General features: G+C 32.9%; 4 protein-coding genes across 4 annotated transcripts; 2 read left to right on the top strand and 2 right to left on the bottom strand.

Moving 5' to 3' along the window:
- Positions 1–13,899: 13,899 nt before the first annotated feature.
- Positions 13,900–15,761, bottom strand: LOC133036933 (uncharacterized). The gene is made up of 4 exons (XM_061113712.1): positions 15,421–15,761; positions 14,906–15,145; positions 14,082–14,778; positions 13,900–13,953 (listed from the first exon to the last, which is right to left on the bottom strand). The coding sequence occupies exons 1-4, from the start codon at positions 15,759–15,761 to the stop codon at positions 13,900–13,902; spliced, it is 1,332 nt and encodes a 443-aa protein (XP_060969695.1).
- A 5,420-nt stretch (positions 15,762–21,181) lies between these two features.
- LOC115714146 (small GTPase LIP1) lies at positions 21,182–25,976 on the top strand. Its single transcript, XM_030642712.2, has 7 exons — positions 21,182–21,959; positions 22,440–22,531; positions 22,635–22,776; positions 23,375–23,679; positions 24,564–24,617; positions 25,138–25,268; positions 25,485–25,976. The coding sequence occupies exons 1-7, from the start codon at positions 21,869–21,871 to the stop codon at positions 25,678–25,680; spliced, it is 1,011 nt and encodes a 336-aa protein (XP_030498572.2). The 5' UTR covers positions 21,182–21,868; the 3' UTR covers positions 25,681–25,976.
- A 16,798-nt stretch (positions 25,977–42,774) lies between these two features.
- Positions 42,775–43,357, top strand: LOC115715310 (uncharacterized protein At5g64816). The gene has a single exon (XM_030644163.2). The coding sequence runs from the start codon at positions 42,775–42,777 to the stop codon at positions 43,150–43,152; it is 378 nt and encodes a 125-aa protein (XP_030500023.1). The 3' UTR covers positions 43,153–43,357.
- Positions 43,358–44,435: 1,078 nt separating this feature from the next.
- Positions 44,436–45,320, bottom strand: LOC115715134 (uncharacterized). Its single transcript, XM_030643946.2, has 2 exons — positions 44,871–45,320; positions 44,436–44,771 (listed from the first exon to the last, which is right to left on the bottom strand). Exons 1-2 carry the CDS (start codon positions 45,113–45,115, stop codon positions 44,567–44,569), a joined length of 450 nt encoding a protein of 149 aa, XP_030499806.2. The 5' UTR covers positions 45,116–45,320; the 3' UTR covers positions 44,436–44,566.
- Between the last annotated feature and the right edge of the window lie 26,769 nt (positions 45,321–72,089).

Below are 72,089 nucleotides of genomic sequence, written 5' to 3'. Positions count from 1 at the left end.
ATTTGCAATATTGGAGGCATTCTTGAGGAGGGTTTTCAACATTCTTCTCTTCTCTATTTTCATGTCTTTTCTTAAAGTTAATATGTGTGATTGTGCTCTCATAAACATGAGTAGCTAAACACTTTATTAGGGTTAGATGGATATTGTTTAACATTGTTTATGGTTTTAATATGATTAATTTTCCCCCTAATTTCTATGTATTCTATTTTATTTGTGCTTAATTACTTTTAATTGCCTGATCACCAATTGCTTGTCTATGATTTTGATGCGAGATGCGAGAAGTGAGTGTCAAATATGCTATATTAGAATAGAACTGAATTTCGATATAGGACGAGAGTACCTATATGGTTTAGATAGCTTATAGGGTTTCGTGTTTAATGCATTGCATGTTAAATTTATCACGAGAGTAGAAAGTTTGCATGTAATTGAGGTTTATATATGCGAGAAGACTATAAATTACCTTAGTAAACACCTTGCTATTGCATTGGAATTAATATTAGGGAAATAATCATATTAGACCATATTCAATAGAAACAACTGAAATCGACACCCTAGTTTTTATTAACTTTAAATTTTCTTGTATAATTGTTTCTTACTAGTTTCTTATTCTTAATTCTTTCTTTATTTTTTATTTAACCAAATAGAAGTAAAAGTTTAATTTTAACGTACTTAACTACACTCCTGTAGGATCGACCTCACTCTGAGTGAGTACTACTTTAAACGATACGTACACTTGCGTGTGCAAAAATGCTCGCAACAAGTTTTTAGGCGCGTTGCGGGGAGTGATAGTTAATATTATTAAAAATTAAATTTTGTTCTAATTTGGTTTTTCTTTTTAGTTTTAGTATTAATTTTTTTTTGTTTCAAACTTTTATCTTTTTAGTACTAATTTAGTTTTATTTTATTTTACTAATGTTTTATTGATGAGCTTGACATAGATAAATTCAGATGCTATATCTTGAGGATTTTGCCCAACAACACAATGAACCATTCTATTCTACTTGGAGGAGATTTAAAGAGTATGGAGAGAGATGTTATCCCACTTTCTCAAGTGGATGTTTTACGTGGCTCTTTTATAATGGACTTAACGATGAAACAAAAAGTTGGGTTGATTATGGAGCAGAGGCAACTGGAGCGCCTCTATTAATGAGAGGCTATGACGTAATCGATCTATTGAATAATATGGCAGATTTTGATTATGACTGGCATTGGGATCCATCACTTCAGGGTTGGAGTCACCAATACCCACCTTATTGCCCAAATTTATCTCAACAATCTGAAAAAGAGGAACAACTACTAGCACTTCTACATTCAGCACCCGGGGAGAGATTAATCGCTTAACAGACATGGTGAGATCCTTATGTGATAATTTAGTGGCTCATGATTCAGAATGTAATAACTCCAATAATGAAAGTTATGAGAGTTATTGCTACAATGAAGAAGGGTCACTAGTTCAATACAAGGAAGATAATGAGCCTACAATTGAAGATCAAGATCCTTGTGAAGAGGAACTCATTGAATATGAAATCACAAGTGAGGGTATGAATAGCCACGTGGAGAGTGAGCAACAAGAAGAAGGTTTGTTAGATGAAAGAGTAGATACTGTGACATTGGGGGATGAGGAAGAACATGGCATCACTGATTCGACTTCATCAATGATATTGACTAATAAACCACCAGTAAATCTATATATTTCATCAACACCATATTACATCCTCTGCGAGCTACGAAAGGCTTCTCCCCAAGCTCATCATCCAAAGTCTTGTGTTGTTGGTACTGACTTTGATTCAAACTCATCACTTGCCAAGCTTGAAGGCAAGTACAACAACAATTTTCAAGTTGTCTTGCATGACGCTTATTATGGGCGTCAACGCTTATTGATGTGGCACCCAGGTAAGTTTCCTTTCCTTTTTCTTTAATGTCACATTGGGGACAATGTGTCACTTTAGTTTGATGGGAGCAGTGACTTAATTTTTATTGTGAGTTTTTTTTTTTTAAGTTTTATGTCTTTTAAATTTTTAATTTTTAGTTTTTTTTTTTAGTCAATTTTCTTAATGTGAGCTAATTTAAAAGTATGTAGATAGCATGATTTGAAAAGTTCACTTATTTTTCGAAAAATCCGTGTGCTTGGTGATATTACATTCTTGACTAATTTCAATTTTGAGCATGGAATCATATTAGGTAACTTGCTAGTAATTGAATTGTTTTATGCATGTTGATTGTGGAATGTGGAAAGTTGTTTGGAAAATTCTAGAACTTGCTTGCTTGCTATTTGAGGCGAAATAATAAATTATGCATGATTAGGAAAGTGATTTAAGCAATTTTTTGGATCGATTGTACCTTTCAAGCCATCCTTGTAATTTTTATCCTAGTTACCTTTTTTTGAGCCTTAACCTATTCTTTGTTTTACACATATTGAGCATAAAAGATAAACTCATGAATATCCACAATTTGACCCTAATCATACCATAAGTAGATCTTTAGTTTGGGGGAATTTGGATGGGAAGTTTGTTGTATGTGTGTGGAAAAAGTGTGAAAATTGAGAGAATATAAAAAAAAAAAAATTGATTGACAACAACTTGAAAAAAAGGAAAAGAAAGAAAAATCGACAACTAGTGTCAAATCTAAAAAAAAAAGATAAATATAAAGTTGTTGCACCCTTGTTGAAGAATATATCTCTCATGTAATTAGAAAAAAGGGTATTGGGATTGTGTGAAAAATATTGTGGGTGACATGATTGGAGAAGCTTATGGTATAGTAAAGCCTAAATGACCATTTCAACTACCTTTACCCTAAGCCTAACATTACAAGCCTAGAAAGACCTTCTGATTCTTGGTTGTGCATTAATCTATATTAGTGGAGAATAGTAAGTATTGCAAGCATATGGAATTTATGGTTAGTGGATTGATGATTGTAATTGGCATACATAAAGTGGTTTAATTGTTAGTTAATTGCATTCTATGGTTTGATGAGCTAAATGAAAATAAATTGAAATATGTCGAGGGTGTAATTGGTAAAGTCTGGATTATATGCATAAGTGATTTTTTTTTTCATAATCATGTTATTGAAGCTACTTGAAAATTACTCATGTTTTGGAGATTGACTTGCTTAATGTTTATTTAGTGTTTTACTCGAGGACGAGTAAAAGCTAAGTTTGGGGGAATTTGTTAGGTTATTTTTAGTATTAATTTTAGATTAAGTTTAGTATATTTTTAATTAAGTTTTAATCGTGTTTGGAGCATTTTTACGCTTGTTATCTTTTATTTTTACAGATTTAAAATAGAAGAAGATTAGAAAAATATCAGAGAAAAAGATGGGAAAAAGATAAAAAATATCATGATATTTAAAATAGAGAAAATTGTGGAAGCCGAAACTTGAAGCCTGAATTCGACGGTGTTCTGATTGGATTTTGGAAAAGTCAAAACATGAAAGTTCTAGATCTCTCTTTTATCTTTCTGGAACATCTTAAATCGTCCAATTTCGAGCAATATTGAGAGAGTTATGGCCAAAATACTATCAGTCAACGCAGCAGGAAAAAAATATCTCGTTTGAGGTTTCCCAAAAATTTAAATCCGAATGGGAAATTAAATATTGCGTTTTCCATATTTTTAGGCCTTCAATGCCTATATAAAGGGAAGAAGAGAGTTGATTTCATCAAGCAATTTTAGAGAAAAAAAGAGAGAATACGGATCTGCAAAGTGGAGAGATCAACTGCAATATTGGAGGCATTCTTCAGAGGGTTTTCAACATTCTTCTCTTCTCTATTTTCATGTCTTTTCTTAAAGTTAATATGTGTGATTGTGCTCTCATAAACATGAGTAGCTAAACACTTTATTAGGGTTAGATGGATATTGTTTAACATTGTTTATGGTTTTAATATGATTAATTTTCCCCCTAATTTCTATGTATTCTATTTTATTTGTGCTTAATTACTTTTAATTGCCTGATCACCAGTGCTTTGTCTATGATTTTGATGCGAGATGCGAGAAGTGAGTGTCAAATATGCTATATTAGAATAGAGCGAATTTCGATATAGGGAGAAATGCTATATGGGTTTAGATAGCTTATAGAGGGTTTTGTGTTTAATGCTGTTGCATGTTAAATTTATCACGAGAGTAGAAAGTTTGCATGTAATTGAGGTTTATATATCTGAGAAGACTATAAATTACCTTAGTAAACCTGCTATTGCATTGGAATTAATATTAGGGAAATAATCATATTAGACCATATTCAATAGAAACAATTGAAATCGACACCCTAGTTTTTATTAACTTTAAATTTTCTTGTATAATTGTTTCTTACTAGTTTCTTATTCTTAATTCTTTCTTTATTTTTTATTTAACCAAATAGAAGTAAAAGTTTAATTTTAACGTACTTAACTACACTCCCTGTGGGATCGACCTCACTCCTAGTGAGTCTACTACTTTAAACGATACGTACACTTGCGTGTGCAAAAATATCGCAACAATAAGTTAATATTAATTTTTTTTATTATATTAAATATAGAGTATAAAAAAATTCTGATATAAAAATTTAAAATTAATACTATATATATGTCTCTTTCTCTCTCTCTTCACTTAAACTAAAAAACCCTAATCTACTCTTTTAACATACAGCCGCTCTCATCACTCTCTCTGTTTTTTCAAGATGAGACCAAAGCAAAATTTGGCCATCTCTCTCGTGCAAAGACGCAGGCGACCTCAACACTCCTCAGGCAAACCCGTCAGGCAGGCGGCCTCGGCCTCCTCGGGCGGGCCGTCAGGCACATGCGACCTCAACACGTCTGCTCCTCAGGCGAACCCGTCCCTCCTCAGACGAACCTATCTCTCCTCGGGCGAACTCGTGAAATCACAGGGCCAAATGGCCTTCGATGATATCTCTTTTCAATCGGTATTTTTCTTTTTGCTTCTCTCTCTTTAAATGTGAAAACTGTTTGAATCTATTGTGGATCTAGATGTTTGAATCTTGTCAGTAGATCTTCAGAGTTACGTTCGGCGTTTCGAGATGGTGGTCGACGACGATTTGTTGTTTGTGGTGTACTACGACTCTGGATTCATGGACGACGATTTGGTTCATATAAATAGTGTATTCTTAGGTTTTTTATTTTAAGTGAAGAGGGAGAGACAAAGAGATATATGAACTGTGTATTGTTCATACCATCTGATTTTATTTTTTAATTTTTTTTAATTTTTAGTTTATCTTGGATTGATGTATAACTGATATGAGTTTTTATTTGTTTGATATAATCTGATTTGGGAATTTGTATTTAGTTTATATTATTTTATGTTATTATGTGATTATTTTGTAATTTTTAGTGATTATTTTGTAATTTTTAGTAAATTTATGAAAAAATTTAAAATTGATTATAAAATATTTATTTGGAGGTAATTATGTAAAATAAGTTTTATAAACATAAAAAGCATAAAATTAAAATATAAAAGTAGAAAAAAATTGGTAATCTCTTATAATTGGTAAATTTCCTAATATATATGAAATTTATATTAGTTATTATAAAAGTATTTATAATTGTTAAATTTAATATTTTAATATATAATTAATTAAATTAGTATTTATAATTTTTATAATATATAAAATCAGAATTAAAAAAAATTAAATATATATACATTTTTTTAAAAAAAAAAAATAAGATAGTGATACTTTTTGGGTGTCACTATATCTGTAAAATAAAAATAAAAATTAAAAAAAAAAAAAATATATAGTGACGCTTTTTATGTGTCACTCTAAATGCTTACAGTGACGCGCAATGAGTGAATGCAAAAGGTTTCAGTGACACGTGTTGAGTGTCACTAAAAACTGCCTTTCCAGTCAGCCTCATTAGTGACGCGCATTGAAGTGTCACTATACACTTTTAGAGTTACTTAATGTGTGTCACTAACACCCAATTTTCTAGTAGTGTTGAATTATTATAGAATAATTCCTCCACCCCCAAAGTAAGCACCATCTCAAGAATTTCGAATGAGTTGGTGAGATACAAGGACAACTGATGCACAGTTCCTTAATATCTAACATATAGATCACTTTCATAAATCTTTCTTGAATATCTTCTAATGTTCCTTATTTGATTACATCTCAGATAGCTCCCACTCAATAGCAGATGTCTGGTTAAATAATACTTTTAACCTCTTTCTTGTTTAGAGAGTTATCTAGTTGTGACTTTTGTATTAGTCTAATACTTTAAGTTAAGACTAAGTCATCAACATAGCAGACTAGTATTTGAAGTGAAAAATGCATGCCAGAGATTAAGTAATCAAAATTAAGATACCATAAAATTTTATGAGGATTAAGAATTCTTGGTTCAAGTCATTCGAATAGACTAAACTAGAGTTCTTTATCTTATTCTCATAATTCTGATAAGTTATACCTATCCATGTGTATGGTTAGATTTGCTTTTCAGTAGTGTTCTTAAGTACCTATCACAAGTATCAACCTGATGAAGATGGGTATAGAATTTTAAAATTCTCCCACTCAATTAAGGTAGTGTGAAACTTTATCAAAGAACTTTTATAGGTATCAAACTTTTACTACAATAGTAAAACAAAATGGAACATACAATCAAGATCAAGGATTTATATTGATAATAGCTAAGTCATTATATCACTTCCATGTTTAAAGAAAATATGTGTTACATAGGGAATTGTGGAATAAACTCCACCCCTAAGTATATACATATAGGGTATTGTGGATAAACTCCACCCCTAAGTATATAGAGATTATGATCCACCCCTAAAGGTTGTAAAGATCATGATTCTCTAAGTGTGATAGAGTTTATGTGGAGTTGAATACTATCCAGAGTTCATTAGATATAAAAGATCGTTGAACTGCATAGTTTTCTTAACTTTTCTCCACCCCTATCAGATCAAAAGATCCTTTTATTAAACAAATTCTTAATAATTGTTTTAGAATTAACAATTATTAATAAACATAGAAATAATTTCTAGTGTTTATTTAATATAACTCTATGAAGAGTTGTAAATATTATAGAATTTGCATCAATAATAAAAACACTTACACATACAAACATATAAATATAATGTGGTAATTATTGATGAAGATAAAGTAAATGAAGCTCAATCTCATAAATTGCAATGGTTTGAATTCGAAAATAATAAAAACTTTATTAATAAAAAAAATATTGCAACAATATGAGAAAAACAGGGATAAATATCCCTAACTAAAATTCGAAATCCAAATTGTCTTTAAACTAAAATAATTAATTCAAAAATAGATAGAAGAGCTTCATCTTCATCTGGACGATTTCACCCTTGGTCCAGCTTTCCGATCCAACTCATCTGAGTTCAAGTAGCTTGGCCTATAAGAAGAAGAAACAAATAAACAAAGTTAGTCCAGAATCATAAATCCAATTGGATAATAATTCACTAAAACTCTTAAAGTTTATAAATAGAAATACCTTGTTTCTTTGCAAGAAGTTTAGGACACTGGGGTTTCCAATGACCTTTCTCATTGCAGTAGAAACACTTTCCTTTGAGTGTAGCATTACCAGAAGCAGCAACCTTTTTGTGTTTCATGGATTTTGCACGCTTCTTGGTGTTCTTCCACTTCTTCTTCGATTTGGGTTTCGAGGCAGAGGCAACATTTGCTTCAGGTTTTATCGTCCCGTTACCATTCCCAGGATTGTGAGGTTTACTCCCTTTCTTCTTGGGTCCTCCAATCAAATTTTCATAAGTTTGAAGGTCATTGACTAATTCATGAAAGTCTATTTCCTTCTTATTCATGACATAATTTGACGTGTATGGTAGAAATGCTGGAGTCAGGCTATTCAAGATAAGGCTTACTTGAGTAGCGCTATCCATTTCAGCACCATGATCCTGGGCTTCTTGGAAATAACTTACCATGAGGAGAACATGGTCACGCACGTTTTGATGGGGTTCCATCCATGCATTGATGTACTTCTTAGTCGCGTCAAAGCGAGACTGAAGTGATGCCTTACCGAATAGCTCATTTAACTTTGTCATTACTTCAGCAGCCTTTTCGGTTTTAGAAAACCGAGTTTTGAGGGTGTCAACCATGCTGGAAAGCATAAAGTATAGAGCTTTGTCATTTGCTTTCTGCCAACGCTCATACTTTTCTTTCACAGCTTTGGATGCATTATCCCCCGGCATTTCAAGTAACGGCTCAGTTAAAACAAACAAGGCACTTTCTCCTATGAGAGCAATATTAATGTTCTCATTCCATTTAGGAAAGTTAGATCCATTCAGCTTATTTTCAGTCAAACGTGATAACATAGAATTCATCATGTTTATTCAGGATACTACAAAATAATAGAAATCAACAAATAGAAATTAATAATGGTTTAACACAAAATCAATTCATAAATTATAAGCACATAGCAAATAGGAATGATATGAGAAAATACCAAAAAAAAATTCAATCCTAAATAATTTCCAAGGTTTTTCAACAAACTGATATCAGTGTCCCGTTTAGGCGAGAGTCAAAGCTACCATCTATTGAATAGAGTTTTCAGCTCATATAAAATGTTAAACATTCTAGCAACCTTTTATTCGATCAAGATTGGAATCCAGCGTTGTCCCGTTTAGGCGAGAGTCAAGGCTATTCTATCTTATGAGCTACTACCATTGTTTCGCAATTTGCAAGTCAAATATGGTCGCCACCATTAGGGTGATCCACACCATATAAAACACTTACAAACTACTTATCTTTCGAGATTAAACGGTGCGAAATTGCTAATGAACGTTCCTCTATTAGGGAGGATTACTCACTAAAATAAACGCGATGTAAAACCAACAATGGAGATCGAATATCTTAATAATAATAAAGCTCATTCTTTAAAATGTATTTTCTTTATTATTCTAATAAATATATTCATTAAATATCAAATTTAGAATTAAAAAAAATCAAAAATAAGAATTTAATATAATATTTATAAAATTATACTTAGATGGTGATTGAAATAAAATTAATTATTTCCATCTTAGTAGTAATTTTAAATATAAATATTAAGGAAATTAATTTAAGTTGTATTAATTTAAATTAATTAGCAACTTAAAAATTTCCATGAGAATATATTTATTGTATTCGAAAAAATAAAGTATAAAAACTATACAAATTTTCGAAAAAATAATAAATACTTAGAAAAAAATACTTCAAGCAAAAATATCACCTATTAAGATTTTCTTTTGACTAGTTAATTCAATTTCTAATAATATATTTTAAATTCATTTATTTTAAATTAATCAATTAAATGAAAAAATCATTGATTTAAGTTGGTCCAAGAATTAATTAAAATAAATAATTAATTTACAACTCAATCTATTTTTCAAGATAAATTCAAAAATATTGCATAATTAAAATGCAATTTTCGAAATTGATTAATAAAATAAAAAAATATATTTTGAAAATTATTTAAATTTAAGTGGAAAAATTAAATTTCAACCTAAAAATAATTTTCTATATAATTAAGTGTCATGAAAAATAAATATTTAAGTATCATGATAAGAATCAACTTAGATATTTTAAATTTTTCAATTTAATTAAATGTATTAAATTCAAGAAATAAATAATTAAGTGTAGAGAAGGCTTAATTATTAATTTCTAGTTTAATACTAGGAAAAATATACTTAAACAAAATTGTACCAAAATTAATTATTTTAAATAATTAATTTCACAATTTATAATATTTTCCTATTTAAATATTAAAAATAATAAGTAGTCTAGAAATAACTATCTAGAAAATATTTTATTTGACTAAGTATCTTTTCAACAAAAATTTGAAAAATATCTAATTTAAGTTGTTTAGAAAAAATCTAGAACTTAAATAATTTCAAATTTAAATTAATTAAATATCAAAAATTAAGTTATAACCACTTAATATGAAAAATATTCCATTTTAAGTTTAAAACTAACTTAAAAAAATATCTTAAGAATCTTTAATAACTAATGCCTAGGATTCCTCAACTTAATTTAAAATTTAAATAAATATTCAAATTTAAGTTAGATATTTAAAAATTAGTTAAAATAACTAATTTATAACTTAAATAAGAATAAAATTTTTAATTAAATAAGTTCCAGAAAAAATCTAGTTAGTTAAAATTTTTTATTTAATTAAATACAAGAAAAATACAAATAGTTTGTCTAGAAAAATTATCTAAAACTAAAAGTGTTTTTCTTAAAATTAACTTTAAAATATTAAAATGAAAATAATTTTCATGTATTTTAAAAGTTAATTATGTTGCTAATTCAATTTTATTAGGTCAAACTAATATAATTAACCTAGTACAGTTATTCAAATCGGGTAAATGGGCCTTCACAATTGGGGTGGTTCATGTGAGGGGGTGTTGGGTTCAGTATGTCGTACCCACTTCTATGGCTCCCAACTTTCACACAAGGCCCAAAAGAGAGGAATTTAACCTTAAAATAAATAACTGTTATTAATTGAATAGGTCCAAAAACTAAATGGACCTAAATAAAATTTATCATGGTGTGACATTTTATTTAGCAACAACCTATATGCATCTATATAATAAAATAAACATATAGGCTCACACAGGCACACACTTGGATGGATCCTATCATGTTGCTAGGTCACACACATATGAAAGAAGATTGTAAAATTTACCTGATACAAATTATTAACTTGACCAAGGGAGCCATGAGTTAAAATCAGATCATTGGATCTGTCAACAAGTTAACCATGGCTATTTGCAATCAAACAATAATAGGTTTTGAAAACTTACAAACAAGCTAAAACCACATACTCCAGCAACAAGTTTAGCTGGATAGTTGGAAGTAGGATTTATTAAATTTTAAATAAATAAATTTCGAAAATAAAATAATTAAATAAATAAATAAATATTTAATTTTTCGAAAACTTAAAAAAAAATTATTTATTTTCGAAAAAAAAATATAAATTTAATTTCGAAATTATTTAAAAATAAATATTTAAAATTAAACCTACAATTTTGAAAAATTAGGTTTCAACTAACCTAAATATCATTTCAAAATTTGCTAACTACTTTTAAAAATGAAATGTTATTTTATAAATAAAAAATTAAATAAAAATTAAAAAAGATAAATTAAATATCTTTTTCAGATTTTAAATTTAATTTAAATAAATAAAATAAAAAAAATTTAAAAGTTAGCAAAATATCTTACATCTATTTAAAATTACATGATTATAGTTATCTTATTTTAACTTTAAATAAGGTCAAATTATTTAAAAAAAATTAATTTAAAAAATTTAATATCTGACCTTAAATTTAAAAATAAGATAAGATATAATCAAATTTAAAAATAAGATAGATAATTAAGCAAAATGATAGATATTTACTATTTTTAAATTCAAATTACACTAATATCATTAATTAAATTAAAAAAAATATTAAATAATTTAATTATGATAATTAGAATTGAAATAGGAATAGTAAATGTCTAAATACAAAACTACACAAAAAATCGGAAGTTAAATCCATGAAAAAGCATGAAAAAACGAAGAAAAACGAAAAATTTGCGAGCTGTACGGACGGTATGCATTGCATACACGTCCGCGCGCGCAATGGGGAGTGTTGGCCGAGAAACCTCGGCGTGAGGAGGGACTTGCAGCATATTCGTGCGCGTAGGGGGGTGTTTTCAGACACCCGCGCGTGTTGCTCAGACAGAATGCTGTCCGAACACGCGTGTGACCGAGGTGCACTCGGTTCCGCGCGCGCGTGGGGTGTTTCAGCATCCTTATCTTTTTTTGAATCTTCAAAAAATCACAACTGATTCAAATTAAATCGAAATTGAGTTCTATAAAAAAGTAACTTGCTTAATTTTTTCCATACTATCCAATAAAAATAATTCCAAAAACAAAATTTCAATTATTTTTTACGAAAATTCATAAACATCAATCAATCATCATATAAAACTCAATATAACATGAAACCATCCAAATAACAAACAATTGTTTTAAAGTCCAAATTTCTTGCAAGCAAATCAATTACCATGGCTTTGATACCAGTTGTTAGATATTATTTTATCAGGATCTTAGATCTACTCACAAGTATGTTGTTTAACACCCTAAATATGAACTTTCTAAAACGATAAAATAAACACATATAAAGTTAAGAAAACCTTACATTGATGCAGCGGAATTAATGTCTCCTTCCACTTAGATCTCTAACCCTTGTATCCTTTCTGTCGTAGAGTATTATCAAGATCTGAGCCCGAATGTCCTTCTCTTTGAGTTTGATCCTTCACAGTCTTCCAATCTATGATTGAGTGACTACTTGCTGTGTGTGGGCACTCACTCTTTCACTAGGGTCAAAATATAGAAGAAGAAAAGAGAAGAGAGGGGTTCGGCCAAGGTATAGAAAAAGGGAAGGCTCAGTTTTCTGAAGAGAGAAATTTCTGTCAGAAGATGTTATGAAAAGCATGTATTTTGACTGAGCCATCACTTTCTATTTATAGGCAACTACTAGGTTTAGGTTAGGAATTATTTGGCATTAAAATAATGAAAATATTAATTTGAAATTCCACAATAAGTGGCCGACCAAGGTGTATAGAATGGGCCAAACTTGATTTTGCAGTTTTAACAAATTTTATTTATATTTTCTCAAAAACGCCAATTTTCCAATTCTAACAATTTAAATGCCAAAACTAATTATTTAATAACTAAAATAGATTATTAAATAATATTGTCATTTAATTTAATTATTAACTAGACATATAAAGTCCATTAATAAATAAATAAACCTAGAGTCTCTTTTCTTTACAATTTCACCCCTGCTTAGTGAAAATTCACAAATTAGATATAGTCTAACTTTAGAATTATAATTGACTAATCACGAATCAATTATTGAGTCTTACAAGCAGTATGTTCTCAACTACAATGGGGACCATGGATCTATATGCTGAGCTTCCAATAAGTGAACCGAATTTACCAAGTAAATTCCTACTTATTAATTCTTCGTTGAATCCACTCTTAGAACTTAGAATTGCACTCTCAGACTTATATAGAGCATATTATATGTTCCACGATATAGATATGCTATCTCATTTAACCATTGTTATAATCTTATTGTGATTTAAAGATCCTCTATATAAATGATCTACATCGAGATGGGATAATTTTACCGTTCTCACCCCTCAATGTATTTTGCCCCTTAAAACACTTAGCTACTTGTAAATGGTGTTTAGTGATCTAATAATTAGTCAGTTAAACAAGAGCTCATCCATTTACTTCTATTTGCTAAGCTCGAAGGGAATCATCACTTGACTTCTATACACCAGTAGAAGCTATAGATTCCATATTTATGTTCAGCACTCCCACTCAATCATACTATCATGTTCCCAAAATATACGTATCACCCTGACCCAAAAGTAGGCTTAACTAATAAATCAAAGAACATGAATAGTACTCCTGAGTTGAGCCTAAGCATATCAGGATTTAGATTCTTTTAATCTTAAGATCAACTACTGATATTGACTTGTAAAGATATATAACGGTAAGTTTGTAATATTTTAACTTAGTTGCAATATCGGTCCAGTCCAATGTATACTCCATACATTCGAAACTAGTATACTTTACTAATGTCCTGGAAAGAACATAACACTTACTCCAAGTGTAAGTACACATCATCGCTGATTATCACATTAGTGTAAATCCAAAACACTGATGAAACAGGGACTTAGTCTTTTGATTCATATGATCACAATCACATTCTACTGTGTTGACGATACTGTAATTGTGAATAAACATATGATCTGGATTTAACTGATTCTGTGTGTGTGAATGTAATAAACATAATAAACCATTAGCATGTAAAATTCATGCAAACATTAATCACTTCAAATTTCTTATATTGATTACTAATCAGATTGTAAAGAGTTTTATTTAGGGCATAAAACCCAACAGATAATACTCTACGACAGAAAGGAACAAGGGTCAGAGATTTGAGATGGAGGAGACATATTATTCTGCTACCATCAATGTAAGATTACTTAAACTTTATGTGTTTAATTACATTGTTTTACAGAATTCGTATTTAGGGTGTTAATGAACATACTTGTTAGTAAATCTAGATCCTGGTAAAATATATTCCAACAGAATACCCATCGTGAAAGCAATAGTAAGGATGACCTGCTAGCCTCTCAAGCATCTGATCAATGAATGGCAATGTGAAGTGATCTTTTCTTGTCGCTGCATTCAGCTTGCGGTAATCTATGCAAACTTGCCACCCGATTTGCATTCTTGTTGGCACTAACTCATTGTCTTCATTTTTCACTATTGTGATCCCAAATATCTTTGGAACTACTTGAACATGGCTCACCCATTTGCTGTATGAGATTGGGTAAATGATGCCTACACCAAAAAGCTTCAAGATTTCTTTATTCACTACCTCCATCATAAGGGGGTTTAGCCTTCGTTGTGCATCACGTGTTGGCTTAGCTCCTTCTTTTAGGAGGATTCTGATACATGTAGTAGGACTAATTCCCTTGATGTTAGTAATGGACCATGTAATAGCAGTTCTGTGAGCTCGGAGCACCCTTATAAACTTTTCTTCTTGCACTTGGTCGAGTTCTTTAGCAATCATGACCGGTAATGTTTCATTCTCTCCCAAGTAAGCATATTTTAGATGATTCGGCATTGTCTTCAATTCAATTATAGGAGCTTGGACAATGGATGGCTGTAATTTGTCAGTTAAGAATGGCAATTCCACATACGCCACCTTTTTATAAATCTTGTTGAAGTCGTTATTAAGTGTAGTTATGACATCCACCATCTCGTTAGAAAACTTTTCACTAGAATTTAACACCAAGTGCTCTCATATAACAACTTCCAAAAAATCCACTATGTAGATCTAGTACCCTTTGTGAGAGGTCATTCATCACATCAAGAGAATAAATAGCATGTACATCACTTGGATACCTCATGGCCGAAAAAATGTTGAATCTGATTGTCTTTCCATCGAATTCCATAGTCAAGGTTCCCTTGTGGACATCAATCTTGGCTCTTGCAGTTTTCATGAACGGTCTTCCCAACAAAATTGGAGTGGAGCAGAGGATGGAATCATCTTCCATATTTAGAACATAGAAATCTACTGGAAATACCAATTCATTGACTTGAACTAGCACATCTTCAATGACACCTCTTGGGTAGGCATTCGACCTATCAACAAGTTAAATGATTATCCTAGTTTCTTCAAGTGGACCCAAATTCAAGGAGTCATAAATAAAGAATGTCATGACATTAATGGAGGCCCCCAAATCCAACATACACCACTCAATCCTAGTATTGCCAATAGTGCAAGGGATAGTGAAAGTTCCATGATCCTTACACTTTGGAGGAAGCTTCTTTTGGAGAACTGTCAACACATTTTTCCCCACACTTACTTTTTTATTACCCCTCAACTTGCGCTATTGGTGCAAAGCTTCTTAAAAAACTTGGCATATCGGGGCACTTTTTTAATGGCATCAAGAAGAGGAATGTTCACTTCCACCTTGCAGAATGTCTCAAGAATTTCCTTGTCAACTTCTTCCTTCTTAGTTTTTTTCAATCTTCTTGGGAAAGGTGGTGGTGTGCTAAATGTAGGCTTTGGTGGGACAAGATTATTTGGCTTGGGTGCCTCTATTTCATCTCCTGGGTTATCATCTTGTGGTTCGGGTGGCACTATTTTTGGTTTAAGGATGATAGGTGGGTCATATTGTTTACCACTTCTCAAGGTCACTGCACTAGCATTCTCTTTAGGATTTTTCTTAGGTCGGGATGGCAATTGATTGAACATTTGAGATTACAATCGATTATAAGATTCTAAGAGTTGGCCCACTTGATTCCCTAAAGTTTTCATTGCGGCTTTAGTTGTTTGCTGGAACCTTAGAGAACTAGGAACCATTACATTAATAAGTTCTTCAGTGGTAGGTTTGGGAGTTGTTGGTGGAGCAACTTGTGGTGCTTGATTTTGTCTTGGTAAAAAATTTTACTGTGGCCACTGTTTTTTTTTTATAAATCAAGTGAATTTCGTTACCCGAAACTATTTTTTACAAACAAATAGCATTCTTCCAAAAGAAGAACCTAAGTAAAATAAAACTTTACAAGTTGTCTAACCATACTTTGTCACTAATGGATGTCTACTTGGGCCATGTACAAGTTATTCTCTTTTTCAATACATCTTTTACTTTACAAACTATGCTATCTATATTTGGAATAGATTTTGCCACAAAAAGTCACTTTTAGTCTGCCATAAGGTGTACACAAGTGCTGCCAAGGCAGCCACTAGGATCATCTTTTTAACTTTGCTAATCTTGGCTTTCGAATCCATCTAACAATTCGAGGAAGAGTGTTAGAAGCCATCCTCCAAGAAATCCACTCTTTGATCCTCCTTAAACAATTACACGAGAAAGAGCACTCAAAAAACAAGTGTTGCGTTGACTCTTCTTTGGTTTGGCAAAACAGACACTTAGTATCTTCAACAGTGTTGTACACTTGAATCTTGTCCTTTGTCTTGAGCCGATTAAGCATTGTGAGCCAAAAAATAAAACTATGCTTGGGCAAGTTCATTCAGCTCCACACAATGGAGCTCCATTCAACTCGACAAATAGAGGGCCTTAGAGAGTGAAAACCCGCTACCACGGTATATTTGTCATTTAGGACATTGATCTCATCAAAAACTTCTTTTGCTCTCTCTTTTATAGCTACCAGCTTTCGCCAATACCAACTGGCAGCAGGAGTGGTCTTGTAAGACCACCAATTTTCTTCGTTGATGTATACATTATGAACCCACTTTACCCAAAGATTGCTATGGCCCAAACATAATTGAACATAGCTGCCAAATTCCAGTCAGAAATATTCCTAAATCCCAAACCACCTGCAGATTTAGAATCACAAACAAAATTCCAAGCATCTGCAGCTGGACCTGTAAGGACATGGTTACCAGACCACAAGAAACTTCTGCAAATAGCTTCAATTTCTTGAATAACTTTCTTTGGAAAAATCATGATCTGGCACCAATAGGAGTGGATGGCCATCAATACAGAATTGATTAGAACCATTCTAGCAGCAAAAGAAAGGTTTTAAGAACTCCAATTCCTTATCCTCGCCACCATTTTTTCAACTAATATGCCACATTCAGCTGCTAAGATTCTCTTAAGACATATAGGAATGCCTAAGTATTTAAATGGCAAATCATGTTTCTTGAAGCCCAAAACATCAAGGACTCTCTGAATCTCATAATCATTCATGTTATTGCAATAAAAAGAAATTTTAGATGGATTTGGGAACAAACCTGAAGTTTGTGAAAGGAGTTTGAGCCCTTGCAGCATTAGGTAGATACTCTTGAAATCTCCATTGCAGAAAAGTAAGACGTCATCCGCAAAACTCAAATGATTCAATTTCAAATCTCGGCATCTCTCATGAAAAATAAAATCATCCCTCTCTCCAATATTCTGCATGATGCGAGAGAGATACTCCATATCCAGAATAAAAAGAAGGGGAGACATGGGGTCCCCCTGTCTTAAACCTCGTTTTGATTCAAAAAAGCCATGTAGAGAACATCAAAGAGAACTTAGGAGTTCTCACACAAATCATAATTAGTTTGAGAACTTAGGGGTTCTTAAACCTAGTTTTGATGTGGCCACTGTTGATAATTTAAACGAGGTTTTGCAAGTGCAGGTTGTTCGACATTTTGTTGATTGCCGTATCAAAGATTCAGATGATTCTGCAAATTAGGTCTATAAGTTTGTGAGTGTGGGTCGTAAAGTTGGCTTAATTGACCAAGAAAATTACCTACTGCGTTTACATCTTCAGTCTCCTCTTCAAATAGTGTAGGACAAGTATCAGTAGCATGTCCCACAGTTTGACAAATTTCACATGGCCTCACCTATTGGCCTAAAGCAAGTTGTTGTACCACAAAGGTTAATTGAGCTATTTGCTGACTAAACTGGTTCTCAATGGGTTTGCTCACTTCATTAACCTGCTGTGATGTTGAGGGAGGCTCCCAGCAAATGCCAAACTGTTGTGAATTGGCAACCATATTTGAGATTAGATTTCTGGCTTCTGTAGGGGTGTTGTCTACCAATGCTCCTCCACTAGTTGCATCTATCATACTCATTTCAAAAGGTAAGAGACCTTCATAAAAGTGTTAAACTAAGAGTTGTTCACTAATTTGGTGATGAGGGCAACTAGCACACAACCTCTTAAATCTCTTCCAATATTCATAAAGTGACTCTCCAGTAACTTGCCAAATTCCACATATTTCTTTTCTGATGCTTCCAACTTTAGAGGCTGGGAAGTATCGCTCCAAGAAAACAGTCTTCATATCATTCCATGTCTCAATAGTACCAGGTGGTAGATAGTACAAGCACTCTTTAGCAGCATCTTTCAAGGAGAAAGAAAAAGCCCGTAGTTTGATTTGTTCTCCAGTTGCTAATGTAGGTTTCATACTAGAGTCGACAATGTGAAACTCCTTCAGATGCTTGTTGAGGTCTTCAGCAGGCAATCCATAAAAAGCTGGTAGCAAGTGGATGAGGCTGGATATTAGTTCAAAGTTGACATCCAAAGGTAGATAATGGATGCACAATGGTTGTTGGTCAAGATTTGGCGCGACCAACTCCTTCAACGTCCTATTTTAAGCCATAGTCTTGTGAGAAGTAATCGAGTCGTCAGAATCTGACTCGGGATCAATTGATAGTGGTTATTTGACAGGACCAAGTGGTTGAAAGAGTGGGTTGTCGGTGATAGTCTTCGATGATCAAGAAGCAAATAATGACTCAAGATATTGTTTAACCCTTGAAAGTCTCTCTTGCGTATCGTCTGCACTAGACATGTACACCTGAGATTATCAATGTAAAAAAAATTAGTAAAGCTAAAATTAAATATGAATAATAAAATAAAATAATAGTCCCTAGCAACGACACATTTGATGGGTGTCGTAAGCCACAACAATTTACTACTATTTATTTTTAATACCTCCAATTATTTTAGTATAATTGTAAGTAAGGGTCGATCCCACGAAGACTATGTTTATTTAATTACTCAAAGAATTAGTGACAGAAGTTAGAAAATGCGGTTTTGAGGTTTATAGTAAAATAGCATAAAAATAAAAACAATTTAAAAGTGAGACTGTGATATGAGAAACTAGTTAAAAGTTATTCGCTACCCTCAACAATCATTCTTAATTCCTATTAATGAATGTAATTTCAATTTTTAATCAAACTATTAACCCCGCATATAAAGCTAAAGTAGTCAATTATTCAAATCTCTCTATTACATGTAATCAAGGCGAAGCCTTCAATAATTAAATCTTTTGTCTAAGCAGTAAATCCACGAAGCATGCAATTTATTTAACTTAGATAAAGCTTTAAGATTTATGGAGATAGATTAATCTAGACAATAAATCAATGAAACATATAATTTATTTAACCTAGATTTCATTCTTTATCACAATTAAAAATACCTCTGACAATATTAGAAATTACAATTTATCACAAACACTTAGAATCCTAAACTATTAGGTGAATAGTAATCCTAAGATGACGGTAGATAAAAGCAAAACCTAATTTAGTAGCAATCTAAACAAGATTAAAACAATAATCATGACATTGAACAAATAAAGAAGAATAGAAATAATTTGATATGATGGAAACTTAAAATTAACATTCAATAATGAAATTAAGAATTCATGTCTCGGGTTTTGAAATAACCCTTAATTAAAAAAAATTACTCGAAACTAGATATTATAACGATAATCATAATAAATAGTAAGAGTTTAAGGAGAAGAAAAGAACTATGATGAAGAACACTTCAAGGTCGTGATCTTCATCTCTTCGTTGCTCTCTCTCTCTCTCTCTCTCTCTCTCTCTCTCTCTCTCTCTCTCTCTCTCTCTCTCTCTCTCTCTCTCTCTAAGTTTTTATCTCAATTTGGTAGCTCTAGGGTTCTGAAATTCGTAGCTTAAAAGGTCCTATTTATAGTACTAGAAAATATCTCACTAAAAAAAAATATAACTCCCCTCTAAATAAAAGATATAAAAATCGCTCTGCCCAAATTTCGACTGCTCACCGCGGCCATAGGGTTGCTCGCCACAGCGACAAGGTCCTCGTTGCCGCGAGCCAACTCGTGGCCGCGACGACATGGCCTGATTCCACATTTTTTATTTGTTTTCTTTTTTTTGCTCGCTTCAGCCTTCGCTACAACGACAACCCACGGGTTTTTGCTCTTCATGGACTTCAAAAACTCTAGGAAAATGTTATTTTGACGTGTCGATCCATCCACTAACATCACCTAGCATAAAAAAAAAAAATACCAAATCCATTACTTTTTACTCACAAAAATCAGTTTCTTTCCAAAATCTGAATTATTTAAAAAATGACGAAAACACTAAAATTACTAAGTAACAACATCCTCTAACTATGGAGAAATCAATAATTTTAGAGTTTAAAAGGAGGATCAGTAATAAATTCTAAAACCTATATAAAGATTGTAATAGGCTAGGGTAAAAGGGGGAATCACTTGCTTACTGAACGACTACTAAGAACATTATGTCCCTTCCTTTACTTTTTTCCTAAGCTTTACACACTTTGTGACACTAAACCTCTCTTACCAAACACCATTGACATACACCGTTTTCAAGAATAAGTACCAATCTCTTTCTTTATACTTATTGGTTTATTATTTCCAAGAATCTTACAACTACCATCTTTATCAAATTTGTGAATATTAGGTCTCCCATGAGCCTTGTGTTCATAAGTCTCAATACAGATTTCGCCTAAAAATCTATTGTTGTATTATTGTCCACACACTCTTGAGAACATAACTCTGGTGTGTCAGATCTAATTAATAAAATTTAAAAGTAGACGTAACTCCATTACCATTGCGACATGGAGGCGAACTGCTATAAATTTATGGTGTCTATTTTATTTATGACAGTTTTATTTAGTCAAATTAATTCATTGCATTCCTCTTAATTTTTACAATATTCTTATATCAGTTGATGAAAAATCGCGTCAACAAATAAAAACATATCAAAAAGTCGTATTTTATGTAATAAAATCTTAAAAATTGTAAAAATATTTAAAATTTGGTACAATTATATTTTTTGTATATTTTTTTTTTTTTGTGTGTTAACAAATGATAGTGACTTCGATAGTGACAAAATTGATGTACCAAAACCAAATATGGATTTGGGCGGGTTCACATAAACGGACCAAACCAAATTGGACGGGTTCAGAATTTATTTTTGGACAATTTGAACTCAAATTTATGTAAGCTGCTCTTGGGTTGATTAAAATGTGGCACAAACAAACCGACCGATGTCCAACCTAAAAATTACTCATATTTCCCAATCCTCTCCTCTCCATCTTTGTTGCTTTTTACAGTAAAGATCAAAAGGAAATCACTGAGTTAATCTGATCAACCAATTATAAATTAAAATCCCCTATTTCAGATCTTGTTTAGTATTACTATTCATTCATTCATTCATTCATTCATACTCAACCGCCACTTTTCAGCCTAACCCAATTCTTTAGTTTCCGTTTTGAGATTTTGAACAAGACCCAGTTTAACTTGTCATCTTGGATCTGAATCTGCAACTGGGTTTTTTTTCATAGTTTCTTTTATTGATCACTTTACAAGAGGGTCTGGTCTCTTCGGGATGTTCTTTGGGAGATGTCTGCAAATGGGTTCTCGTTAATAAGCTCGGATCTTGGCTTGATTTCGACAAGACATGGATTTTAGGCTGACAGTGAAGGTACCGCCCAGTTTGAGATATTGTCGTTTCTCGTGGAGCTTGAGTGTGTTTGATGGCACTTGATTTGTGAGTTGAATAAGAGTACGTTGTGTTGTTTTTACTTTCTGGGTTGTGGTGAAGATTTTGGGTTTGAAGGGTTTTGGAGGACAACATGTTCTGGAAGGAACGAGAGAGGGATAACAAAGAGCTAAACGGTGGTCCGCCATGTGGGCAAGTTCGAGTACTTGTCGTTGGTGATTCAGGTATGTGGCAATCGCTGGAGCATACTATGTTGCTTTTCCCTCTCCATGCAAATGTGAATTGGTTCTTATAGTTTTGGTGCTACATAGATGTTTTTGACTATGGTTGTTTGTCTTGATTTTATGATCTTCCTAGAATCTTGGATATGAATAGGTATAGTTTCAAGTTAGTGGAATGATTGTTGCTTGCTTTGATCGATTGCTTGAGGGTTTTTGGGAATTTGAAGTTGCATTTTCTTACACGTTTTTGAACAATGAGAATGTGAGGAGATGTGTATGAGGCTGTTATGGACTAAATTTTCAATTGGTCTTGTTTATGGCATTTAGTTTGCTTAAGGTGGTAGACTGAAGGAGATAGATAATGGCTGTAGAACTATAATTGCTTAATAGTTGATACTGATCTTTGAATGTGGCAAGGGACATGACTTACCGGTTGAGTGCATACCTTGATTGGCCATAACTATGATTCATAATCTGCTGTAGGTGTTGGGAAAACTTCTCTTGTACATTTGATTGTCAAAGGTTCTTCAATTGCTCGCCCTCCTCAAACAGTTGGGTGTAATGTTGATGTAAAGGTGAGAATGACTAATTTTATTTTCATTTTCATTTAAAAGGATTATGTGGAGCTCTTATGGAATTCATGTTTTTGCTAATGCATTCACTGTTCCATTAATTCAGCACATTACGTATGGAAATGCTGGTAGCTCTTCAAACAGCATCAAAGGCGATAGTGAAAGAGATTTTTTTGTTGAACTTTGGGATGTTTCAGGGCATGAAAGATATAAAGATTGTCGATCTCTTTTCTACAGCCAAATTAATGGCAAGTACCTAGTCTGGACTCTAATACTCTACTATCCTATCCCTTTTAATTACGAGACTGATGTTTTTCTTCGGGATTGGTGTTGTTTATTGCATATTCTTATGCTTAAATATTATAGTGTTTGTAATGGTATAAATGAGTTTAGAACCATAGCTGAAGCTGTGTTTGACCCATTACAAGTTTCCTTATTTGACATGACATACATTCATTTAAACTGTATTTTTTTTATTGAGAACAATATACTTGTGGAATGCTCTTCTCTTAAATATTATATTCGTTCTTAGGCAGCATCTGATATATCTATACTCCTTTGGTGTAAAAACCTTGCAAGTGCATGTTGAAGACAACTACAGGGGGATTCCTTTCATTAAAGATTCCATTAAACAATTAGTAACAAGTTAGGTGCATTGCCATGATAGTAATAGTTCTTATGGACTTCACATCGGATGATATTCAGATATCGTGTCTTAATTTTGTTCCCTATCAAAACAATTCTTTTTTTTTCCGCAAAGTATCAAAACAATTGAAATATTAAAATTTGAAGGCACAGGCCACAGTTCGTATTTATTCTTAATTCTTGGATTGCACCTATTTGCAGGTGTTATTTTTGTTCATGACCTTTCTCAAAGGAGAACAAAAACTAGTTTGCAGAAGTGGGCAACTGAGATTTCTACAGCAGGAACATTTTCAGCACCTTTAGGATCTGGAGGACCTGGCGGCCTTCCTGTTCCATACATTGTTATTGGTAATAAAGCCGACATTGCTGCAAAAGAGGGTACAAGAGGAAGCAGTGGAAATCTTGTTGATGCAGCTCGCCATTGGGTTGAAAAGCAGGGTTTGCTCCCATCGAGTGAGGAACTTCCACTAACAGAGTCTTTTCCAGGCTCTGGAGGGCTTCTTGCGGTAAGAAGCTAACTCACCTCTTGTATGGGACCTGTGAAAAAGAACTAAATGGTTTCTAAACAATTATGTTGTTGCATGAAAGGAGGGATTCATTGATGTTTATTTGTGTAATATGTATATGTTTGCGTGGTAGCTTATCATCTACAGTTTTGTGCAATCAGTCCTCTGATTGATTTGCTGAAAGTAAAAAGGTTAAAAAAAAAAACTTCAAGTCTCGTGCCTCTCCCAAACTATAAAAACACTTCATTTCATGAACTCTATCCTCCGTTTGTATATGATGGTAAAAAACTTCAGAACTCTGCTGTCTATTTACCTGGCCTTACACTGTATTCTATCTTGTGTCTGCTGTGGAATTACTTTCATCTGTTCGACTGATAGTGTGATAGTTTCCACGATTTGTGACTGTAGTCTAAATGCCTCCCCAATGTTTGTGAGTCTATATTTCGCATCCTTAGGGTGAAATTTGATGTACAAAGAACTCGAAACTGCTGTGTGGAGACTTTTCCTGGGTTTGTTTTTGGAGTAGATAAGTGAATTTCAAGAGTACAAGCTTGAATGTACTATCTGTTTTAGTGTAAAAAGTATGAACTACATTGTGGCTCTATAAATATAGAGCCTGTACCGCATTTTTTCTTGGTGAATATTACTAGCTGAATAGGCAGTGTGGAATTTGATTTTCAACATCTTCATGTATCAAATGAAATAATATTAGAAAATAACCATATAAATGAATTGTAACTCCAAATATAATAGCCCTGTCCTAAATCTAGATTTGTGTCTTTCCTTGGTTTGACATATATCTTCGAATCGTTCAAGTCTAATCAGTTGTCTCAGTGTTATTTTGTACTATTAGACAATACTTTACAAGTTGAACATATCTGCAGGCTGCAAAGGAATCAAGATATGACAAGGAAGCTGTGATGAAATTTTTCCGAATGGTCCGTATTCTTCTCTTTTCACCTGTTTGATTGTTTCTTTCTTGATATATATTTATAATAGGAATAGGAAAATTCTCATATAGGATTGGTGTCACTTTTGCCCTTATTTTGGTATATGGAAAAATATTGATGTAATTTTTTTAATACGACTGTAGCAAGGATCTCCACCAGTTTTTGAAAAATTAAGAATAATTGTATGGTGTCAAAATCAGGGTTCAAAATGCCAATTTTTTTACACATTCATAAAACGAACGTTTTGAAGTTGAACTTTGATTTTAACATTGTAAATTATTTCTTGAAAATTGGTGGAATGCTTCTTAAAACTACAATGTACACTGCATATAAAAAAATTGGGCTATAATTTCTTTGCACAAACAACATAGATGCTGGTAGAGCTGAAGTGACACCCTATAGTAGAATCTCCCAAGATGTATACAAGTAAATCTATGTAAATTGTTATAGCTATATTACTATAGTACTGCACTGGAAATAATTAAAGTCTTGCTTTTCCATGTTTCAGTTGATCAGGAGAAGATATTTTTCAGATGAATTACCAGCTTCAAACTCATGGTCTGTTTCTCCAAATCAAAGACCTGCGCAGCGGTTGGATGAAACCTTAAGCGATGATGACCAAGCATACAAGAAAACTAGGTACATTAAAGAATTCATTTCTTTCGAAATTTGTTTCGATCTGTTATATTCTTTGTTGTTGTCGGTATTCATGAGTCCAAACGACACATGTATGATTGATACTTTAGTGACTAAAGTGTTGAAACTTTTCTATGTCATTGTCAACCTCCCAATTGTGCTAATGCTTATCTTTCTAATCCCCTCTCATTCATTCTTTGTCATGGTCTCTGATTCTAGTTTCAGCGGCGATCCCTACAAATACAATATGCTCCCTCCTCTTCCAGCTCAACGCAATTTGACTCCACCGCCAACTCTTTACCCTCAGCAGCCGGTTTCAGTCTCTGAAAACTATAACCTGCCTAGATTTGCTCTGAATGGCTCTTCTGAAATTGGTAGTGCCGCCAGATCAAGACGGTCGGATATCAATGTCTGAAGTTTGCTCCTTTTCGGCTTTATATTCTAGTCACTGAAGAATGCAATTTATTTTTTTTGGGCCTGAATATATAAAATATTGTAATATTGTTGATAGAAGCTGAAGCAATTTACACTTTTTCTTTGGGCTGTTCAGATAGAAACTGGTACACTTGATTCTTTTATATCTACAAGTCCCTCCCTCTTCCATCACATTGTAAGTTGTAAGTGGTTCTTCATGTACTCTGTTTGGGTTAGAATGTATAATGATTGATTTGTTCAACCCGTTTGATAACACGGGAAATTCTTTCAACCAAACACCTCTTATTTTGTCATTTTGTTTTGGGAGAATAATTTCAATACATTTATCATACATCATGATCAAGGACATTACCTCCTTATCGGAAGAGACAGTGCTATCAGTATCATATCAACTATCTATCAAGTCCCTAGTTCACCTCATTTTTATTTAACTCTACAATCATATCAAAATTCAATTAAAAACTTGTATTAATGTTAAAATAAAAATTATTCTTTGAACTTTAGAACATAAAACATAATATTTAGTTAATAATGAAAATGATTATATCGATCTTCATGAAAAGTGCAAATAATCTCTATTTTTTTTTTTTAGAGAGAAACCATATGAAGAAAAATTAACAATAATAAGTAAGGGTCTAACAACAATAATAAGTATACCAAACCATTTACAATATAGAAGAATGAAACCCAACAACAGCCTCAACTAAGGGTCTAACAACAAATAATTTATTTTTATTTTTATTTTTATTTTTTCATCTTGAAGAGAAAAAGAAGGGACAATAAGGCACCATTTTTCATAAAAAAAAAAAAAAAAAATACATTTTTACGTTTAAAGAATATTTTTTTTACATTTTTACGATTTTTCATAGAAATAACAAAAAAACTACATAAAGGTAACATGAAAATTACATCTAAATATCATCAAAACAACAATAAAAATAATATACATATAACAAAAAAATCACAACAAAATAACAAGAGTACGACATAAAACATACCATATTTTCTGTAAATAAAATAAAAAAAATCGTAAAAATATTCAAAATTTCATAAAACCGTATTTTTGTAAAAAAAAAAAAAAAACGCTTTATTAATCAACAAGCAGAATACACAAGCTACCCATTGATTGCCCAAGCAGCCTAAAACAACAATTACAACGTTCAAATTCTATCAATCACATCAAGCTCACTTCTAGCCAACTTCCTATACAATAATATTTTGAATTCGACTTTGAATATCTCTCGTAATTGTCATATTGTCATATTTGTGTAAAATATTATAAAAGAAACTATTATATATACAATTGTTTCTATTTGTCCATATCCTATACATTGTGGTTGAGAAAATTACAATGATAATATCAGTTAAGAGCCTCTTTCGTTCATTCTGTGTATTTCTTTTGTCTTGGTCTATTGACATGGTGTCTTCGTCTATGAGTTTTTTTAGTTTCTGTGAGAGTTTTTGTGTAGCCACGATAGTTATGGTGTCGAGTAGTCGGGATATGAGTGTAGTTGAGGAGGAAATACTTCGCGTGCAGAAGGAAGATGAGGGGGTGGCAATCGGTGGTGGTGAAGAAGATGAGGGTATTGATATGAGATGGTGTCTTCTGGGACGTTTTCTATCTGATAGAGATTTTGACTTTGACATCATGCAAAACATGCTGACTTCTCTATGGAAACCTGGGGATGTTTGTAAGAGAGTTACCACCTGATCGATACTTGCTCCAGTTCTATCACGAGATTACCATTCAAAGGGCTGTTGAAAGTAGCTCATTGACTTTTGATAGAATGAAATTGATCCTTGGAAGACTAAAGGAAGAAGAAGAGCCTTACTCTCTAGTTTTGAATAAATTAGATATCTGGGTTCAAGTTTTCAATGTGCAGCTAGGGAGTATGTCAGTCAAGGTCCTTTGTGAGATAGCTAATGTGATGGGAGAGTTTGTGGAATCATATCTAAAAAAATTTATTAGAGTTTGGCGAGATTATTTTCGTGTAACAGTCACTATTGATATTAATAAACCCTTATATTGAAAGATGAAGTCAACAAAGACAGGTAGATCTTATTTTTGAGTTAATTTTGAGCGTGCTCTCACTTTTTATTTCATCTAGAATTGTAGGGCACTCTGAGAGGTACTGTGCTAAGCTATTTGACAAGCCTTTGGAGCAAATTTTCAAGTCTTATGGAAGTTTCACAAGAGCTCAATTTTGAAAAAGAAAGCAGAATATTGGAGCTCGATGGTTGCGTATGAAAGGCTCAGTTCTTGGGGTGATGGCCAATAGTAGTAGCAGTGGATTCTTAGAACTAGATGATGAATATGGAAAGTGACAATGATGATGAGGAGAATATGGGGGGATTAAATAGTGATTCAGGATAGATTGTAGGACATGTGTCGAGTAGTAACTTCAGAGTTAGGGCTCCAAATAATTCTTTGATCTCTAAAATATGTAAGCTAGCTAATAGTGAGGGTGTCCTTGACCATGGAATTGTGAAGAATTTAATAAAAAATCAAAAAGGTGGTCTAATGATTATCAATAATAAAAGAAGGAAAGCAACAGAGGATCTTGAATAAAAGGAGTTAGGTTTGGGCCTGAGAATTAATGGCCATCAAAAAACATGAATTTAGCAAACCTTGGTGATGGGGCTCACCCCAAAATTATTGAGTATTATTGGTTGGAACTGTCATGGACTTGGGAACCCACGGGCTACTGAGTTCATTAAAGAACTTGTTGTTCTAAAGAGGCCTGATATTTTTTTTCTTTGTGAGACTTTATGCGACACAACTAAGGAAAATTGGTTGGGGAGGTCCATGGGTTTTGAGGGTTATTTTGCGGTTGAGGCCCAAGGGAGGAGTGGAGGTCTTATGTTACTCAGGCAAAATATGGATGAGGTTCGAATCAACAACTTTTCCAAGAACCATATTGATTGCATGGTTTTGTGGCCAAGCAAGAGTGAGTTTCGACTGACATACATGTATGAAAAACCTACTAGAAGCTTAAGGGAGAATACTTGGAACCATTTACACACTTTAAAGGAAGAATTAATTCAACCTTGTTGCTTGAATGGTGATTTTAACAATGTATTATCCCAAGCTGAGAAAAAAAAGGGCAATTGTTATCCGAATTAGCTCATTCAAGGATTTTAAGAAGCTGTTTCTAAGTGTGGTCTTCAAGATTTAAAGTTGTGTGGCCATCCTTTCACATGGGAAAAGGGGGGAGGAGATTCACCTAGCTAGATTGAGGCCAAACTCGATAGGGCTATGGTGACTGACGAATGGTTAATGGTCTTCATGTTGGGAATTATTTTACCAGGATCTTAGATCTACTCACAAGTATGTTTATTAACATCCTAAATATGAACTTTCTAAAACAATAAAATAAACACATATAAAGTTAAGAAAACCTTACATTGATGCAGCGGAATAAATGTCTCCTTCCACTCAGATCTCTAACCCTTGATTCCTTTCTGTAGCAGAGTATAATCGAGATGCGAGCCCGAATCTCCTTCTTCTTCAAGCTTTGATCCTTCACGGTCTTCCAATCTATGATTGAGTTACGCTGGCTTCTTGTGTGTGGGCACTTACTCTTTCACTAGGGTCACGAAAAAAGATGAAGGAAAAGAGGGAGAGAGGTTTCGGCCAAGGTAGAGAGTGAGGAAGGCTCGAGTTTTACGAAGAGAAATTTACGTCGAAAGGCTTATTGAAAACTTGTGTTTTGTGAGCCATCTTTGCTACATTTATAGGCACATTTACTTAGGTTTAAGTTTAGAATTATTTGGCATTAAAATAATAAAAATAATAATTTGAAAAAGCCTTATAAGTGGCCGGCCATTGGTGTTGTAATGGGCCCCACTTAATTTTGCAATTTTATCAAATTTTATCTCTATTTTCTCAAAAATGCCAATTTTCCAATTCTAACCTTTTAAATGCCAAAACTAATTATTTAATAATTAAAATACATTATTAAATAATATTATCATTTAATTTAATTATTAATTAGACATATAAAGTCTATTAATAAATAAATAAACCTAGAAAACTCTTTTCCTTACAATTTCACCCCTGCTTAGTGAAAATTCATAAAATCAGACATAGTCTAACTTTAGAATTATAATTGATCAATCACGAATCAATTAATGAGTCTTACGTTTGAATGTTCTCAAGCCTAGAATGGGGACCATGGATACATATCTTGAGCTTCCAATAAGTGAACCAAATTTACCAAGTAAATTCCTACTTATTAATTCTTCGTTGAATCCACTCTTGTACTTAGAATTGCACTCTCGGACTTATATAGAGCATATTGTATGTTTCACGATACCAATATACTATCTCATTTAACCATTGTTATAATCTTATTGTGATTTAAAGATCCTGTATATAGATGATTTACATCGAGATGGGATTTCTTTCACCGTTCTCACCCCTCAATGTATTTTGCCCTTAAAAACACTTAGCTACTTTTGTAAATGGTGTTTAGTGATCTAATAATTAGTCGGTTAAACAGAGCTCATCCATTTACTTCTATTTGCTAAGCTCGAAGGGAATCATCACTTAACTTACATACACTTGAGGTAGAAGGTTATAGATTCCATATTTATGTTCGGCACTCCCGCTCGATCATACTATCATGTTCCCAAAATATACGTATCACTTTGACCCAAAAGTAGGCTTAACTAATAAATCAAAGAACATGAATAGCAACTCACGAGTTGAGCCCGAGCATATCGAGTATTTAGAATTCTTTTCAATCTTAAGATCAACTACGATATTGACTTGGAAAGATATGTATAACGGTAAGTTTGTAATATCTTAACTTAGTTGCAATATCGGTCCGGTCAATGTATACTCCATACATTCGAAACTAGTATACTTTACTAATGTCTGGAAAGAACACAACACTTACTCCAAGTGTAAGTACACATCATCGGCGATTATCACATTAGTGTAAATCCAATAACAACGATGAAACGGGGACCAAAACTTTTGATTCATATGATCACGATCACATTCCAATCTTGTGTTGACGATACTGTAATTGTGAATAAACATATGATCTGGATTTAACTGATTTTGTGTGTATGAATGTAATAAACATATTAAACATATTAAACCATTAGCATGTAAAATTCATGCAAACATCAATCACTTCAAATTTCTTATATTGATAACTAATCAGATTGTAAAGAGTTTTATTTAGGGCTTAAAACCTAACAACTTCCAAGTTTGCTAGGTGATTAATCTTGATGTTTCTCCATACGAGCACACCCACATGTTATTAGAAACTCGAAGATCGTAATTCTTCAATTGGCATGCCAAAATTCAAATTTGATAATTGTTAAATAGGAGAACCAAGTTGTGAGAACATCATTCATGTGTGTTGGTCAAAATGTGATGGTTTCACACTCCAGTTTAAAATTTGTATGTGTGGCGAGGTTCTTGCGGATTGGGGAAAGGGAGTTGCAGGGAATTTTTCTGAAAAAATTAAGAGCTACAACTTAGCTCATAAGAGATTAAAGGGTAGGAGAGATGAGGAAGGCATGAGACTTTATGGAAAAGATAAGAAGAGGTTATTTGAGGTGTTGAATTAAAAGGATGTGTATTAGAAACAAAGGTCAAAGCAATTATGGCTCCAAGTTAGGGATCAAAATATGAAATTCTTTCACGCGTGAGCTAGTTCGTAAGGCAATTTGAAATAATCAAATTGTAAGTTTGAGGAGGAACAATGGTGCTTACGTGAGAATTTGGGATCATGAATTATCAATGTGATTTTTGGCTATTTTGAAGAACTTTTTTAAAGCTTAACTAGTTGATTGGAAGGAGGTTCTTTCTTGTGTGCCTAAAACTATTTATGATTTTCAAAATACAAAATTATTGAAGTCTATATCAAAACAAGAAATTAGGAATGCAGTTTTCCAATGCATCTGGACAAATCTTCAGGCCCGGTTGGAATGAATTCGATGTGTTAATAAAAATTCTAGGATATTATCGTATCTCCTTCGGGGTTGGAGCGACTTGGCCCCTAGATTTACAGAATAGAAACCATAAATTGATGAAGATAAAATTAAATGAAGCTCAATCTCATAAATTGCAATAGGGAATTTCGAAAAAAAACTTTATTAATATTAAAAATGTATTGCAACAATATGAGAGAAACAGGGATAAATATCCCTAACTAAAATTTGAAATCCAAATTGTCTTTAAACTAAAACAATTAATTCAAATTGAAGAGCTTCATCTTCATCTGGACGATTTTACCCTTTGGTCCAGCTTTCTGATCGAACTCATATGAGTTCAAGTAGCTTGGCCTAGAAGAAGAAAATAAACAAAGCTAGTCCAGAATCATAAATCCAATTGGATAATAATTCACTAAAACTCTTAAAGTTTATGAAAGGAAATACCTTGTTTCTTTGCAAGAAGTTTAGGACACTGGGGTTTCCAATGACCTTTTTCATTGCAGTGGAAACACTTTCCTTTAAGTGTAGCATCACCAGAAGAAGCAGCCTTTTTCATGACTTTTGTTCGCTTCTTGGTGTTCTTCCACTTCTTCTTCGATTTGGGCTTTGAAGCAGATGCGACATTTGCTTCAGGTTTCATCGTCCCATTACCATTACCAGGATGAGGTTTACTCCCTTTCTTCTTGGGGCCTCCAATCAAATTTTCATAAGTTTGAAGGTCATTGACTAATTCATGAAAGTCAATTTCCTTCTTATTCATGACATAATTTGATGTGTATGGTAGAAATGCTGGAGTCGAGTCAATTTTGTTCCAAGATAAGACTTACTTAGTGGCAACGTCCATTTCGGCACCATGATCTGGGCTTCTTGGAAATAGCTGGACATGAGGAGAACATGATCACGCACGTTTTGATGAGGTTCCATCCAGATGCGTTAATGTACTTCTTAGTCGCGTCAAAGCGTGACAAGTGATGCCTCACTTAGAATAGCTCATTTAACTTCGTCATAACCCCGGCGGGCTTCTCGAGTTTTAGAAAGCGAGTTTTGAGGGTGTCAACCATGCTAGAAAGCATAAAGTATAGAGCTTTGTCATTTGCCTTCGCAACGCTCATACTTTTCTTTCACGGCTTTGGATGCATTATCCACGAGGCACAACGGGTGACGGCTCGGTTAAAACAAACAAGGCACTTTTCTCCACATGAGAGCAATATTAATGTTCTCATTCCATTTATTAAAGTTAGATCCATTCATTATTTTTCGAATAACGAGTTGATAACATGGGATTCATTTTTGACAAACGGGATACTACGAAATAATAGAAATCAACGAATAGAAATTAATAATGGTTTAACATACAAAATCAATTCAGAAATTATAAGCACATAGCAAGTAGGAATGATATGAGAAAATACTTAAAAAAAATCAATCCTAAATAATTTCCAAGGTTTTCAACAAACTGATATCAGTGTCCCGTTTAGGCGAGAGTCAAAGCTATCATCCATTGAATAGAGTTGTCAGCTCATCTAAAATGTTAAACATTCTAGCAACCTTTTATTCGATCAAGATCGAATCCGGCGTTGTCCGTTTAGGCGAGAGTCGAAAGGCTATTCTATCTTATGAGCTTCTACCATTGTTTCGCGATTTGCAAGTCAAATATGGTCGCCACCATTAGGGTGATCTATACCATATAAAACACTTACAAACCAACTTATCATGCGAGATTAAACGGTGCGAAATTGCTAATGAACGTTCCTCTAGGGAGGATTACTCCTTTAAAACAAACGCGGTGTAAAACCCACAATGGAGATCGAATATCTTAATAATAATAAAGCTCATTGTTTAAAATGTATTTTCTTATTATTCTAATAAATAAATCTCATTAAATTCTATTTAAGAATTAAAATTCAAAAATAAGAATTTAATATAATATTTATAAAATTATACTAGATGGTGATTGAAATAAAATTAATTATTTCCATCTTAGTAATAATCTTAAATATAAATATTAAGGAAATTAATTTAAGATGAATTAAATAAATAATAGCAACTTAAAAATTTCCTTTGAGAATATATTTATTGGGTTCGAAAATTAAGTATAAAAAAAAATATACAATTTTCGAAAAATAATAAAAATAGAAAAGAAATACTTCAAGCAAAAATATCACCTATCTAGATATTCTTTTGACTAGTTAATTCAATTTCTAATAATATATATATTTTAAATTCACTTATTTTAAATTAATCTATTAAATGAAAAAATCATTGACTTGAGTTGGTCCAAGAATTAATTAAAATAATTAATTAATTTACAACTCAATCTATTTTTCAAAAAAAAATTCGAAAATATTGCATAATTAAAATGCAATTTTCGAAATTGATTAATAAAATAAAGAAAAATATATATTTTGAAAATTATTTAAATTTAAGTTGAAAAATTAAATTTCAACCTAAAATTAATTTTCTATTTAATTAAGTGTCATGAAAAATCAATAAATATTTAAGTATCATTATGAAAATCAACTTAGATATTTAGATTTTTCAACTTAATTAATTGTATTAAATTCAAGAAATAAATAATTAAGTGTAGGATTTATTTATTTTTAAAAAATAATTTCGAAATTTTAAATTTATTTTATTTTCGAAATTAATTAAATTTTTTTATTATTTTTCGAAATTAATTAATTTTTTTTTATTATTTATTTTTCGAAATTATTTATTTAAAAATAAATATTTAAAATTAAACCTACTATTTGAAAAATTAGGTTTCAACCAACCTAAATATCATTTCAAAATTTGCTAACTACTTTTAAAAATTAAATGTTATTTTAAAAATAAAAATTAAATAAAAATTAGAAAAGATAAATAAAATATCTTTTCAGATTTTAAATTTAATTTAAATAAATAAAATAACAAAATTTAAAAAATTAGCAAAATATCTTATATCTATTTAAAATTACATGATTATAAATATCTTATTTTAAATTTAAATAAGGTCAAAATATCTAAAAAGATTTAAAAAATCTTAATAGATAAGATATTTTTAAAATATCTTAAAAGATATTATAAATATCTTTAAAAGATATTATAAATATCTTAAAAGATAAGATATTTTTAAATATCTTAAAAGATATTATAAATATCTTAAAAGATATTTTAAATATCTAAAAAAATACGACGCTTAAATTTTAAAAAAATATAATCAAATTTAAAAATAAAGATTAGATTTTTAAGCGAAAAGATAAATATCAGTTATTCGAATTCAAATTATTTAATATCTTGAATTAAATTAAAAAAAAAATTAAATTAATTCAAAATGATAATTAGAATTGAATTAGGAATAGTAATAGTATATATATAAAACCATACAAAAAATTGGAAGTTAATTCCATGAAAAATTATGAAAAATTGAAGAAAATTGAAAAAAATTCGAAAGCTTGTACGGACAGTTACGCGATCGCGCTTGAGGAAAGCTATGGCCAAAGCCTTGGCCGATTTTGTCAAATCTTGAAAAAATCATAACTAATTCAAATAAAATCCAAATTGAGTTACGTAAAGGCTAACTTGCTTAATTTTTTCCATACTATCCAATAAAAATAATTCCAGAACCGAAATAACAATTATTTTTCACGAAAATTTCATAATCATCGATCAATCATCGAATAACACTCGATACAACATGATACCATCCAAAGAACATACAAACAATCGTTTTAAAGTCCAAATTACATGCAAGTAAATCAATTACCATGGCTACGCGCCCGGTTGTTTGGAGTATTTTACCAGGATCTTAGATATTTACTCACGAAGTATGTTTATTAACATCACAAATATGAACTTCTAAAGAAACGATAAAATAAACACATATAAAGTTAAGAAAACCTTACATTGATGCGTGGAATAAATGTCCCCTTCCACTCAGATCTCTAACCCTTGATTCCTTTACGCTTGTGCGGAGTATAATGAGATCTCGAGCCGAATCTCCTTCTTCTTCAAGCTTTGATCCTTCATACAGTCTTCCGATGTATGATTGATTCTTGCTGCTTTGTGTGTAGGCACTTGATTTTCCTGCTGTTAGGGTCACGAAAAGATGAAGGAAAAGAGGGAGAGAGGTTTCGGCCAAGGTAGAGAACAAAGTGAGGAAGGCTCGGTTTTCGAAGAGAGAAATTTACGTCGAGAAAGGCTTATTGAAAACTTGTGTTTGTGTGTGCCATCACTTTACTATTTATAGGCGACTTACTAGGTTTAAGTTTAGAATTATTTGGCATTAAAATAATAAAAATAATAATTTGAAAAAGCCTTATAAGTGGCGGCCATAGGTGTTGTAATGGGCCCAGCTTAATTTTGCGATTTTATCAAATTTTATCTCTATTTTCTCAAAAATGCCAATTTTCCAATTCTAACCTTTTAAATGCCAAAACTAATTATTTAATAATTAAAATACATTATTAAATAATATTATCATTTAATTTAATTATTAATTAGACATATAAAGTCTATTAATAAATAAATAAACCTAGAAAACTCTTTTCCTTACAATTTCACCTAACTAAAGTGAAAATTCATAAAATCGAGACATAGTCGCTTTAGAATTATAATTGATCAATCACGAATCAATTAATGAGTCTTATGACGAGAATGTTCTCCTAGAATGGGGACCATGGATACATATGCTGAGCTTCAATAAGTGAACCAAATTTACCAAGTAAATTCCTACTTGATTAATTCTTCGTTGAATCCACTCTTAGAACTTAAATTGCACTCTCGGACTTATATAGAGCATATTGTATGTTTGACCGATACCAATATACTATCTCATTTAACCATTGTTATAATCTTATTGTGATTTAAAGATCCTCTATATAGATGATTTACATCGAGATGGGATTTCTTTTACTGCTTCTCACCTCGATGTATTTTGCCGCCTTAAAACACTTAGCTACACCTTAAATGGTGTTTAGTGATGCTAATAATTAGTCGGTTAATGCAAAGGGCTCATCCATTTACTTCTATTTGCTAAGCTCGAAGGGAATCATCACTTAACTTACATACACCAAGGTAGAAGGCTATAGATTCCATATTTATGTTCAGCACTCCCACTCAATCATACTATCATGTTCCCAAAATATACGTATCACCCTGACCCAAAAGTAGGCTTAACTAATAAATCAAAGAACATGAATAGCACTCCTGAGTTGAGCCCAAGCATATCAGTATTTAGATTCTTTTCAATCTTAAGATCAACTACTGATATTGACTTGGAAAGATATGTATAACGGTAAGTTTGTAATATCTTAACTTAGTTGCAATATCGGTCCAGTCCAATGTATACTCCATACATTCGAAACTAGTATACTTTACTAATGTCCTGGAAAGAACACAACACTTACTCCAAGTGTAAGTACACATCATCGCTGATTATCACATTAGTGTAAATCCAATAACACTGATGAAACAGGGACCAAAACTTTTGATTCATATGATCACAATCACATTCCACTGTGTTGACGATACTGTAATTGTGAATAAACATATGATCTGGATTTAAGCGATTTTTGTGTGTATGAATGTAATAAACATATTAAACATATTAAACCATTAGCATGTAAAATTCATGCAAACATCAATCACTTCAAATTTCTTATATTGATAACTAATCAGATTGTAAAGAGTTTTATTTAGGGCATAAAACCTAACACTTCAAGTTTGCTAGGCTGATTAATCTTGATGTTTCTCCATCTGAGCACACCCCTATGTTATTAGAAACTCAAGATCGTAATTCTTCAATTGGCATGCCAAAATTCAAATTTGATAATTGTTAAATAGGAGAACCAAGTTGTGAGAACATCATTCATGTGTGTTGGTCAAAATGTGATGGTTTCACACTCCAGTTTAAAATTTGTATGTGTGGCGAGGTTCTTGCTGATTGGGGAAAGGGAGTTGCAGGGAATTTTTCTGAAAAAATTAAGAGCTACAACTTAGCTCATAAGAGATTAAAGGGTAGGAGAGATGAGGAAGGCATGAGACTTTATGGAAAAGATAAGAAGAGGTTATTTGAGGTGTTGAATTAAAAGGATGTGTATTAGAAACAAAGGTCAAAGCAATTATGGCTCCAAGTTAGGGATCAAAATATGAAATTCTTTCACGCGTGAGCTAGTTCTAGACGCTGAAATAATCAAATTGTAAGTTTGAGGAGGGACAATGGTGCTTCTGTGGACTGGGATCATGAATTATCAATGTGATTTTTGGCTATTTTGAAGAACTTTTTTAAAGCTTAACTAGTTGATTGGAAGGAGGTTCTTTCTTGTGTGCCTAAAACTATTTATGATTTTCAAAATACAAAATTATTGAAGTCTATATCAAAACAAGAAATTAGGAATGCAGTTTTCCAATGCATCTGGACAAATCTTCAGGCCCGGTTGGAATGAATTCGATGTGTTAATAAAAATTCTAGGATATTATCGTATCTCCTTCGGGGTTGGAGCGACTTGGCCCCTAGATTTACAGAATAGAAACCATCCGGATAGCAGTTTGTATGAAGCTGGAAGAAGCTGAAAAGACGCAATTCCCGCCTTAACGCAAAACTGAGCAAAATATGTTCTAAGTGGAAGGTGGGCTTCGCATGAAATATGCGACCAACTCCATGCCTTAAAACCTTTCACACTCTGGGATGGAGATTCCCCAACGATGAACATCCTAAGCCACATAAGTTTGGGAATGTTTCGTACGCCACCATCATTGGAATACACCTCCAGTAAGCTGTAATTCCTCAACTGATTGGGTCGTTGATCCATCTCCTAAATACAGTTGTTAAGTGTCAAAGGGGATAGAGAGGTAGCTTTGCCTTTGCCTTTGCCCTTGTCCTTTACTTTCCTTTCAACCTAGATGTCTTCAAAAGGCTCCTCTCCCAGAGCTGGGTCTTCAGGGCCCAAACATGCAGGGGGTGCGTTCGCTATAGACGTTCCAAGGACCTCTTCAAGGCCCACATTTCCAAATGGAAGTCATCATTTTCACCAGACACTGAAAAATGGGAAGAAAAAGAAAACCCAAGCAATTAATACCCCATATCCAAATGACAAATAGGGTATCGAGGAAGGCCTCCCCCAAACTGCTTGGAGAGATCCCCACCGGACTCGTCACATAAAAGGCCACCCTCACAAGGCGATCTGTTATGGTGACAAATCAGGAATCCAAGAATACAACAAAAATAAAAAGTCCAGGTTTTTCTTTCAAAAATAACGAGAGAAAAGAGGATTGTCTTGGAAACTTGCCTAAACCCAAAAACGCTTAACCTAAATGTTTTGTTCATATAGACGCTTGCATTGACCTAATCAACAGAAAAAACCTCGGCAGAACTCTAGTTCCAAAGGTATTCTCCCAAGATTCATGCGAACCTATTTTACACACAACAACCCTAATATTCAGACCTAAACCCTACGCATGAAAAACAGTGTATTTCTACAAACTCAAGACCGTATTTTAGAATCAAAGCAAGAAATAACAATCTAAAAGGAGGAAATACTTACTTGTAGAAGGGTCGAGGAAGAATCGCTGGTGGCGTGTGGCTGTCCAAAGTCTATGAGCCCCTCGAGGGTCTGGTTGTGACTCGTCTCTACGAAGAACTCGTCGCTTGTATGAGCTTCGATCATTGGAAAAATCTAACGACAAGGCTGGGAAAGGAGATGAGGTCTTTGGTTTAGAGAAGTGTTTAAGGGCAAGTGAACTTTTGGGTTGAGAGCTTTCTAGGAAAATGTTGTGGGTAAAACTTGCATATTAAAGTGAGAAGGGAAAAGATGGACTTTTTCGCCAAGTTTTTCATTTATATGGGTGGCAACGACTTAGTGCATTTTGAAATGGACAATCCAGATTGTACCGATTAAAAGCTGCTCCATCCAATGGCTGAGACTTGAAGAGTTTAAATTTAATGCACCTTAGGAGAGAGAATGGGGCATTCATTACTTATCATTTCACGACAGCAAGACCAATGCATCACAAACCTACTGTCTATTCAAGTCCTGTCGCCATTCACTTCCCACAAGGAACACGTATGAGCCTGGCGCATAAGTCCCACGGCTTCACAAAATAGACACCATGTTTCAACAAAATGACAGTTGTACCACGGGATATATCAACTCTTCAGCTGTCCAAAGTAACACGAAAGATTGCTTCCACATTTCAAGATATGTCTGGCATATCATAATAATAAATCAAGCATCCAGAAGGAAGCTGCAAGCTCCCACCACTAAAGAGTCCCGAGAGCTTGGGAGGTAAATATTATTCGTATTCCTAGATGCCTGATACGTGGCAGTCATGGAAGAGTGCCACTCTAGACCATCTGTGGTCAGTATATAATTTCCACTAAACAACACTTAGGAGACTATTATATTTCGGAAGCCAATCAAAGGTCCTCAATGTTAGCAAGTAAGGATAGGGCTCCAGGAATCTTACTATCCATCTGTAATTGAGGAGGATCAGAGTTACCCGAAGCTTCAAGTATTCCAGGAAGATTGTAGGTCAGCGTGATCCAAAAAGGCTTTGGCTCGTTGATCTCGAAGCTCATTCGACAGTATTCTATCCAGAACCCGAAACGATGGTTACCCATCCTCTGACACTAAATCAGATCTTGTCCCCTGCGTCAGACCATGGTAGTGTGTGTACGTGCCTTTGAAGCCCCCTTTTTATCCAACAACTTGTCTAGAAACAACTTTTCAAGGTGAAATCTTTGAGTGACACGTGCCCTTGTCCATATGAGATCCTTCACTACAGCCGTACACCACACGATGAGAAAGTTTCCTACTACACAACGGTCAGATCGTCATGTTGTAGTGCCTGCTCTTGCAGCATGCTTAGTACGAAACCCTAGGTGGGTAAAGGGAATGCCCTTACCCACATGTAAGCCTATAATACCCTCATTTTTTTATGTACAAAGATTGAATAATTTTAAACTAGCCGAACCTCTGCAAAAATTCCTACAAGCTTACTTCTTCATCAAGAGAAACAAGAGGAGTGCAAAGCTAGGGTTTATACTGTAAACACTTGTATTATCCAAATACTTGCGTAAATGGGCAATACAACTGACTCATGGACTAGGGAGTATAATATTTTAAATTATATTTTATCACTTGTAAAAAAAAATAGTTTATAAGTGTTATACTAATTTTTTGAACTATTTAATGAAAAAGTCGAATCGTATACCACATGGCCTAAATAATAATTTCTCGCAACAAATACATTGTGGGATAGGTTGAAAAGATTCAGGATTCAACCTCTGAGGTAATTTGTAGAGTATGTAGATTTAACTATAAAACTACGTAAAAAAATTTGCTATTCATTTATTATTTTCGTCTCTTCTTTTCTTGAATTAATAATTTTCTTAGATTAAGTTAACAAATAATCGTGCCAATAATAAAAAATTTAGGTTATTGTTGTTTGTTAATAATATAAATATAAATATAAAATATTTTTTAAAACAAAATAAAATTAAGAAATTTAAATATTATTTATATTAAATATCTTTTTCTTTAAAAAAATATTTTTTTATTCCTTATAATATATAATAAATAATTAAATACGTTTTTAATAAAAAATAATTTATTATAAAATCTTTTTACAAAAATTTTTTTTTTTATAAAATTAAGTTATACTAACTTTAATTTTTAGTTATAGTTTTTTTTTATAAATTCTTTAATCTTATTTTTTAGTTCTAAATTCCTTAATAGATTATTTTTGAAGTGCTTACCAACCCTTTTTTTTATCAGAAACTTTTTCTTTTTCTAGCTTTTCACTTTTCGAAAAAATGGTGACAAAGGGACCCTAACAATACAAATTTCCAAATAAAAATTAAAACATAAATAAATTACTAACAAAAGGAAACCTAACCCCAAAATCCTTGTTCAGCACGGCAGCAGAACTCCGGCGCGGCTTCTCTCTCTACCTTCCTGCCTCGATTCGCATTTTTGCACACTGCGTCCAAAAACCACTTACTATCACTCGCCCACTGCCTGTTACTCTTAGTCCACGACTCCATCAGAGCCCTCCTAATTTCGCTCTGGGTGAGTATCTCTATGATAATCTCCTTGTTCTTGTTTGTAGGTATCCGTTTTTCCGGTTATTATTGTATTATTTTTTTTTATTGAAGTTTATTATTCTTTTCTTACTTTTATCTTGGTAGGGTTCGAAAATGGTGAGAGTGGATTAGATAAGGTTTTTTTTTTTAATTATTATTATTACTATCAATTATTTTCTGTTAGTAATTTAAAATGTAGGCACGTTATTGGTATTGTTGCAGTAGAAAATGGGTGTTTCACATTGTCTTGCTGATAATTAAGTGAGCATGATTTTCTTTATTTGTTTTATCACCATGGCTATGTCTGACAAACTGTTTCGTTATGATAGAGATAGAGATAGAGTTATAATTTTCCTAAAATTATTTAATAATAACAACTTTATATGATATGTATTCGTATAACTTTTATAACTAGGACTGGTTGCTCATGGAAAGTTTAAAACGACATTTCCTTATTGTCCTTTTTATAAATATAAAATCTTGCTTGTATTCTGGGTTTCTAATGCTTTATATCTCTCCCTTTGGAGGGGCCAGTCGTTAGTCTATCTATCAACTTATCTTGTTTTGTATTGACTCTGTTTTTTCAATTTTCTTACTCAATATTCCTGCTTTTGAGGATGATAAAAGGTAGTCCTAATGATTATTTTATCTTTGATTGAGTTGTCAGATGGTGTCCTTGATTATTTTTCATCATCCAAACATGTTTTTTATATTTTGTTTTTAGAAAACATTATCCAAACACCTTCAATTTTTTGAGAACATAACTTTGAAAACAAGAACAGAAAAACAATATCAAGCAGGTATCCTACATGGATATATTAAATCAGTGTCATTCATAGGATATTCATATCAAAGATATTCACACTTGCACACTACATGGTTCTATTCATTATAAGCCTCACTGCTGCATTTATGCCAAATTGCATTTGTAAACTTTTTATCAAGTATGCATGAAAATGATGATTAAAGCAAATTATAGAGTTCTTAATAGTTCAAATCTTTTGTGAAGGACTAAAGATAGGTAGAGAGGGAAGTAGATTTTGATCTTTTCAAGCAGTGATGGTAGAAGTGTGGTGGTCCCTTTTAGCTGCCATCCCCGCTGTTGTTGCAGGGCAAGCTTTTAGAATGAAGAAAAAGCATGCTGAAGAGCAGAGATTGCAGAGTGCCCGGGGTAGGGAGAAGAATTCTGATGAGATTTTTGTATGTGAGAGGGTGTGTACATCAAAGAGAATGCTGAAAAAGGTTGGGGCATTCTCAAAGGATCCAATCCCTGATACCTGTGTCACTGTCTGTGGAGTATCTGAGCTTGAAGCTTGTGCTGATGCATGTGCTCGCACTGTTTGCGTTAATCAACATCAAGTACCAAATTGGAACGATATCTGCCTCCGAAGATGCCAGAGTGAATGTCTCAAACTCTCCGGTTCCCATTTTCCTTAGTTCAGTTTTTGTACAACTTGAATGACGAAAAATGTACGGCATCAGTAGTTTGTTGGTAGTGCTTGTTACTCTGATATCTGAAGCAATTGTGCAGGTGGTTTTATCATCAGTCACTTTTATGCTCCAGACATTGACTCAAATTAGTTTCAGTGATTCTTTAGAGAGCTTTTCTGCAATATTAAGAATTTGAAGTTTTTTGGGGAAACATGAGTTTTATGAGCTTTATTTGCACTGTACATTTTATGTTATTTTCACTCTCCTGTTTCATGCCCTCATTTTGCAAAATCATTCCTTCAATTATTACTATTTTGCCAAAATAGCTTTTGTATCATGTTTCAGAGTAACATTTTGAGTTTAACCTTTTATCCACTGCAACTACCAACCTTATTTATGCGACAACAAAGGACAAAATTAGCCTTCTATTGTTGGAGTTAGTAGCAGTAAAGGTAAAAATACGTAATAAGCATTAAGCTGTAATCCTTCAAAACTAGACAAGTACAATGATCATTGGAGAATTTTGCCATTTCTCCTTCCTGGCTTTTTTCTTGTAATACTGTTTACTGAACAGTTTCTTGGAGATCATAAAATGTCAGGGGATTCAAAATATCTTTCCTCTATCTTATTCTTGCTGGAAGGATATTTGGGCTAAAAACTTCATTGTCTTCACCACAAAACCTTTCTGTGATTCCTCTCACATAATGTCCTCGTCTGTCATCCTGCTAATAGAATTTGGTTCTACTGCTCTCATTTAAATCTCATGATACTTCAATGGTTTTGATTTATTCTGCATATTATTAAGTCAAAAATTTCATGCTTCAATGGTTTTGAAACTTCGCACTGGATGATTAGTGTAAGATTAACATAAGTACTTCTGGTCATGATGACGGTGTCTCGAATCGGACAACCCTATGGATTGGATTCAATCTAAGTGTGAGTAGAGTTTCTTGCTGCTAGGTGAGGGTTGTGTTGCTTGGAAAGCTCAATTAACTTGACCCTCCTTTTGCTAGAGCTAGAGGGAATATTGCAGACTGACTGGTATATCTCTAAATTGATCTCTTGAAAATTTGAATATTGTTAAGAAAAATCAGAGTGATGTGTTCCTTTGATCCTAGACTACATTGTTTAACTCGATTTTCATTTTCAACCATTATGGCTATTGAATGCTAAAAGAGTTTAACTAGTTTGTTGTCCATATTGTGTTAAGAATGTATGAGAACTTGATAAACAAAAAAAAAATGAAAATATTACAACTAAAATGAATAAGCAAAACTACCTCATTTCTCAGTATGAATCATTACTCTTTTATAAGTAATAGAGTTTTTAACAAAAAAAGTGATGACAGTTTGTAAAAGCTCTACATAGGCAGGCATAGACAAACCAATGGCTATCCTTTACAATCCCAAAACCAAATGAATTAAAGCTCTGCAGCAGATTCTTTATCAGAGACACTTTCTTTTACTTTCTTGGCTGTCTTGCTCATTGTTTTATCCACAACTTCAGCAGCCGATTTCGCAGTTTCTTCAACTGTCTCTTTGCTTGTGTCAAAACTCTTCTCTACTGCTTGTGTCATCTTAACTCCAGCACCGCCCTTAGCATTTGCTTCATCTATGCCTTTAAAGCTGTAAACAGACATCAAATGGTTGCTCAAAGTCAAAAATACATCAAACGAGGAACAAACATGTATGTATGTATTACAAGAAAAAGAAGAAAAAACATACTCTAAGTTTGGTGGGAAATAGTGAAATTGAATATGTTGCATGAGACTCTTGACTTTCTTCCATGAATTCTGATGAGAAGTCTTCAGCAAGGAAATTGTGCTTTGTAATGTCTTTGTGAAAGACTTTTTAATACCTTCATGTTTATGAATAAAATCTAGATTTTCTCCTTTTGTTAGAGTGATTTGAATAGAAATTGTTATAAACCAGAATATAAACAAGACTCTTCTTTTGCTAGTTTTGTCCATGACTTTGGATTTAGAGTGAAAAGATAATAATAAAATAAAACAAGAGATGATGAGAGAAAGAGAAAGGAATAATGTATTAGCCTTTGAACAATTATTAATATTTTAGTTAACATGCAACGTGGGCTTAATTTCTTCATTGTAGGAAATCTAAATTGGAAATTTTCAAACATGGTTGAGATATTATAGAGCACTTAGTTATTGGGTATATGCCATATTTTGACCGTTGATGGTTGATGTAATAATCAATCAATTGTAATTTTCAACCCTTTGTTTTAGAGTTACGACTGAAAAAAAAAAAAGAAGAAAAACTAAAACTAAAACTCTCCTAATATTGAGAAGAATATTAGGTTAGAAAAGTTTCTCTCTCGTCTTCTTATTTTATTCTCCTAATGATTTGTTTGTTTGAAAATTATGGCTAGATTTTTTTTAATTCTTTCTAATTCATTTTTCAATTATTTTTGTGGTAAAACAAATGAAAAAGAAAAAAAATTGGTAAGTTAAAATTTTCAATCAGAAAAAGTCTTTTACACTGCCCTTGAGTTTTTAGTTTAGATCATGTTTCCAACGATTTGTGAGGGAAATTACACCATTAAAATTATAACTACATCCCATAATTAAATTTATTTCATTAAATATTAATTTTTTAACCATACCCCATTTTATTTACAAGAGCGTATTATTTAGTTACTCCAAAATTTTCTTTAGTTTTTTTTTTTTAAAAAAAAAAAAAAAATCTCAAAGAATAGGAAGACTTCCTGATTTACTCTTACTGCATTGGGTTGTTTTATGAAGAATGATGCATTACATATATTGTGTTATCAAAAGAAATAAAAATTATTTGATGATTATTATGAAATTATATATTTTTTCTAGGCATAATAATGCATTATGAATTACATATATTGTGTTATCAAAAGAATGATGCATTATATATTATGAATTATTAAATTTTTCTAGGCATAATAATAAGAATCCAAAGAATATTTTTTCAAAGATATAATTTTTATATTTGATGATTATTATGAAATTTCAAAATTATCCATTGATGAAAGATTTTATGGTTTAAAAGTTTTTAACTAATAAAAAAAATTATAACAATCAATTTTTTAGTAGTAGTGTAAAGATAATTATTTTGGTCATTTTACTAAAAATTAAATATGTAAATCGTGTTGTTTTTTTAAATTTTTTCTTCCAATTCTTATTCTTAAAAAATATACTTATCAAATAAACATAAATTATATTTTAAATATTATAACAAAAAAATTAAAATAAAAAATTATATGAAATTTTCCTAAAAAAAAAATATAGACATGAGTTAGAAAAATATATGAAAATGAAATCAAAATAAGTATTGAAATTAACATAAAATAAAGTGAATAAAAAATTTTAAAAAAGTATTAAGAGTAATTTTCAAAAATTATTTAAGTTTATATTTTTTTAGTAATACAGTGTATTTATCATTTTATGGGGTGTAAAAATTTTAGAACAAATTGAGTTAGTTAGTTAGGATTAGTTTTGGTTGTTATAGACTTGGATATTTTGTAGCTGCTTTTTCTGTTACAGATGGTTATTTTCCAATTGCTTCTTTCTTGTTGAACCGGGCTATATAAGCTTATCTCTTCATTTGTAAAATCAAGTTGAGCTATAATAAAATATATGCTCTGATTTTCGCTCTGTTTTCTCTCTTTTCTCATATGGTATCAGACGTTATACAACCCACAGCTTCAATGGCACGACCTTCGACTCGATCTCAGGATTGTGCTCCTCCATCGTCGATCGACAACCAAGCTGCAAAGGTCACTTCCGATTCTGTTCCAGCTCCAAATCCCTCAACAATTCCTCCTCGCATTCCACAAATTCGGGTTCAAGCTCAGAACACAAATCCTCTTCCCCAAGATCATTCCACCATTTGTTGATGACAACACAATTAGGCACTCACTTCTCGATCCGTGGCTGACGATCATTCCAGCCCTTTCTTCCTCAGCACCGGTGATCACCCCGACCTTGTGCTTGTCTCCACTGTCCTCAACGACACCAATTACCAGCCATGGAAGCGAGGAATAACCATGGCGCTCACTGCCAAGAACAAGATCGCATTCATCAATGGATCTCTTCCTCGCCCAAAACCTGGTAACATCTATCTCAATTCTTGGTTAAGGTGTAACAATATGGTCATGTCTTGGTTGATTAATTCTGTTTCTTCTGAGATTGCACAAAGCATAATGTACTTCGATTTGGCTACTAAAATGTGGAACGATCTTGCTGAGTGTTTCAATGAAGGCAATGGCCCTCGGATCTTCCAATTGTAGACTCAACTAAACCGTCTTCAGCAGGGTGACAACTCTGTTTCTGCTTATTTCACGAAATTAAAATCTCTATGGGATGAATTGAAAGAATTTCAACCCATAACCACTTGCACTTGTGGTGCAATGAAAATATTCTTGGATTACTACAACCAGAATCAAGTGCTTCAATTCTTGATTGGTTTAAACGAATCCTTTACCTCGGTTCGAGATCAAATCTTGCTCAATGAATCCATACCTAATCTGTCCCGTGTCTTTGCTATGATCGTTCAAGAAGAACGTCAAAGATCACTTGGTTCTACTGATGTGATTTCTCTAGCTGCTGCTGCTAGCTCTACAAACCCCTCAAGGACCAAGAAACCAAGGCCATCTTGCTCCAATTGTGGAAAACTAGGCCACTTAGTCGATAAGTGTTATTTCAGACACGGCTTCCTACCTGGTTATGGACACAAAAAGAAACAAGAAAAGGGCAAAGCTAAGGCAAACCATGCCTCTTCCAGCAACCCCAAACCAGACTCGGATGGACTCACTGTCAATGCTAATTTATCTACTCAATGCCAACATTTGATTTCTCTCCTCAGTCAACAACTAAGCCACATCACCCATACTAAACCCAACATCATGCCTGCTGCAGCTTCTAATCTTGCAGGTAACAATTCTAATTCACATACTATACCTTGGATAATTGATAGTGGTGCTACACACCACATGTGTTCTAATCTAGCATGATTTTCCACATTTACAACTAATTCCTTTCCTAAGCATGTTTTACTACCAAATGGACAACTTGTTCTTGTCCAAAACATTGGAACTGTCCACATTAATTCCCAGATTACTCTCCATAAGGTGTTGTACATACCAAGTTTCGAACTGAATCTATTTTCTATTTCTGAATACATGGCTCACACTCCTAATTCGATTTTATTCCATCATGATTCTTGTGTAATCCAGGATCCTACTCTGAATGTGGTGATTGGGACAATTGAAAAATATGGCAAATTGTACTTGCTTCAACAAGACAATCTCCCCACTGCAGCAACTACTATTCCCTTTCTTTCTTTCAATAAAACCAGTGTAAACCAATGGCACAATCGCCTTGGACACCCCTCTATGTGAATTTCAAATTTCTTCAATAAAGAGAACAAGATTTCACATAAGAATTCGATTTTACATTGCCACATTTGTCATTTGGCTAAACAAAAACGTTTACCTTTCATTTCCAATAATAATTTTTTCAAGAATGTGTTTGATTTAATTCATATGGACATTTGGGGTCCCTTTCACATAATTAGTGTGGAAGGTTACAAGTACTTTCTTACTATAGTTGATGACAAATCTAGGTTTACTTGGCTTTACTTGCTCAAGAACAAATCTGATGTCCAACATATAATTCCCACATTTTTTAACATGGTTTGCACTCAGTTTTCAAAAAATATTAAGGCCATCCGATCTGACAATGCCAAGGAATTGAATTTACAATCTTTCTTTGCCTCTAAAGGCATAATCAACTACCACTCATGTGTGGAAATACCTCAACAAAACTCAGTTGTTGAAAGGAAGCATCAACACATATGTATTTATGTTTATATATATTTTTTTTTCTGTTTAAATTTTTGTAGCTATATATAGTGTGCATTTATATTGGAGCCACCACAAGCAATATGTTCAGATAAACCGCTCATATACCGGAGTGTCACACTGTTAGTTTTTATTTTTCTTATACTTTAAAAAAATTTGAATTGTAAATGTTATATGTGATTGTATGTGTGTTTTTTTTAATATATATTAATATTTTGAAATTGTGATGTGTGTTTATATGTGTGTGTGTTTTTTTTTTTATATATATATATATTTTAATAATGTTTTGATTTATTCTGAAAATGTATAATTTTTAAAAATCTGTGGTGTATATGAAAATTTTTAGATTGTTTAAAACAGGTTTTAAAATTTTTGGTTAGCTTATAAATGTTATTCTGCCGAAATTTTGTTAAAATAACTTTAAATAAGTTAGTAATTTATTTAAAATAAATATAGAAAAGTTATATTTAAAATAGAAAATTATTTAAGTTAATAATTATTTATTAAAATTAATAAAATTAATTCTAATTTTAAGTAATTTAATTAAAAAGAATTGTATATTTTTTGAAAAATAATAATAAATAATAAAATATTTAATAAACAACTTTTATTAGTTAACATAAATAATTAATAATTGAATAAGTAATGAACTTAATAATTAATAAATTCTTACAATAAAAAAGATTAATAAATAATTAAAAAATAATCCAATATTATATTAAATAAAAATAATTTAAATAAAATAATTTTGTTGAAGTTTGATGATAATAAAAAAATTTGTTAATTTAATAATTTATATTAAGTTAGTAGTTTCTTATAAAAAAAGTTAATAAGTTATATTTTAAATAGATAATTATTTAAATTAATAGTTATTTAAAAAAATTAGTTCTAAAATTAAGTAATTTATCTAAAAAGACTTTTTGTAACGCCCTAATGCTAAGGCACGCTACAATGCTTTTTCAATCATAGTGCAATCTTTGCTAATCAAAGAATTTTCTCGAAAAATGTGTCAAATTAAAATTTTTGCATTAAATATTAAACTTTGTAATATAATCAAATATTTACAAGTGCCGGGATCCCGTTTTCAAACTTTGTAAAATTAACATTCCAAAATATACATTTATTACAGGTCGCACAACGACTATCAAAATACAATCTCCAGATGTCTCGAGACCGAACACTCCAGGTCACGCAACTTTGACATGTACAATCCCACCCGAGCTCAGGTTCACTCCTGTTCAGCCTTCGCCTTTCCTTTACCTACACATGGAAGCAGAACTGTGAGTCGACAGACTCAGTAAGAAATGCATATAACATATCATATAATTTTCGACCTGTAAATAGGCGCCCATACACCTATTTACAGAGCTTAACAGATGAGTATGAACGTTCAACACTAGGGTACAACCACTATACCACATACACAACGTACCTCACTGTACGAGTGTTGGTAGGTTTACTCCGTACCCTGAGTACCACTGAATGATATACCACACGCCTTAGCACTTTCCCGTACCCGTGTTGGTATCACTGTATCGTACTCACAACAACAACATTCACTATACCAATGCACTCTGTACTATATCCATACAAGTGTTGGTAGTGCAAATCATAATTTAAGCATGCATATACAAACACATATACATACATTCAGATAATCACATCACATATTATATTCAGTTCTTACCTGTTTTCCGAATTTAAGTGTGCTGGCCGACCTAAACGGAAATCTTGTGCTAGATGGATGCCCTAATCACATTTTGAAACCGGGTAAGTCACATGATTAAAACCCTTATATCTGGAAACCCAAAACCAAAACCCTAGGTTCTGCTATGCTCTTAATGGGTTATTGTAACTCTGGAAATGGGGAAACACCCAACCGAGGCATCGAAATGGCAAAAATTGAGAAAATGAAAGGCCTGGGGAACCCTGCCAAAACCGGCTAGCCGGTTTTTGTGGCCCTGCAAACCGGCTAGCCGGTTTGCACCAGGTTTCCCAAAACCTTTCATTTGTTGCTCAATCCTCCACCAATTGCCATGAAACCTTCCAGAGCTCCTATACAATGCATAAGCAACAAAACCCAGCCAGTATTTCACAGAACAAACCATTCAAAATCAAGTTACCATTAAAGCTCAAAGCTTTGAACTCAATGTTCAAAGTTGCATAAATCTTAAACCATTCATCAAAACCTGCTACAAGGGACCAAAACCAGCTCAAATAAACCCTAAAATTCGAACCCTAAACCTAACTAAACCTAACAGCCCCTATTACTCAAAAACACAAGCTCAAACCAAAGAAAAAGCTTAAAATCACATCTTTAAGAGTTCTAGGGCTTTACCTTAGTTGAATCCTCCTTGAATTCTAGCTAAATCCCAGAAAAATGGAAGGGAAAAATTGATCCTTGCCCTTGCTTTGCCCCAGCCGAAAGAAAGAGAGAGAGAGAGAGTTCAAGAAAAACTCTAATTTCTAATTTTCCTCTTTTCTTGATTTTTCCCCAAATGAGAAAAAAAAGATTTTAATTAATCCTTGCTGAAAGTTAACTTGCCAAGTGTCAAATAATTGGGCAGCCACCTCACTCTCCCCTTAACCAAAAGACTAAAATGCCCTTTAACCCAATACTAAGGTTTTTCTAAAGCTAGGGGTAAAATGGTCAAATCCCATAACCCCGCTCAATCCCGATAATTTATTTTTTTTCTAAAATATTTCCCACTAAGAAATAAGGTTCTAAACTTACCCATGTGATCAATTAGCCATCCATCGCATTTTCCGTTGTTGCCGAGCAAAAATTACAAAAATAACATATTTCACATATAAGCTAAATAATACCCCTAGAGTTTAATAAAATCTCCAAAATTGAGAAATTATAACTCTAATATTTATTTCTAAATATTGGGGTCCACAATTAAATTAATTCATAAATAATAATAAAATAATAAAAATTAGTGCTAATTGCCTTTACTAATCCAAATTACTAGAACGGTCATTACAATTATCCCCCCATTAATAGGATTTTGTCCTCGAAATCTAACCTGAATAGCTCTGGATGCTGAGTCCTCATATCCGACTCCAATTCCCAGGTGGCTTCTTCCACCTTACTGTTCCTCCAGAGCACCTTAACCAGTGCAATAGTCTTGTTCCGAAGAACTTTTTCTTTCTTATCCAGAATCTGTACAGGTTGCTCTTCATAGGACAAGTCTGATTGCAGTTGAAGAGCTTCATAACTCAAGATATGAGTCGGGTCTGACACGTATTTCCTCAACATAGAAATGTGAAATACGTCATGAACAGCCGATAACGCTGGTGGTAAGGCTAGCCGATATGCTACCTGCCCGACCTTCTCGAGTATCTGAAATGGCCCAATGAACCTAGGGCTTAACTTACCCTTCTTCCTGAAGCGTCTAATACCCTTCATTGGTGAAACCCGCAGGAAAACATGTTCCCCTACCCGAAATGTAACATCCCTGTGCTTCGGATCAACGTAACTTTTCTGCTTGCTTTGAGTAGCAAGCATCTGTTGGAAATTATTTTACCAGGATCTTAGATCTACTCACAAGTATGTTTATTAACATCCTAAATAAGAACTTTCTAAAACGATGAAATAAACACATATAAAGTTTAAGAAACCTTACATTGGGTGCAGCGGAATTAAATGACTCCTTCCGTTCAGATATCTAGCCCTTGATTCCTTTCTGTAGCAGAGCATTATCAATATCTGAACCTGGATCTCTTTCTCTGAATCCTTGATGCTGAAACTCCTTTTGCTGATGATCTTTCTTCACGATCTTCCTCACTATGATTGAGGTATCACTTGATGTGTGTGGGCACTACTCATACACTAAGGATTTCGAAATTCTAAGGAAGAAGAGAGAGAGTGGTCAGCTAAAGATAGGGAGAGAGAAGGCTCAGTTTTTCTGAATCAGAAGAAGTGTAGAAATTTAAGTGTAAATTTCCTGAAGCCTTCACTATCTATTTATAGCATTCCACTAGGGTTACGTTTGAATTATTTAGCATTAAAATAATGAAAAAATCAGTTTAAATTTCCTACAAAAGTGGCTGGCCCTACACTTAGTGGATTGGGCCTTGCTTTTTGCAATTTTGCAATTTTAACACCTTTTGTATCTGATTTTCTCAAAAATACCAATTTCCTAATTCAACCATTTAAATGCCAATTCTAACTATTTAATAACTATAAATAATTATTAAATAATATTGTCATTTATCATATTTATTAATTGAACCATACAAAGTATCATAATTAACAAATATGCCCCTATAAACTCTTTCTTTACAATTTCGCCCTTACTTAGTGAAAAATTCACAAATAGACATAGTCTAATTTGAGAATTATAATTGATTAATCAAAACCAATTACATGAGTCTTACAAGCAATATTATCTCAACTAGTGAGTGGGGGAACCATGAGTCTATATAACCGAGCTTCCAATAAGTAGATCAAGAATTTAGCACTAAAATTCACTAACTTATTAATTCTTCGTTGAATCCACGCATAGAACTTAGAATTGCACTCTCAGTATATAGAATGCTCTATATGTTCCACCATATAGACACATCATTAGTTATCCATTGTTATAATCCCAATTTGATCAATGATCCTCTATATGAATGATCTACACTGTAAAGGGATTAAATTACCGTTACACCCTACAATGTATTTATTCCTTAAAACACTTGACCCCGTATAAATGATATTTCAGCTTATGTGAAATGAGTACTCCACCATTTATGTTCGTTTGGTCAAGCTCGAAGGAGATCATCCTTTGCTTACTAGTCGCCAGATAGAAGCTATAGATTCCATGTTTATGACAGCGCTCCCACTCAATTGCACTACCGTGTTCCCAAAAAGTACGTATCACCCTGACCAAAAGGTAGGCTTAACTAACAATTCAAGGAACACGAATAGCCTTTCAAGATTGAGCCTAATCATAACAGGATTAAGATCATTTGATCTAGGATCAACTAGGCGATATTGACTTGAATAGATTTTACGGTAAGTTTAATTAAATCTAAGTCAAAGTTCAATATCGGTCCCTTCCGATGCATACTCCATGCATCCAACCTGAGCTTTACTTTAACCAATATTCTGGAAAGAACATAGCACTTCTCCAAATGCAAGTAAACTCTGTTGTAGATTATCATATCAGTAAAACCCTGTGTCTGATAAATCTAGGAAACTTTATTCACATAGTCATGTTTACTTTCCAATGTGTTGACGGCACAATAAACAGGATCAAGTATGTGAAAAGGGTTTCAGATGAATTTATATATTATGTACATATAATCATGAAATAAATCATGTGAACCATGCAACATTAAATGTTATTTCTGATCTATATTAATAAGTAAATCTGATTATATTGAAATGAGTTTTATTTAGGGCATAAAACCCAACAAACTCCCACTTGCACTAATATAAAACAAAAAGTGCGTTTCAAATAATCTCAACACCTTGATATACAAATCAAGTGTAGTAGTAGTAAACTCCTCGTAATAGGATCTGAAAGGTTGAATTAACCACAACCTTTTCTCCACCATTACTCTTCCTTAATCACAAAATCATTGATAATGTGAAATTCCTCTCTATATGTCTACTCTCTTGGGATACTGGATTCTATACCTTTGGCAACTACTTTTGGTTAATCAGGAAATTAACACTAGTAGTTTAAGGCAATTTGGAATGGTGCCAAAGATGTATAAAAATTTCCTTAGACTGAATAAGTACCTTTCCTGCAGCTTTAACATTCAGTCTCTCTCTGGTAGACCTAGAGACTTCAGATAGGTTTTTACACTTCTCCAAAATCACTATTCCACCCCCAGAGTAACCACCATCTTATCAGAAAGATTTACTAGCACAAAGGCAAATTTCGAAATCTGATATGGTGTAGTCTAAGAGTTTTAAACACACCCTTATAGACTAACATATAGTTCCTCTTCTTTATCTTAAAATTTACTTGATTGTCTTCCAATGTTCTTCTCCTGGATTAATCTGATACCTACTCATTACTCCCACTCAACAGCAGGTGTCTGGTCTAAGGCATACAAAAGCATATCTAAGACCTCTCACTGTTGATATAAGAAATTCTTTCATGGCTTTATCTTTTCTGGAATAGTTGAGACTTTTCCTTAGATAAAATCTATGCCTAAGAAGTTGTGAAGCTTCTATAGATTGCCATTAGAAAGAAAATGCTTCAACATCTTACTAAAGTAAGTTGCTTGCATTAGAGTAAGTAATTACCAGGTATACCACAAGCCATAGGTTTAGATAAACTCAAACCTATAATACTAAGAACAGGAAGTTTGTTAAGTCCATTGAATAGACTTATGAACAAAAATTTCCTTTTATGTCCTTGTAATAGAAAACTTTAGGTTACTCCATGTGAATGGATTAAACCATAGTTCTATTGGCTTTCTTCTTAGTTTCTTATCTTGACAATCCATTACTTGCTTAAACTCACAATGGATTTTAATCACTAGTGTCTCCCAAGTCATAAGAAGGTGAGTTCCTAGAAACTCTCCCACTACGGCGAGGTACCGTGAATTATGTCGAAGAAAACTAAATGGTATTAACCTCTTTGGTTGTGACAAGACAACAGAGGCAGTGGGATCATCATATGTTATATAAGATGATAGAACACTTTTGGAATCAAGAATTAAATATCTCATTTATTTGCTACTTGTTTTTCAGACTTAGTCATTTTCTTAGAAAAGTAGTATTTGTTTGAACAAACACTTTCTTATCTATTGACATTGGGATGGTCCACCCCTAATCACTTAGAATAGCTAACAAACCATGGTTAACAGTTCTAGCTTTTCTTAAGATTTTGATTAGGTCATCCATGAATCTAGTAATGATTTACATTAAGTATACAACCATTACATCATTCTGAAATTGTATTACCATAGAAGGAATTAGGCAACGACTAGTAACTAATCATCAACATGCAACTCGAAATTTACTGGGAGGTAAGTTTGGATATAATTCAAAAATCAATTTAATGATCTTTGAACTGCATATCAACTAACTATTTCTCCACCCCTATCAGTTCGCAAGATCTTTAACCACTTACCTTAATGGTTTTAACCATTGCTAGAAATTTAAGAAATTTTTCAAACATTTCAAATTTCTTTGCATAAGGTATAATCTAGAGTGATCGTTTTAAGAATACAACGAAAAACTCATATCCACCCCTGAATGTACATCCATCTGCGAATGAGATGAACTACTTTCAATGGATATAGGCATATTAACTCTTTGCAGAGATTGATCTTGTCAAATCCACTATGAACAAGATACAAATGCCATAGATTAAAAAAATGTGGTAGTGTCTTTTTGATGACATAGGTTTATTTACATCAAAGAGTTCTTAGAATAGTGCAAGTGGATCCTGGTCACAGAATACCTAACTCATATTCCATACAGTTTTAATCCATTAATAGAAGAATGATATTAAACACTTGAGAAAGTGTAACTGTATTGTATCTGGAATTAGAAATATAAGAAAATTTCTATTTGGAATCTAAAATTAAAGTCAAAGACTTAAATTTATACCAAATATAATGAGTAATTCTTTCTTGGACCACCACTACTATTTAAACTCTAAGTCAGATTTGCCCATACAAGTAGGAGATTTCTAAGATTGAGGATTTATATCAATTGGGAATAGAATTTCGGGATTATAATCATATGCGTCATTTAATTTCTTAAGAGAAAATATAGAATGACATGAAATGATTTATAGACCATTCATCCAATGATATATTATGGAGCTAATTCGAAATGAATAAGCTAAGAGGAATTAGGATAATTTCGTTTATAAATAAGAATCCAACGATGCTTCGATTAGCGAAAGACAAAGTAATTTTATTTATGTAATCTTCTTGTTTCATATTGTAAAAATACTAGTCTAAGGTGTCATCAATTGATGAACAGCTAGATGTCGCATATACAATATTTATCTTTCGAGATCTAACACTATTATGTATGTCTAATGGTGAAAATCCACTAGGTATTTATCTCATTAGATAAACAAACATGTTGGACCAACAATGAAGATTCGAAATTAAACTACAACTTAATAACAGAAAATAACATGGTTCAATATAAATTCATACACAATTCAGAAATTATAAGCATATAGCAAGTAGGAATGACAAGTGAAAATACTAAAACATACAATCCTAAATAATTTCCAAGGTTTTTCAACAAACTGATACAGTGTCCCGTTTAGGCGAGAGTCAAAGCATCATCCATTGAATAGAGTTGTCAGCTCATCTAAAATGATAACCATTCTAGCAACCTTTTATTCGATCAAGATTGGAATTCAGCGTTGTCCCGTTTAGGCGAGAGTCAAGGCAATTCTATCTTATGAGCTTCCACCATTGTTTCATAATTTGCAAGTCAAGTATGCTCGCCACCATTAGGGTGATCTATACCATACAAAACACTTACAAACTACTTATCATGCGAGGTTAAACGGTGCGAAATTGCTAATGAACGTTCCTCCATTAGGGAGGATTACTCACTAAAACAAACGCGGTGTAAAACCCATAATGGAGATCGAATGTCTTAATAATAATCAAGCTCATTATTTAAAGTGAGTTGTATTTTCTTTGATTCTCTTTATTTATTCTATTTATTTTAAATATATATTTATTTAATTAAAATTTCCAATTTAGAATGAAAAATTCCAAATATAAATTTTAATTTAATATTTATAAATTTTACTTAGATGGATATGAAAATAACATGAATTATTTCCATCTTAGTAATAATTTCCAATAAATATTTGGAAAAATGTTCAATTTAAGTTGTTACAAAATTAATTTAAATTAATTTACAACTCAAATTTGATTTTCTATAAATATATATTGCATTTCGAAAAATTAAAGTATTTAAGAATACAATTTTCGAAAAATGCATGTTAAAATAAAAAATAAATCCTGGAAAAATTATTCTAATTTAATGTTGGCCCAAAATTAATTTACAACAAAAAATATAATTTTCCTATTTAATTAAATATATAAGAAAAATTTCAAATATTTATGTATGATGATGAAAATCAACTTAAATATTAATTTTCTATTTAATTAAATACATTAGAAAAATACTTCAAGCAAAAATATCATCTATCTAGATTTTCCTTTGACTAATTAATTCAATTTCTAATAATATACTTTAATTCAATTTATTTTAAATTAATCAATAAATGAAAAAATCATTGATTTAAGTTGATCCAAGAATTAATTAAAATAAATAATTAATTTACAACTTAATCTATTTTTCAAATAAAATTTGAAATTGCAGCATTTAAGAAATGCAATTTCGAAATTTGATTAATAAAATAAAGAAAAAAATATATTTTGAAAATAATTTAAATTTAGTTGAAAAAATAAATTTCAACTAAAATAATTTTCTATTTAATTAAATGTCATGAAAAAGAAATATTTAAGTATGATGATAAAAATCAACTTAGATATTTAATTTTCAAATTAATTAAATGTATTAAATTCAAGAAATAAATAATTAAGTGTAGAGAAGGCTTAATTATTAATCTCTAGTTTAATACTAGGAAAAATATACTTAAAATAAATTGTACCAAAATTAATTAATAAATAATTAATTTCACAATGTATAATATTTCCTATTTAATATTAGAAATAATAAGTAGTCTAGAAATAATTATCTAGAAAATATCTTATTTGACTAAGTATCTTTTCCACAAAATTTGAAAAAATATCTAATTTAAGTTGTATTAGAAAAAATCTAGAACTTAAATATTTTCAAATTTAAATTTAATTAAATATCAAAAATTAAGTTGTAACCACTTAATTTGAAAATATTTTATTTTAAGTTAATATTCGAAAAGATATTAACTTAAAAAAAAAATATCTAAAATATTCCATTTTAAGTTAATATTCGAAAAGATATTAACTTAAAAAATATCTAAAGAATCTTAATAACCAATGCCTAAAATTCCTCAACTTAATTTTGAAATTTAAAATTCAAAAGATATTCAGATTTAAGTTGGTTAGTTGTAGATAACTAAATATCAACTTAAATAGGAATATTTAATGAAAAATTTAAATTAAGCTCCAGAAAGAATCTAGATGGTTATAATTCTATATTTAATTAAATACAAGAAAATACATATAGTTTAGCTTAGAATAAAGAATTCTTTAAACTATAATTTTCTTAAATTAATTTCAAAATAAATGAAATTAATTATGTTGCTAATCAATTTTATTAGGTTAAACTAGTGTAATTAACCTAATACAGTTGTTCAAATCAGGCAAATGGGCCTTCACAATTGGGGTGGTTCATGTGAGGGGGTGTTGGGTTCAGTATGTCGTACCCGCTTCTATGGCTCCCAACTCTCACACAAGGCCCAAAAGAGAGGAATTTAACCTTAATAAGAACAACTGTTATTAATTGAATAGGCCCAAAAACTAAATGGGCCTAAATAAATTCTATCAAAAACTATGATAATTTATTTTAGCAACAACAACCTATATGCATCTATAATAAAATTAAACATATAGGCTCACACAGGCACACTTTGGATGAGTCCTATCATGTTGCTAGGTCATACACAGATGAAAGAAGATTGTAAATATACCTGTTACAAATTATTAACTTGACCAAGGGAGCCATCAGATCATTAGCTCTGGCAAAAAGTAACCATGGCTATTTGCAATCAAGTAATAATAGGTTTTGAAAACTTATAAACAAGCTAAAACACATACTCCTGCAACAAGGTTAGCTGGATAGTTGGATGTAGGATTTATTTAATTTTAAATTAAATAATTAATTTCGAAATAATTAATTAAATAAATAATAATTTTCGAAAATTTAAAAAAAATATTTCAAAAATTCGAAAGTTTAAAAATAATTTAAATTTAAAATTAAACCTACAATTTTGAAAAATTAGATTTCAACTAACCTAAATATCATTTCAAAATTTGCTAACTACTTTTAAAATTTAAATGTTATTTTATAAATAAAAATTAAATAAAAATTAGAAAAGATAAGTTAAATATCTTTTTCAGATTTTAAATTTAATTTAAATAAATAAAATAAAAAAATTTAAAAGTTAGCAAACTATCTTACATCTATTTAAAATTACATGATTATAATTATCTTATTTTAAATTTAAATAAGGTCAAAATATCTAAAAAGATTTAATTTAAAAAATATATATAAAATCTGACCTTAAATTTAAAAATAAGATAAGATATAATCAAATTTAAAAATAAGATAGATTTTTAAGCAAAAAGATAGATACTAATTCTATTCAAATTCAAATTACACTAATATCTTGAATTAAATTTAAAAAATATTAAATTAATTCAAAATGATAATTAGAATTAAATTAGGAATAGTAATAGTATAAATATAAAACTACACAAAAAATCGAAAGTTAATTCCATGAAAAAGCATGAAAAATCGAAGAAAAACAAAAAAATTGTGAGCTGTACGGACAGCTTTCGCGATCGCAGGAAAATTTCAGCACAGCTCCGATTTTTTTCAAATCTTCAAAAATTCATAACTAATTCAAATAAAATCGAAATTGAGTTCTGTAAAAGGCTAACTTGCTTAATTTTTTCCATACTATCCAATAAAAATAATGCCAGATATAGAATCGCAATTATTTTTCACGAAAATTTACAAACATCAATCAATCATCAAATAACACTCAATACAACATGATACCATCCAAAAAACATACAAACAATCGTTTTAAAGTCCAAATTTCTTGCAAGTAAATCAATTACCATGGCTCTAAGGCCAGTTGTTAGAAATTATTTTACCAGGATCTTAGATCTACTCACAAGTATGTTTATTAACATCCTAAATAAGAACTTTCTAAAACGATGAAATAAACACATATAAAGTTTAAGAAACCTTACATTGGGTGCAGCGGAATTAAATGACTCCTTCCGTTCAGATATCTAGCCCTTGATTCCTTTCTGTAGCAGAGCATTATCAATATCTGAACCTGGATCTCTTTCTCTGAATCCTTGATGCTGAAACTCCTTTTGCTGATGATCTTTCTTCACGATCTTCCTCACTATGATTGAGGTATCACTTGATGTGTGTGGGCACTACTCATACACTAAGGATTTCGAAATTCTAAGGAAAAAGAGAGAGAGTGGTCAGCTAAAGATAGGGAGAGAGAAGGCTCAGTTTTTCTGAATCAGAAGAAGTGTAGAAATTTAAGTGTAAATTTCCTGAAGCCTTCACTATCTATTTATAGCATTCCACTAGGGTTAGGTTTGAATTATTTAGCATTAAAATAATGAAAAAATCAGTTTAAATTTCCTACAAAAGTGGCTGGCCCTACACTTAGTGGATTGGGCCTTGCTTTTTGCAATTTTGCAATTTTAACACCTTTTGTATCTGATTTTCTCAAAAATACCAATTTCCTAATTCAACCATTTAAATGCCAATTCTAACTATTTAATAACTATAAATAATTATTAAATAATATTGTCATTTATCATATTTATTAATTGAACCATACAAAGTATCATAATTAACAAATATGCCCCTATAAACTCTTTCTTTACAATTTCGCCCTTACTTAGTGAAAAATTCACAAATAGACATAGTCTAATTTGAGAATTATAATTGATTAATCAAAACCAATTACATGAGTCTTACAAGAAATATTATCTCAACTAGTGGGGGGACCATGGGTCTATATAACCGAGCTTCCAATAAGTAGATCAAGAATTTAGCACTAAAATTCACTAACTTATTAATTCTTCGTTGAATCCACGCATAGAACTTAGAATTGCACTCTCAGTATATAGAATGCTCTATATGTTCCACCATATAGACACATCATTAGTTATCCATTGTTATAATCCCAATTTGATCAATGATCCTCTATATGAATGATCTACACTGTAAAGGGATTAAATTACCGTTACACTCTACAATGTATTTATTCCTTAAAACACTTGACCCCGTATAAATGATATTTCAGCTTATGTGAAATGAGTACTCCACCATTTATGTTCGTTTAATCAAGCTCGATGGAGATCATCCTTTGCTTACTATTCGCCAGATAGAAGCTATAGATTCCATGTTTATGACAGCGCTCCCACTCAATTGCACTACCGTGTTCCCAAAAAGTACGTATCACCCTGACCAAAAGGTAGGCTTAACTAACAATTCAAGGAACACGAATAGCCTTTCAAGATTGAGCCTAATCATAACAGGATTAAGATCATTTGATCTAGGATCAACTAGGCGATATTGACTTGAATAGATTTTACGGTAAGTTTAATTAAATCTAAGTCAAAGTTCAATATCGGTCCCTTCCGATGCATACTCCATGCATCCAACCTGAGCTTTACTTTAACCAATATTCTGGAAAGAACATAGCACTTCTCCAAATGCAAGTAAACTCTGTTGTAGATTATCATATCAGTAAAACCCTGTGTCTGATAAATCTAGGAAACTTTATTCACATAGTCATGTTTACTTTCCAATGTGTTGACGGCACAATAAACAGGATCAAGTATGTGAAAAGGGTTTCAGATGAATTTATATATTATGTACATATAATCATGAAATAAATCATGTGAACCATGCAACATTAAATGTTATTTCTGATCTATATTAATAAGTAAATCTGATTATATTGAAATGAATTTTATTTAGGGCATAAAACCCAACAGCATCCGAGCCTTGATCTTATCAATAGCTTCATTGGTCCTCTGCACCAACTCTGGACCCAAGTACTTCCTTTCTCCCGTCTCGTCCCAATGAATAGGAGAACGACATTTTCTACCATATAACATCTCATAGGGAGCCATCCCTATTGTACTTTAGTAGCTATTGTTGTAGGAGAATTCAATTAAAGGCAAGTACTTACTCCATGAACCCTCAAAGTCCATGACACAGGCTCGCAGTAAGTCTTTCAAAATCTGAATAGTTCTTTCTGACTGATTATCAGTCTGAGGGTGAAAGGCTGTACTAAACTTTAACTTGGTACCCATAGCCTTCTGAAGACTCACCCAAAATTTCGATGTAAACTTTGGATCCCTATCTGACACAATAGATTTAGGGGCTCCATGGAGACGAACTATCTCCTTCACATACAATTCAGCGTACTGATCCACTGAATATGTAACTTTCACTGGTAGAAAGTGAGCTGATTTTGTGAATCTGTCTACTATGACCCATACTGAATCATACATTCCCGTAGTTCTAGGTAATCCAGTTACAAAATCCATTGCAATGTCCTCCCACTTCCATTCAGGAAGGACTAAAGGTTGCAGTAACCCTGCCGGCCTCTGATGTTCAGCCTTAATCTGCTGGCAGGTTAAACACTTGGTCACGTAGTCCACCACATCTCTTTTCATCCCATACCACCAGAAGTAGGGTTTTAAATCCTGATACATTTTGGTGGTTCCCGGATGCAATGAATAAGGTGTGGTATGAGCTTCATCAAGTATCTCTTTTTTAAGCTCATCAACACTAGGAATACAAACTCGAGCTTTGTATAACAACATTCCACTGTTCGAGACTGAAAAGTCTTTAGGCCGACCAGCCATTACCTCACCTCGAACCTTAACTAGCTCAGGATCTTCTAGTTGTGCCTTTCTGATTCTCTCCAACAGATCAGATTGGAGTGTCAAATTATGCAATTTCCCAACCACGAACTCAATCCCTGCACTAACCATTTCAGAAGCTAGTTGAGGGGCTATCATAACCGTGGTACAAACCTGCCCGGGACCGTTTCTGCTTAAAGAATCGGCCACAACATTGGCTTTCCCGGGATGATACAGAATTTCACAATCGTAATCTTTAACCAATTCCAACCACCTTCTCTGCCTCATATTCAAATCCTTCTGGGTGAAAAAGTATTTGAGACTCTTATGATTAGTATAAATCTCGCACTTCTCACCGTAAAGATAGTGTCGCCATATCTTTAAAGCAAAAACCACAACAGCGAGTTCCAAGTCATGGGTTGGATAGCGCTGCTCATAATCTTTCAATTGACGAGAAGCATAGGCTATGACTCTGTCAGCTTGCATCAGAACACATCCCAGACCCTGTCTGGATGCATCACAGTACACCACAAATTTCTCTTGATCTGATGGCAAAGCTAACACCGGAGTTGTTATCAAACGTTGCTATAACTCCTTGAAACTTGTTTCACACTTATCTGACCACACAAATCTTTGATTTTTCTTGGTCAATTCGGTCAAGGGCATAGAAATTTTAGAAAATCCTTCAACAAAACACCGATAATACCCTGCTAAACCGAGAAAACTTCGAACTTCTGTCACAGACTTGGACCTCGGCCAATTCTTCACTGATTCTACCTTGTTTGGATCAACCATAATTCCATTCTTTCCAACAATATGACCCAGAAAGGGCACCTCAGACAACCAGAATTCACACTTTTTAAACTTTGCATACAACTTGTGATCCCTAAGTCGCTGCAATACCATTCGAAGATGATGCTCGTGCTCCTCTTTTGACTGAGAATATACAAGAATGTCATCGATAAACACTATAACACAGTTATCGAGGAAATCCTTGAATACCCTATTCATAAGATCCATAAAGGTCGCAGGAGCATTAGTCAAGCCGAATGACATTACCAGAAACTCATAGTGCCCATATCTGGTTCTAAAAGCAGTCTTCGGTATGTCCTCCTCTCGAATTCTGAGTTGATGATAACCAGACCGTAAATCAAATTTTGAAAACACTGTCTTTCCCTGAAGTTGATCGAACAAATCGTCGATTCTGGGCAACGGGAACTTGTTCTTAATCGTCAGCTTAATTAATTCCCGATAATCGATACACATTCTGAGGGAACCATCTTTCTTTTTCACAAAGAGAACCGGAGCTCCCCAGGGCGATACACTGGGTCGAATAAACCCAATGTCAAGCATCCCCTGAAGTTGCAACTTAAGCTCCTTGAGTTCTGCTGGAGCAATCCTGTATGGAGCTTTAGAAACAGGTTCGACTCCAGGTGCCAGATCAATTACAAAATCAATCTCTCATTGTGGCGGCAATCCCGGCAACTCTTCGGGAAACTTGTCGAGTAAATCTTTCACCACCCTGACTGTCTCAGGCCCAAGTGTTTCAGGTCTGCTGGAGTCAAATACCACTGCTAGAAATCCTACACAACCACTGCATAGTAAATCCCTAGCCCTTAATACAGAAATAACTGGGATCCGAGACCCCTGAACTGATCCAACATAAACAAATGGATCTTCACCTTCTGGCTGGAAAATCACCATTTTTCGCCTACAATCTATACTGGCTGAATACTTGGACAGAAAATCCATTCCCAGTATGATGTCAAACTCAGTTAATTTCAGTTCTATGAGGTCAGCGCTCAACTCTCTATCTTCGATCCTAATCGGCATAGACCTAATGCGCCTATTAGAGATAACCAATTCCCCGCTAGGCATTAGGGTTTCAAACCCTCTTTCTAGAATGTCACAAGGCCTACCCAAAAGATCAATTACTCTTGTAGCTACATATGAGCGTGTAGCTCCCGAATCAAATAATACTGTAAACAATAAGTTGTTGACGGGAAGCTGACCTGTCACAACCGAAGGACTGGCTGCAGCATCAGCTTGGGTGATAGCGAACACTCGAGCAGGAACCGGTTTCACTTCTGCTTTCGGCTCCTCTTTCCTTGCCTGAGGGCAATCTTTCTTGAAATGCCCCACCATGCCACACAGGAAGCACGTCTTCCGGTTACACTTTCTCGGATGATGTTTCTTGCACCGTGGGCACTTAGGGTAGGAGTAACCCTGGCGTCCACCTCTGCCTTGGTTCCCACGGAACCGCTTACTTTGCCCAGAGCCACCAGAAGCTGGAACCACTTTTCTTTTCTACTCGGTGGTGGAGTCACCACCGTCCTACCATAAACATGAGTAGGAACAGTGGGGGTTCCACCAACACTCGGAGTCACCCGGGGCTCCTGAAGAAATTTTACTGCACCCTCGGCTCTTTAAGCCTTTTCAACCATCTCTGCATATGTGGTTGCCTCAGTGGTAGTAATCACCAAATCGTGCCAAATTTTCGCACTCAAACCCGCCAAATATTTCTCTTTCTTGCTGAAATCAATTGGCACAATTCCCGCTGCGAGCTTGGCCAGACGGTCAAATTTGGTCGTATACTCAGTAACCGACATTCCCTCAGTTTGAACCAATTCAGTGAACTCTTTCCGCTTTGCACTGCGGACAGCTTCATTGTAATATTTGGAGTTAAACAACTCCTTGAATTCTTCCCAGGTCATCACTGTGACGTCCCGAGTGAGGGTTATCAACTCCCACCACACGAGAGCGTCTTCCTGAAACTGGAAAGTGGCGCATGTCACCCGATCATTACCAACCACTCCCATGAAATTGCAGATATGCTCGATCCCTGTGAGCCACTGCTCAGCCTCCATTACATCAGGACCGCCCAGAAACACTGGAGGTGCCTGCTTCTGAAATCTTTCATACAACGGTTCCATGCGGTTGCCAACAACAGGTTGTTCTGCTGGCACCGCCGGAACTGCAACAGCCTGAGCAACTTGAGGAGGCACGACAGGAGGACCCTGCTGCCACGGCCGCGACCACGAGGATTTTGGGGATTCCTCTGACCGCCTCCGGTCTCAACCATAACACCCTGACTTCTTGTATTTCGCGGGGTGTCCATTTAATAGGACTTAGCCTGCGAATCCATAAGCCAAGAAGGTTAGACAACGATCACAACTTAACACCGTTCTTAAAGACTTAAAGGCAACACACTTTCTTTTTTTTCTTTAAATAATTAATTAAAATCTAATATGCTTCCTAACATGCTTTCACATTCACATTTATTTAAAGTACTAAACAAGTACGGGCTTACTGAACCGTGAACCGAGCTTTCTCTGATGAAGATTGTACATGTCATGGCAAGCTTCGGTAGACAAACCTGGCGGCTCTGATACCAAAATTGTAACGCCCTAATGCTAAGGCACGCTATAGTACTTTTTCAATCATAGTGCAATCTTTGCTAATCAAAGAATTTTCTCAAAAAACGTGTCAAATTAAAATTTTTGCATTAAATATTAAACTTTGTAGTATAATAAAATATTCACAAGTGCCGGGATCCCGTTTACAAACTTTGTAAAGTTAACATTCCAAAATATACATTTATTACAGGTCGTACAACGACTATCAAAATACAAACCCCAGATGTCCCGAGACCGAACACTCCAGGTCACGCTGCTTTGACATGTACAATCCCACCCGAGCTCAGGTTCACTCCTGTTCAGCCTTCCCCTTTCCTTTACCGACACATGGAAGCAGAACTGTGAGTCGACAGACTCAGTAAGAAATGCATATAACATATCATATAATTTCTGACCTGTAAATAGGCGCCCATACACCTATTTACAGAGCTTAACAGATGAGTATGAACGTTCAACACTAGGGTACAACCACTATACCACATACACAACGTACCTCACTGTACGAGTGTTGGTAGGGTTTACTCCGTACCCTGAGTACCACTGAGTGATATACCACACACCTTAGCACTTTCCCGTACCCGTGTTGGTATCACTGTATCGTACTCACAACAACAACATTAACTATACCAATGCACTCTGTACTATATCCATACAAGTGTTGGTAGTGCAAATCATAATTTAAGCATGCATATACAAACACATATACATACATTCAGATAATCACATCACATATTATATTTCGTTCTTACCTATTTTTCGAATTCAAGTGTGCTGGCCGACCTGAACGGAAATCTCGTGCTAGATGGATGCCCTAATCACATTTTGAAACCGAGTAAGTCACATGATTAAAACCCTAATCCCGGGAAACCCAAAACCAAAACCCTAGGTTCTGCTATGCTCTTAATGGGTTATTCTAACTCTAGAAATGGGGAAACACCCAACCGAGGCATCGAAATGGCAAAAATTGAGAAAATGAAAGGCCCAGGGAACCCTGCCAAAACCGGCTAGCCGGTTTGCACCAGGTTTCCCAAAACCTTTCATTTGTTGCTCAATCCTCCACCAATTTCTATGAAACCTTCCAGAGCTCCTATACAATGCATAAGCAACAAAACCCAGCCAGTATTTCACAGAACAAGCCATTCAAAATCAAGTTACCATTAAAGCTCAAAGCTTTGAACTCAATGTTCAAAGTTGCATAAATCCTAAACCATTCATCAAAACCTGCTACAAGGGACCAAAACTTGCTCAAATAAACCCTAGAATTTGAACCCTAAACCTAAGTAAACCTAACAGCCCCTATTACTCAAAAACACAAGCTCAAACCAAAGAAAAAGCTTAAAATAATATCTTTAAGAGTTCTAGGGCTTTACCTTAGTTGAATCCTCCTTGAATTCTAGCTAAATCCCAGAAAAATGGAAGGAAAAAATTGATCCTTGCCCTTGCTTTGCCCCAGCCGAAAGATAGAGAGAGAGAGAGAGAGTTCAAGAAAAACTCTAATTTCCAATTTTCCTCTTTTTTTGATTTTTCCCCAAATGAGAAAAAAAAATTTTAATTAATCCTTGCTGAAAGTTAACTTGCCAAGTGTCAAATAATTGGGCAGCCACCTCACTCTCCCCTTAACCAAAAGACTAAAATGCCCTTTAACCCAATACTAAGGTTTTTCTAAAGCTAGGGGTAAAATGGTCAAATCCCATAACCCCGCTCAATCCCAATAATTTATTTTTTTCTAAAATATTTCCCACTAAGAAATAAGATTCTAAACTTACCCATGTGATCAATCTAGCCATCCATCGCATTTTCCGTTGTCACCAAGCAAAAATTATAAAAATAACATATTTCACATATAAGCTAAATAATACCCCTAGAGTTTAATAAAATCTCCAAAATTGAGAAATTATAACTCTAATATTTATTTCTAAATATTAGGGTCCACAATTAAATTAATTCATAAATAATAATAAAATAATAAAAATTAGTGCTAATTGCCTTTACTAATCCAAATTACTAGAGCGGTCATTACACTTTTTGTATAATAAATTTTAATAAGTTAGTAGTTTCTTTAAAAATAATATAGAATAGTTATATTTAAATGGAAAATTATTTAAGTTAATAATTATTTAATCAAAATTTATCAAATTAATTCTAAAATAAGTAATTAATTAAAAATATTGTATATTTTTTTGAAAAATAATAATAAATAATTAAATATTCAATAAATAACTTTTATTAGTTAAAATAAATGATTAATAATTGAATAAGTAATGAACTTAATAATTAATAGATTCTTAGCCAAGTTTAATGAATAATTAAAAAAAATAAACTAATATTACATTAAATAAAAATAATTTAAATAAAATAATTTTGTTAAAATTTTGAGATGATAAAAAAATTATGTTGACTTAATAATTTATAATAAGTTAGTAGTTTCATTTAAAAAAGTTAACAAGTTATATTTTAAATGGACAATGACTTATATTAATAGTTATTTAAAAAAAAAATAATGAAATTAATTCTAAAATTAAATAATTTATCATAAAAGAAATTTTGTATATTTTTTGAAAAATAATAACACATAATTATAAATAACTTTAATTAGTTGAAAATAAACAATTAATAATTGAATAAGTAATCAATTTAATAATTAATAAAACCTTATAATAAAATATAAATAATATAATAAATAAAAATAATTTATTATACTTACAATAAAAATATTATCAAATTACTATTTAAAATAAAATTTTAAAAAGTTTCATAAAATGACATAAGATTATCCTTAGTTCAACTAGTACATAAAATTTTCAAATTTGTGTTACACTAGTCAATTTGATTATCATTCAGTCAACGTAAATTTTTTGGTAGATGACAATCGATAAGACTTGGGTAACCATGAGAAATCGTAAAGATCCAACTTACTGGGAAGGTCTCCAAGTGTTTATGGCACTTGCGTCTAAACACAAAGATTGTGACGGAAGAATTTTCCTTCCTTCTGTTAATGCAAGAATACCAGATTGCATCCTTTGAATATTGTGGAGGCACACATCTTCACAAAGGGTTTTGAAAGCAATTATGAGAGGTGGATTTACCATGGGGAGTCGGATGAACCCGTCGAGGCTAACATCAATGTCGATGCAGATGAGATGGTGGATGTCATTGAAGATTTCTTCCCTCCTATAAATGATGACAAAACAGCTAGTGATGATGACATGCAGAGGGGTCAATATTATGATGACATGTTTGAGGAGATTGATGCAGAGTTGTATCCTGGTTGCAATTGGATATCCTCCCTCAACTTTATAGCAAAGTTGATGCACTTGAAAAATTTGAGAAAAATACCAAATTATATCTTTGATGAATTGTTGAAGTTGTTCAAGTTTGCATTTCCAAAGGATAATAAAATTCCTGCAACACAGTATGAGGCGAAGAAAAAACTAGGAAAATTAGGATTAGGGTACGAATCAATCCACCTGTTCATGAACAATGCATGAACAATTTCTGTTTATTTTACAATGAGCATGCCTCGAAAGATTTTTGCCAAGTGTTCGGGACCAGTAGATGGATTAATGAGGACACAAGTGGAAAAAAAGTAGCGCATAAAGTGATGCGTTACTTTCCGTTGACTCCTCGATTGAAAAGATTATACAGTTTAAGACATACATCCAAAAAGATGGTATGGCATCGTATTGGTCGTGTGAGAGAAAATGGTGTTATGCGTCATCCTATTGATTCTGCCGCGTGGAAAGACTTTGACAGCAGACATCCTGATTTTGCAAGAGATCCTCAGAATGTTCGCCTAGGCTTAGCTGCTGATGGATTTAATCCTTTTGGCAACATGAGCCTTTCGTATAGTATGTGGCCTGTAGTGTTGGTGAATTACAATTTGCCACCTTGAATGTGTATGAAAGATAACAATTTCATGTTGAGCCTCCTTATTCCCGGACCGAAGTCACCTGGTAAGGACATGGATGTATTTTTAAGACTATTCGTGGACGAGCTGAACGTATTGTGGACTTAGGGTGTTGAAACAAGAGATGCTACAACCAACTCAATGTTCAACATGCGCGCAGCTCTTCTTTGGACAATTAATGATTTTCCTGCCCGTAGTAGCTTGTCTGGATGAAGTGGACAGGGATATAAAGCCTGTCCTACATGCAACGAGGATACTAGTTCTATTCGAGTGATTGGTAAGACATCTTATGTTGGCCATAGACGTTTCTTGCCATCCAATCATCGTATGAGAAAAGACCGTGAATTTGATGGAAATGTGGAGAAGAGGCCTCCGCCAAGACGATTTACTTGTTCTGAAATATTAAAACAAATGAATGCTCTATCTGAACGTGCTCCGGGGAAACAAAAAAGAGGCGAGACTGAAAATAACTGGAGGAAAAAAAGTATTTTTTATGAACTTGAGTATTGGAGTACAAATGAGTTGAAACACAACATCGATGTTATGCATGTTGAGAAGAATGTTTGTGATAGTATCCTTGGCACTCTCTTGGATAATGACAAGTCTAAAGACACCACTAATGCAAGACAAGATTTGAAAAATATGAGAATTCGTCAATCCTTATGGATTTTCGAAGATGCTCGTAAAAGATTGCTAAAACCCCATGCCCCTTATGTGTTAACTGCTAATGATAAGCAATTGTTTTGTAAATTTTTGAAGGACGTTAAAGTGCCAGAAGGATTTTGTTCGAACTTGAAGAAGAAAGTAACTAATGACAATATTGTTTGATTGAAATCCCATGATTGTCATGTCATAATGCAAAGGTTACTTCCAGTTTGTATTGACAAGTTTTTGTCTAAAGAAGTATCAAGCACAATTATAGAATTGTGCAATTTTTTTCAAAATTTTATGTTCAAGGACATTGAACGTAAAAGACACGGAGAAGGCCCAGGGAGACCTTATTCACATTTTGTGCAAAATGGAGAGTTAGGAACAAAGTAAGGCCGGAAGGATCTATTGCTGAAGGACACATTATAGATGAGGCTTTGACATTTTGTTCCATGTACTTCAAAGGTGTGCATATAAAATTCAAATGTCCTGAGCGCAATGAAGATGCTCCTAGTCTATCTCGCTATTTAACAGTGTATAAA

This window comes from Cannabis sativa, chromosome 4, assembly GCF_029168945.1.
Source record: "Cannabis sativa cultivar Pink pepper isolate KNU-18-1 chromosome 4, ASM2916894v1, whole genome shotgun sequence".
Classification (NCBI taxonomy): domain Eukaryota; kingdom Viridiplantae; phylum Streptophyta; class Magnoliopsida; order Rosales; family Cannabaceae; genus Cannabis; species Cannabis sativa.
Note: the sequence above shows the minus strand (reverse complement) of the source record. Positions and strands in the feature narration are given on the sequence as shown.

Bases quoted from the DNA above. Each gene is read 5' to 3' on its own strand.
- LOC115715134 (XM_030643946.2), bottom strand. From the start codon at position 45,115: ATGGACAAAACTAGCAAAAGAAGAGTCTTGTTTATATTCTGGTTTATA. The intron at 44,772-44,870 runs GTATGTTTTTTC...GTCTGTTTACAG, and splicing joins TATTTCCCACCAAACTTAGA to CTTTAAAGGCATAGATGAAG.
- LOC115714146 (XM_030642712.2), top strand. From the start codon at position 21,869: ATGTTCTGGAAGGAACGAGAGAGGGATAACAAAGAGCTAAACGGTGGT. The intron at 22,532-22,634 runs GTGAGAATGACT...CCATTAATTCAG, and splicing joins GGTGTAATGTTGATGTAAAG to CACATTACGTATGGAAATGC. The intron at 22,777-23,374 runs GCAAGTACCTAG...ACCTATTTGCAG, and splicing joins TTTCTACAGCCAAATTAATG to GTGTTATTTTTGTTCATGAC.
- LOC133036933 (XM_061113712.1), bottom strand. From the start codon at position 15,761: ATGTTCAATCAATTGCCATCCCGACCTAAGAAAAATCCTAAAGAGAAT. The intron at 14,779-14,905 runs GTATCCAAGTGA...GTTAAATTCTAG, and splicing joins AACATTTTTTCGGCCATGAG to TGAAAAGTTTTCTAACGAGA. The intron at 13,954-14,081 runs GTTGGAATATAT...TGATGGTAGCAG, and splicing joins GCTTTCACGATGGGTATTCT to AATAATATGTCTCCTCCATC.
- LOC115715310 (XM_030644163.2), top strand. From the start codon at position 42,775: ATGGTAGAAGTGTGGTGGTCCCTTTTAGCTGCCATCCCCGCTGTTGTT.